Below are 62,935 nucleotides of genomic sequence, written 5' to 3' on the forward strand. Positions count from 1 at the left end.
ATATTAGTTATTCACATGGCTTGTATTTAAGTTTTAAATTGATTCAATTAATATTACAGGGCCTGATGGTTTTGGATTTGAACAACCTTATATCTCTTAGTTTATTAGATCAGGTTTCATAATATTATACTAATTCTGCCATGTTTATTTGATAATATCATATCCTATTTAGTCCGCATTGTGAAGGGGACCTGATGGTTTTAGCTATTGACACATTATAGTTGTTCATTTGGGACCCTATGTAACTCATATTCCTAGTTTCTAATGCCGTCTTGTGTGGCTGGCCATATCAGTCTTGGCCTTTGGCTGATTAATAATATTTATTTGGGATTTCTAACATATAATGATTAATGTATCAATACTTTGGTAGATGGTATACCAAGTCCTAGTTGATATATTATGTTTATTTGTTTATAATGCCCACCAACGGTTCGTGCTAATTTGATGTTTGTATCTTCAATGCTATCTTCAAGTTCGTTTCTATATGCATTGCTGGAGTTGACAAGTGTAATATTGTCATGTTTACTGATAAGTAGTTATGCTACCTGTTATAGTTGACATTGCTAAATTGAGCGCTTACAGTCGCAGTATGACGGAAGGGTCGAGTTCATCTGTCTGAGTCATTATATGGTCCGCCGTATGCACACCGGCATAACACCACACCCTAATATAATAAGGATATCAGTTCGTGTTCAGTTTATATTTGTTCAATCTATCCTAGTTAAATTATGGTCCGTAATATTTGATGTTTAATTTTTTTTCAATTTTATAGTTACATGCTATCTCCTATGCATTTCTGGAGTTAGTAAGTGTAATAATGTCTTGTTTACTGATAATAATTAGTTTGCTACCTGTTACCATTGACATTGCTAGATTGGGTGCTTACAGCCGCAGTATGACGCGGGGGTGGGGGAGAGAGGGGGCAGATCCACCGGCATAACACCCCACCCAAAGCGGTTGACCTCCAGCTTTTCCTATAATTCTTGATTCATTTGTCCTGCCCCGCTACAAGGTCCGTGCGCTGCATTCTCAGTTTAATCCTAATATAATAAGGACGTGAGTTCGTGCTAATTTGATGGTTGTAATTATATTCTAGTTAGATTATTATCCTTAATATTTGATGTTTAATATTATTATTTATAGTTACATGCTATCTCCTAGTTTGTTCCTATCTGCATTGCTAGAGTTTGTAAGTATAATATTATACACGTTATTCTACTACTTGTTACCACTGACATTGCTAAATTGAGTGCTTTCATTCGCAGTGACGCGGGTGGTGGTGGTGGAGGGGCGCATGTCCATCTGTTTCAATCATTATAGGGTCTGCCGTATACGCGCCAGCATAACACCACACCCTAAGTGGTTGATCTCCAGTGTTTCATATGTCTTGATTTATTTGTCCTCCCCCTACCCCACCCTCAAGGCCAGTGCGCTGCATTATCAATTTAAACCTAATATGCTAATTTCTTCCATTTGGCATTATATTATTGGAAGTGGGCCGAGTGGTCTAAAGCGGTCACCGTTCCGGATCACTGCCATCTCACATCTGTCTGCGTGGGTTCGAGTCTAAGGCTCGGCTAGCGTGGGTATGTGGGAAAGCCTGCCAGTAGCTTCTCATGGGTCGGTGGATCTTCGCTGAGTTTTTCAGGGTTCTTCCTCCACCAGTTATACTGGCCGCCATGTATAGCCTATATTGTGCTGAAAAATGGCGTTAAACCCTAGAACAACAACAATATTATTGGAAACCTCATCAATAGTCTCATAAGTGTCTATGGGTCAATACTTACGTTTAATGGGTGAACATATACAGACAAAATATTGGATGGTGAGAGGTCAATGTGTAACGTTTGCCTTTCTTTCCTATATCCAAGAGGAAACTTATGATATTAATATGGGACAGCATTGGGTTATTGTTTTGTGTAACACAAATTTCGGGTATGAACTCGAGGTATCTATTTTGATTTGTTTTTCCCGGAGTTTGTTTCCTTCATGTTGCGTAGTGCAAATATTCAGTAAAGATATGGTTTAAGTCTTCAAGTTTGGGGACGGTTAGTTCATCATAAGGCGTTTATTTCTAGGAATCTGCTGAAACTTTTTGCCTTGAATGTTTTTCCTGTTTTTAATCGATTGATAAATTTCATTTCTTGGCTGATAAGGAGTTCTGGTTTTAATATAGTACGATTCACGTGATTTTGGATCGCATATACGGTTCTCTCTTTACTAATAGTGCTCCAGATTGACTACCATTTTGCACCAATCTTTCTTCTAATTTGGCTGTATACTTTCCTTTACACTGTATGTTATGTCAACCGCAGTTAGTTGATGTAGTTTCAGGTTTGCCTCCTTTCCTGCTCTTTCCTTGCCTAGAATGTCGATGTGGGATGCTATCAACATGAATTCTACTGCTTGCTGGCTAATGCCGAGCTTTTTTATGCATTCCGTTAAAAAGTTTGTTCTGCTATGTGATCCATTTGATTCCAGTAATTGTAGGACGATTAGCGAGTCGGTGAGTATGACTGTTTTCGTTTGTTTGCTTTTGTCTATCATTTAAGTGCGTCTATAATCGCCCATAATTCGGCAGTATAGATTAAGCAGTCATTTGGTAATCTGTTTCCTAGTATTGTGTTCCTCTCTTTAATAAATAATGTTCCCGATGTTCTATTTAGTTTTTTTTTTAAATCCGTCTGTAAAAATCTTTGTGAATCCACAGTATTTTATTTCTATATATTTCTTAATTTCCAGTTTTAATATTTGTGGTTGTTTTGATTTTTCCAACTATTACCACATTTGGTTGCTCTAAAATTTATTGTTGAAGTTTTTATTTCCAAGGTGTTGGATCAAGGTAGGTTATTTTTTCTCATTGGATTCTTATCCAATCCTAATTCTTCATCATGTCATGGATCTTTCCTCCTCCGGGTTTGCGATGAAGAAGTTCATCTTTAACGCACACGACATGATTCCAAGAAGTTGTGAACAAACTATTTTTCAAAAGGTAATAAAGGTCCCAGGTATAAAGTTTTTATTTTTTCCACAGGTACTGATTTGTCGTCAATTTAATCCTGACATTTTGTTTGAAAATCTCAGTGAAGTAAACGGTTCTTGGTTTCGTCTCATTACCATGTGCGAAGAGAGCTTCGATGCGACGGATCTCTTGAGCAGTCAACGGAGGGACGGAATGATCATGCAAGTCTTTATACCACCCTTGCAACACTGCTTCTTCCGCGATGGGACCTCAATCTTCATTGAGATAGTCGTCCAGTTTGTCTTCTTGGTACATCACCAGGCATTTATAGCGATGATTTTGACTGAGAATATCGTTTTGACATCCCCAACAATGTTTCTGGCTCAATCCTGTAATTGTTTCAGCCAGGTGTTTGGCAAAACAGGACACTAAATGTTGTTCTTATTCTGTCCATCTCGAAATCACCATCACCTCTTCGTCTTTGGTTTTTGGTTCTGCGTCCAGGATATCCTTCCCTTCCATTTCCAAAGAATCCCACCATTCAAAAAACGGATGATAGTCTTCCATAGCTTTTTATAGTCTACAATTACTTCTTTCAAACCGTTGACTTTTAGAGTGTTGTCAAGTTCGGCATACAAACTGATGTTCACCGTCTCGGTTAGAGCTTCTGCAAACTGAAGTTCCACACGCAGTTGTCCGGATTTTAGAGGATGGAAATGTCCCTAATCTTTGCCTTGGTCTGGAGTGAAATCTAAAGCCCACAAAGTGTAGCCTTGTTCGTAATCGTTTTACGAAATGCCGTTTCTGATGTTGGTCCATAACTCTTCGTGGCTTCGTACAGGGACAAGTACGATCTCAAATATTTCTTCTCGGCAAACTTAGGTTCGAAGGGTCTGGTACACTAGGACTTGCCATCGCGACTGACTTCGATCTTGGACACACTGTAGTGCTTGAACTCAAAATGATTAGCAGTGACGACTCCGTTGAGGGTTTCGTTGGTGACGATACCAATGATTAAACGTTCGTGTAACTGTCCTTGAAACAGATGATCTTCGATCTTGGATCGGAGTGCATCGACAGTTCTGAAGTTTTCACTTCCACACGTCGTATCTGGTACTTTGTTGTCCTTCTGCTAGTGTGGCTGATGCCGTTTCCCACTTTAGGTAACACTTCCACGCGTTACATGTATAATCTGGCTTCTTGGATGATAGTTGTGTACCCGTTCGCATTGGCCATCAAATGGAAAACGTTACTGCTGAGATAAAGTGTCAGACGGTTATACACCACGTTTACCAAATACTTTTCTTGCGACCACATGTCCAAATGCAAACAATCCACTAGTTTTAAACAAGGTCTTTGCAGGATTTACTTTCGACGGTCGATAAAGCCCACATTGCGAGGGTCGGCAGCTGCTGTCAGGAGTGGGTAGTTAAACTTGTCCACGCCTGCTGTATCAGGTGTCCATACTACACAAGCATCCAGATGAGTATTCTTGGCAACGTTCCATCATGCTGGCTTTGGTTTCGGGATTCTCGGCGGTGAAAAAGTGAATGTCTCGTTTCTTCAACTCTTTTTGGAAAGCTTGGTTCCGAAATTTGGTGGCTTTGTCGGTTTGCCATCGAAGCGGGTGACGATCGCAATGTTTTAACACCAGTCTCAGTGCTCAATTTGGAAATCAAAGGCAACACCCAAGCAAATTTTGGAAAAGACATCGATGACACAAATCAAATATATTTAGCCACGATTGTTGGTGGCCAAACGAGAGACATCGGCTAAATCGGCTTGCCATTGTTGATAGATGTTCTCCACTTGAGTGCGATTTTTGGAATATTTTCGTCAAAATAGGTTTCTGTAAAGAGTACGTGGCTTTTTCTTGTAACCATCGTTGCACTTGAGGTAAACGGACACTTTTGGGCTGGCTTTTGGCAACACAATACAATTTCTGAACTAAGTATCCCGCGGGATGGGCAGGAACTCGGGAAATAGTGGCGAACAAATTATCCATCAGGATGATTCTCTCTTCAATACGTCAACCACTCTTCATTGAAACTAGTCTGGCTGGGGTGAGGTGAAGGTTTGGAAACGACTTTACTCGACCGACGTAGCACTGGAGTAGAAGTCGAATGTAGGTAGTGGTGGTGGTGGTAATAGGGTGGTTTTTGTCTTTTTTCATTTTTCACTTCTGGTTTCCCTACTTTCGTGTTCACAGCTGTCGAAGTAGGACTGGACATCATCTTTTTAACCCAAGCTTTACGTTCTTCTCGCTGGGGTGTGGGTGACGTGGTCAACAATGAGGCTGCAATCTTACTATGGATGGGAGAACTGACGGTGTTTGTAAGACTTTTAATGATTCTTCTTCCTCGGGTATTTGTGGGGCTGCGTCTGCCTTGGTCACTGGGTGGTGGGGGTGATGGACTATTCAACGGAGTCTTAAAATCTTTCAGAGTCGGTCGAGCTGTTTCGTCTAAAGCTTTCTGGTGAAAGATTTGAAGACGTTGTAACACTTGGCGTACCTTTGCGATTTTTCCTTTCCGTCAATGATTGCAATTCGTGTTTAACGTGGACATCTCGGTCCAATGAGGTGGGAGGTAAATGAGGGGTGCGTTGTTCTTGCAAACGATGAAATTCCATCCATTTTTTTAAGGCACTAAAGTCATGTTTTGTCCTTCTATCAGATTTTAAAAAAGACACCCAAGATCTTTTCATCCAGAGGTCCTTTTTATCTTCTTTATCCTTTCTTTATCTTGAAAACATTAGTGAAGGAGCTGCTGTCGTGAGTCCTGTAATCATTGTTCCCAATGTTCCTTTCAGCTAGGGTGCTAACAACCGGTGAACCAACCCTCCACGTTGCACCAACATCTTTTTCTTTTGACAGATGGGTATTTTCTTTTTGACAATTTGGCTAAGAACGTGTCGATGCTTGACTAAGTGTTCTTTCTGATGCTTGGACAAAGGTATCGTTCCTTTCAAGACATTCAGGAAACATTCCCAGGCGATATCGACTTCTTGTATGGCTGATTGGGTGGGTTGTTTTTGCATAATTTGATTGGCTTTGGACAGGCTGGACAACACTTCTCAATCTTTGGCCTCACGAGGAGGCAGTCTTTTCTTTTTCTTTCCTTTTGGGACAGAAGAGGGTTGATTGAGCGTACTTCTTTTAGCTGACATCTTTAGCGTTCAGGAGCACAAAACACTCATATTCATCGTCTTCGGCAGACCTTTTTCATAGTGGAATGCGTCGCCGCTGAATGCTGGTAGGACATATCAACTTTATGACAGGTAACACTCGACTTTGACGGCTTCGCAACGGACTAAATCGAAACAGTTATTCCCTGGATAGATCCAGTAAACTCTGTAATATGCCCGATCTCTCTTGGAATTGATTTTAGGGGTACTTTGTGAGGAGCTGCCGCTTTGGCTATAAAGGAGGTGGGTGTAACCGTTGGAAGAGAAGTTCATGGAGATATGGGTTTCCATTCTTTCATCAAATGGGGGAAAACGAGTGTCAAATTAATATTGGTGGTTACAAGTAGCAATGGCGAAGTGGAAGCACCTGAGGATGACAGAGAGGCGGTCATTGTCGATACAGATCGTGGCTTGGGCGTGTAAGGTTGCACCTGCACTGTAGTGTCTTTCTTGAATGAAGAAGCTGTTTTCTGTGGACGTCTCTAATGAATTTCGTTTTTCTTGTGACTTTTCTTTTTTGGGCCTGTCTTGACATCACTCCTCTTTTTCTTCCAGGCACGTTTTAGTCGTGGAGAGGTCTTTTTTTGTTTTTTTGGGGGGTCGACTTTTGGGGCATTAGGATACTATATTAAGAGGAACCGAACTATAACACCTCCTAGAGAGCCGCTACCTCCAGGATTCAAAATGATTTGCTTTTTGGTTTGAGCGTTGATGCGGAGATCTGCCAGTTGCGTCAAGGATACTTTGTATCAAAAACTCGTTTGATTTGATGAGTGATGTGAATGATGCCTTGGCCTGATTGACGTGCTGTCACCGTAAACCATCGTAAGACTTCTTTGAGACTGTTTTCTAAGACATGAGCACGTATTTGTGGATTTTTTCGCGACTAATGCCGTACAAGGCACGAATCAAGATCATGGGATGATGCGACTGAAGGGACATCATGTTGACGATGTGTGAGAAAGACTAGAAGTGTCCGAGATTTTTATAGAATTTTTTATGTCTAAGTCACGATAAGCCCTCCATTTTGACACCAGTGGTGAAAAAAATGAATACAAAATCGCAAATAATCGGGGGTCCTGGGTTTTAATTCTACGAGTAAAAGGTGTGAGGGGTTTGAGTGGCATCCTTGTAAGCATGAGTCAGCTAAGGAGTTCCTAATTGTTTGGCTAAAACTTGTCCTTGCGATTTATCTCTAGGAAGTTTAAACGATGCTTTCCTTTGCGCATAAACCACAATTTTAATTTCTTCTTCGTCTTCTCCTAACATTCGTAGAAAATAAACAGATGAGGTTTTACTAGGGTCAGACACAATCATGTCTTCGCCAGGAATACCTTCCACAAACACAATGAAAGATCCTTGACTTTTTTTGCAGGAGACTGTGCGCCGATTGGCGATTTTTGTAACACCACGCAATACGCTGAGGTGGACGATCGATCAAATGGATTTTTTCTTCGATCAAACGTATCACAAATTTGGATTTGCCTGAACCGCTTGGTCCAGCAATTACCATTTTATAGGCATGGTGAAAACACAAGGCCTCGCAGTTTTTACGATCTTACTTGTTGCCGATGACTTTGAAAGTGGAGGAAGAAGTAGCAGAGATTGCCATAGTGAAGTTGATGTCACTTTTGAAAAGAACACAGACAAGCCAAGAGTTGTTATGCTTTTCTTGGCCACGTTTGTTCCAAAAGTTTTAAAATTGAACATGAAATACACAAATACATAAAAGCCAAATGGTTAGGTACATCGATAAAATACACATCAAAATAATCAAAGTGGAATATAAACAAGTGACTGTATACCATTTTTGGTGACGAAGGTGTTGTGTCACTGGGTAATATTCCTAGTCTCTACACCACTTGGCATAGTCTCACAAGTGTCCTCTCGGAGTGGTTTTCCTTGGTGTCGGGTTCTTTAGGCACTGCGGTTAACACAGGTATAAAAGTTACTTTTCACTGAACGTTTGACGTCATTAACAAAAATCTTTGGCATTCTAAGCCACTTCGTTTTTCCAAACCTCAAAACCAAACAATTTCAGCCGCATACACTTTGCCAGTGAGGTTTCAAGTCTTCGTAAGCATCCTCAGTGAATAAAAGTTTTAATCGTTTTTTGCCCGTAGAGGTAGACCAGTATCGAGATGAAAGCGCAGGGCTTTTAACAGAAGGAGTCTCTTTTGTATATTTAATGGCACCACCCATACGGGTTTTTTGTGGTACTATGCGGTACAGATCGTAAAGGACCCACAAGTAATTGACTGGAAAACGAAATCCCAGAAAGGACGTCATTAAGACCCACACCACACGACGACCCAAATTAAATGGACGCTGTCTCGTAAAAAGTGTTGGTAATCCTCCACGGACTGAATGGTATCACTGACTTCCTTCCATGGAATTTGTTGTATAATTTGTTGTATCACAAATGATAAAGGTCTTGACATGGAAGAAAGTTTTTATATTCTCTTTTGTTGAAGGTAATACATGTACTTTTTTTAACAGAAGCGGTTTTATTTCAGGACCGTACCAAAATTGTATAGACACTAATTCACACACCACACGTAGCACAGATGTTTCCTCTTGAACCAAGATTTGTTCGTGTAAATGATTGTGGTAACCCTCTATCTCTTCCTTTGGAATTAGGTGTAATATGGTCACCTTGTAAGTAGAAAGAGTAGCATTCAAATATTTCTGAATCTCGTGTGATTCTTTAATATCTGACCATTGGAATACTTTTCAATGACTTAATCCTCCTACACCTGTGTTTCCACCATCGGTGACGTAAAGGATGAAATTGTTCATTGCGTTTCACTAGTATTTTTTTTACAAACTCTTGGTAAATGCGTTCTCTCAGTTCCAAACGAAAATTAAGATTGTACTCATCTAAACTAGACATTCACAACTATGTCTTTCTTTTGTTGGAGGCAATAAGTGTAGTTTCTGCACAGAGCTGATGATGCTCCAGTGGTGAATCTAAATTGATTAGTCACTAACTTGCACACCACACACCGTAGGGAAGTATGCTCTTCAATCAAGATTAGACTGTGTAAAAGATTTTGGTAACCCTCTAACTCTACCTCTGGAATTCGTTGCAGTAAGTCTATCTTGTATTAAATAGAATGAGTAGTAAACCAATCCTACTGGTCCTTGTATAGTTTATCAAAGTCTGACCACTCGAACGCTTTCATCAGAATTAGTCCTCTTATAGCATTCAGGTACCAGTAGTTCAAACATCGGTAACGTAACGGATGCAATTGTTCTTTGCGTTCTACTCGTGTTTTGACAAAATCTCGGTACATGCGTTCGCTCAACTCCACAGGCAAACCATGAATGTTGTCTTGTAATGTAACCATAAAGATATTATTGAGGTCGTCCCACATAAGGTTGGTGGTGATAGTGCGGATACCATCGAAGAGGTAAGCTGAATCTTTCTGCTCCCACTCGTTAAGTGGCACACCGCAAATGAAGTACTTGACTTTATCACCTTCGCCAAAAGTAGATAAATCCGGCTCTGATTAATTCATCGGGGGTAGTTCCTCCCAGATATTTAGGCCACATTCCTTGGTAGGATTGGAAGCGACTTTCAAAATCGCTGTATTCAAGCAAATGCACAGGGAAGGAGTATTATTCTTTCACTGTTTCATTTCGCTGACGATACGGTGAGACTCGAAGTAGTTTACTTAGGCATAGATGACATCCATAAGGTGGTAGCCACATGGTTTCGCGTTGAGGATGAAAACTAGTAAATATTCCACGCTAATGAGTGGCATCGCTTTCACATCCGTCAGGTTTGACACGCATGTCATCACTTTCCATGTCAGGTGTAGTTACAGTAGTAGTCATAGCGACGTTCCCATCATGTGGTGCTGAATCGGAGAGTTCACAGCGTACGGCATTCCTGCAACCACAAGTCACAGCATCGTACTCCATTTGAGAATCAACGAACTTGAACTATGCCTGTTTGAAAGGATTCATCTTTGTCGCTTGCAATTGTAATCACAATGAACTATCGGCCTTGGACGTTTTCCTGTTTTTATATGCTGACCAATATCGACGTGTCTTTGACGTAAAGTGAAGTGGTTCGAAAGCCGAAATCGCTTCTGGTACACGATTTGATACAGTTTTTTTCAAAGGTCGACTGACGATTTGATGTGTGGTTAAACGTACAGTCTTGTGAGGTTCGTGGGTGGTCACTTTAACATGTTGATTCTCTCCAATCTGCAAAGCTTCTTTCAATACCCCAAAGTTCCCGATTTGACTGGTGCGATAATTTAGAGTCAATCCTATCACTTTACACACGGTGTGCACTTCTCCTTGTTGGTCACGGTATTCGTAGCCGTAAAGTTTTTAGACCGCAACTAGCAAAACTTAGAATCTTGTCGTCGGGGTACTCGTCCTTCCAGGCTCCGAAACGGTCTCCTTCGATTTCAGGGTGACGGTGACCAAGGCGATTGATGTAGATGTAACTGTCCATGTCAAAATACAGGAGAAAATCTCCTAATTGGTGTAACGCGTCGCAAAATTGTAAGGAAGCATGGGCTGTCAAGTAAGCCACAATGATGACATTTTCAAATTCGCTGCCTGTACAAAGTCCAGTTCATCATTGTAATTGACCAGGATCAAGACTTCACGAAGGATTTCCACGTGTTCCATGTATTATGGTTTTGTCGTGAATCATCTGGAAGTAGCGGAAAGGTTCTGTCAAATACTTCGTCTTGGGTAAACACTGTTGTTGTGCCATTTTGCCCCACAAGCAATTCAACATCACTTTGTCAAACGATATTCGTCCTTCGTTTTCCTCGATGTTTTCTAAAGTGATGCCTTCATGCTCAAAGTAATTTTCTTTGAATTTATCTTGGTCTTCGGAAGTTTAGCACCAGGAAAGTTACCCAGTGGCATCTTATTTCAGTTTCAAAATGGCATTCACGTAGTCTGAGAAAATTCCTTTTTGTGTCTCTTCGCCCTTGTTGTACTGTTCTGTCTTGGGAAAAGTGGTACATTTCGTACACTTCTAACAATTGGTATTCCAGGTACAGAGCTTTAAATAATTCCACGATGACCCACGTTCATGTCAAGGCGCGTTCTTCCTGGGTGTGATGACAAGGTTGGTCGAGGTTGCCTGTTTCGGCACAAGTACGGCACAAGGAAAACATCATTTTTACTTGGCAATGGTACGGTAAAACGGGATGGTACAAGTCATTGGGAGGCAAAATATTGCATTTAATCAACCCTTCTTATTGCTGAATGTTTTCCCTGTCGATGTGTTCCGTCAGCAATTGTGGTTAACCTGCGAAAAAGTGACAATATGTGCAAACGTAAGGATACAGCATACACACGTATAAGTATTTGATTTATTATCCTTTCTCCTCGTCAGCGTGTTACAGCAAACAGGTGGTATTCGTCCGGCCTCAATACAAGCTGTACCACGGGTTTATGGTCCACCAAATTGTAACTTTCCACAATGCGCTTAAATTATGGATCGTATTTCAAACGATGATCTTATTATCGTTCCCACCTTTCCATGACATGATATCCTTGCTGTTCTAACTTTAAAGGAGACCAGAAACCAATGGAAATATAGAATAATAATAAAAGTACTATAGCAGAAAACCTTATTCTGAAGTATCATCTGCGACCGTAATGCCAATATTTAAATATTGGCCTATCTTCTAGGAGCTGAATTTCCGTGACCTCGTATGCAAAATTTCCGCGCCTATTCGGTTACTTTCGGGACGTGACGTCATAGTAGCGACTCCAGAAGCCCAAGTGGGAGTTGCCAGAGTAAAAGACAATACCGTTTTGCGTTGCTTACGGGTGTAATAGAACATTAAGAAAAGCCTGTTGACATAAAAAAAAAAATCTTTTCCGAAAGATAAAGGCATAATGAAAGAATGGGTACATTATTACAAACGAGTCGAATTCAAAGCAACACCATACAGCACTATGTGCTCATTACATTTCTAAAGGTATGTTACGAGAGGGATCATGAAAAAATAGCAGCTCAAAGATACGCAAATGCTAGGCCTAGACTAAAAGTTGGCGCTGTTCCAGACATACCTTTGGACATTTTAAATCCTGGGAAAAGTGTTAAATGTGTGAGTTACGAAAACAGGCAGAAAGACGAGTAAGTGACCACAAAATGCAACAATCAATCCACACATCTTTTATCTAATAACAGCAGTGCTAAAAACAAATCTCATAGCCCGACACCCTGGGTCCCTTCTGGTTTTAGTTCCGGCCCATCCTGTATTCAAGGCTTGTCGAAACAAAAATGGTTTGCCCGAGGAAACTTCGATTGCGCTGGTGAAATGAGTAAATGTATTTTCAAGATGTTGACATACATGCCTTAACACGGCACAATCTAAATCAAATCACCACTGTCCTAGGTGAAATTTAGATTTGATTTTAATCAAATGGAAACTTTTCTAAAAATAAGATTCTAAACCTGTCGTGTTTCGAGAAAACACGATTTTCAGTAATCTTATAAAAATAAAAAAATTTAAAAAAATGCATTGTATACATGTAGTATGCATAAACGGTAATCAGTAATAATTGGAACTGATATAAAACTATTCCTTGGGCAGTTTAAAAAGCAGCGATTAAAAAAAAAAGAGGTCAAAGTTTCACATTAACTGTCTAATAGAACGGGGGGGGGTATTGACCCCCCCCCCCCCTTTGCCCCAATGTGCGACCGCCCATTTGATGTGCCTTTTCTCCCTGTGATACGCCTTATTATTCCCCCATGACAAGCCCCTTTTGCATATTTTGGTCAGTTCTGGCTAAATTGCAAAATAGCTAAAGTTTTGATTTAAGTACGCAAACGATAAAGCCGGTGTGACTAATGAACATAATCTTTATCCTTGGATTGATCTTGTGAAATAGACTGCCCTTCATACTTACTTCAAAGAAACCATGTTCGACAGTGTGAGTATGCGTAAGCACCAGCAACTGATTACCAAATAAACGATGCCTATTTTGTTGTTACTTACGATGCCATGGACTTAATTTTAACAGTTCAAATCTGCAGTCACAAGTTACCGTACTTGTGGCAACTGTTTTTCACACGTTTTATGCCCCACCTTATTTCCTTAGGTTTAAGTCTTAATGCATGTAACACTGTTTGCAGAATAAAATATTTTTTCAGAATTAGTTCTTTAGGGCCACATATACTGCATGGTATATTTTGTTTTATTCCTTGTAATTTAATCATGATAATTAAACTTTTCATATACGGTAGAGGAATGTCAGGTGTTAACTGGCCGAGTTTCTTTGGCAAAAATGGAGATGCGATTTTGTTTGCAGAGAAAATTTCAAAGTGATCATTCATTTAAGCTAATTGGTGACAATTTTATTCTTTTAATTTTTTTTAATACTATAGTACTGTTGTAGTTGTTTAAAAAATCTGAAATTTACTTGAATAATGTTTAATCTTCACGTTCTATTTACTAAAGAAGAAAAAAAGAAAGAAAAAAAACCTGTTGTATGATATTAATTATATTGTCCAGTGCCGGTTTAGACGTGTGTGCATGTGGTTTGAATTTTTAACGTAGCTTTAACAATTTTTCAGTCATATTGCTACGATGTCTGCAGTGTGGCAGTTTAGACTGTGGATTGCATACGTTATATTTAAAAATGGTTTGGGGTTGGGTTTTTTTCTTCTGACAAATGAAAATTGACAGACCTAATGTAATAATCGGGACTTCGCTGCAAAAAATTGAGAGATATTTCGAGATCGGGAGGTAGAAGAGGAAATACCCCCAAAATCGGGAGGTTTTTCTCCCGGTTTGAGAGTTGACAGGTATGAACTGTCCGGGCTTGTGGAATTTCATTCAGGACTTTAATTTATTTAAGTCACCAGCCCGGGGCCTGTGCCTAACAAATTTCTTTTAGCACTTACCAGTACAGTACATAAACTATTATATCAGATTGCAGATTCAACTTTGAATGTGCAACCCAAATGTGGTCTCCTGTCTGCCTCGCTCGCCAATGTTTATGTTTGTATTCGAGGACTGGCTAGTATAGCGTCACGGTACCACGTGATCTGTCGTCTCATCAAAACTCGGAAAAACTCGGCAATTTACGGAATCGTGGTATCTTCCACGCAATATAATCACTACCCGCTTACGATATTTAATTTATAAACATTGCAGTCGAATTAAAATCTGTAGAGAATTACATACGTAAAAGGAAAATTTTGATTTCTAGTCTCCTTTAAGCATCGCTTACAAGTGGTCTCGTATAAGTCAACTATGGTACATTGTAAAAACTGATTTGAGTTGTACCGTTGAGGGTAGCAGATCGGACATCCATGAAATAAGCAACCATTAAACTCGTACAAATCTTACGGTTTTCTAAGTCCCAAATATTCACCAAATACGTTGCAATGGTCTTTTCATCTTCTCCATTTCGGGCGTGTTGATCCATTTGTCTTCCATGTCGTACAAGTAATGTAGCCAGCGTAACGCTTGAACCGAGTATTGACGTTTGAAAAACATTGGTCGTTTGAGGGCGTATGACAGCCAGAGTCTTCTTGGGCCTGAATCGGTTGCGGTACATTATGGAAAACGTTTTGGCAATGGTACAGGCTTTATCAAAGGATAGATCACTCCATGCTCCACGAACAATTCTTGAAATTTTCCACAGCATCGCCGTGACATGTACACGTCGGAACGATAATACTTTAACATTTCTTCCTGAAAGTCAAAGAGGTACGAGGCGTGAGTTAGGTACCAAGCGTGGAAAGCTTCTCGTTTTTCTGGGTCGTAGTAGTGAGCATCAAACAAATGTGGTAGAACGGCGTGTTGATTGGCTTCCATATTGAAAATGTGCAGCAATAACCTTTGGCACGTTCTGTAATTCCAAATGTTTTAGGCATTCGACACAAAGGTGTGGCCAAGTAACTCATCGAATCATTCAACCGCACTTGTCCCACTTGCTTGGAAATGAGCTTGGCTCCGTTCAATGTGACTTGAGGACGTTCGGTGCTTTGTTTCGTATCGTACTTCAGAAGAAACGGTCAATAGTATCCTGAGAAATTTTGAACCATCTTCGTGGCATAACGATTGCAATCTCCATAACATTCTGTTTTCTTGATTCCATGTTTAATCGATAGGGTCTATTATCCATTGGGCAAAATCAGTCAGCGTGCTAGGTCCCCGAGAGATTTTTCACGTCCTTCAGGAATCTTACTACAGTGAGGGCAATGACAAACAATCGGTTATTGGGTGCACTTCTCGGACATTCAATGAGTCACGCAGAAAATAGGAATATGAATGCCGGTCTCTTGCATGCATTCAAAATCGAAAAATATGAAATTGCCTTTCTTCTTGAAGTCATCTTCTTGCTCCTTGTGTTGGGGTGGGGATTTTTTAATGAAGAATTCGTGTTCCAAGTCCACGATTTGGTGACAAACGTGAACTCGTTACTTTGCTGGACATACGCGCGCCTTGGTACTATTGGCACGTATGACTTGTCCACAAGTAGAACACAATCTCAGAAGTTGGCAAGTACTTTACTGTTGTGAACCTTACCTCTTAAGTTGTTGTTGGTGTCAGGTTGGACTGACAAATGTTCGCTGACTAGCTGGGCAATACGCTCGTTAATGCTCTTCGTCAGACATGTTGAGAGGCCAAACATCCTGAGCATTTCCATCCACAATGTTTGTGTTGTTCTCGATTTTTATAGCCATAGTCACATTTCTCACAGTAATAACTGCATCCCAGGAATGCAGTGATACTGGTAATGGTATCAAAATGGTCATCGTAATGATAGACGTGAATGTATTTACTGTCTTTGAAATTGTCACCTCGAAACAACAGAGGTCCGCCCACTTCTTGAGTGTGCACTTTCAGTGTGCAGCGTGGAGCCAAGACTTGCAATGTTTGCATTTCAGAAATGCCACAGGGTGTCTTTAGATAGGCATGCTTGCTGTAACATGAGCTCTGTTTTTCTTTGTTGCTTGGCTCGGTTCGATTTTCGAATGTTGTCCCAGGCTCTTTTCCATTATTTTATGTCGTTATTGTTGTCATACGTTCGTCCAACCCAGGATAGCCCGGAATAAACATATCTTGTCCTGAGTGTTGTTCATTTGGGCGATGCTCATTTTGGTGCCTCGAAGGTGGTCCACCAGTAATACCTTTTTGCGTCCCGTCCCTTTGGGAAGAGACACGTGGGCCATTTTTCGTTGGACTGCTGAACGTCTTAATCATTTCGATGACTTTGGAAGTTGTCAGTTATGATGGACTGCTAAACCTGATCCAAACAGGTGACTAAAGACTGTCATGATAAATGGAATGTGTCAAGCGATCGTCTTCGTTGGCTCCACTTTACTCTTTCATTGTTGTTAATAAAGAATCTCGCAAATCAGTGTGAAACACCTCTGTTTTCTCCAGCTGTACGTATAGACGAGAGATTATCCGTCTCTCGAAAATGGGTGTTGTGCTCGGTTGTTACTGGTGGTGGACGTTTTGACGAAGACTCTCTGGGTCTGCATTCTGGCTCACTCATGTCATCTACAAAATAGCTGGCATAACTTCATTTACTGTGCATGGCTATCAGTCACGTTTCTGTCTCTTTCTTTACTCTCCTTTCTCCACGAAATGGTGCGATCGTTTCGCCTTGATTACCAAATGTCAAATGACTTCATTTGTAACGCCATGGTCTCCAGTATATCAATGTAAGGTCAGTGTCCTTTCTATATAAAGGGTCAGTGTCTTCCCTCAAACGTATTCATTTCACTCTCAAACCTACCAGAAAAATGGAAGAGCCAACACAGATGGAACTTCTGATCAAAGCTTTGCGAGGTGTCATAAGAAAGTTTTCTTAAGAGAAGCCGACGGACTACTCCTCCATCTTTCAAGATAGAAATCAAGATACTTGCTATATCTGTCAAAAGAAAGGACATTGGTCTTCAGAATTTCCACAACGTCAAAGCAAGACAGACGTTAAAAGAGAAAAATGTTCAAGATACCTGTTATCATTGTCAAGAGAACGAACCTTGGTATTTAGACTGCCCTAAGAAAAAAAAGAACCGACCCATGAAACAACAAGAGCAAGAGGAGAGGGCTTACGCATGAAGAAGAATCCTGCGACAAGGAAGAATAACCGATTCCTTTTAAACCTGTGATAGTGAAGAAATTTTTTAAAAGGCGAGAGTGAAAGGAAAATAATTAACTTTTTAACGTGATGTGTTGTGAAATTGGATTATAGTTTGTCCCAGAGAATATAACATAAAGAAAAAAGGTGTCTCGTGGTTTTGATTTTTATAATAATAAGGACCTACACTCACATACTCAAACACGTACACTATAGGAAAAAGGGATTTCAGTTTTATTTTATTTTGGCAAACATTTAGTAGTCTCTTTTCGAGAGAAATGGGTGGCGCTGAAAAGGATCGTTGTGTGTTTCTTTCTTTAAAAAACCCATGAACGGGAGGTAGTGAGCTCTAACTGCCTTATCCCTTTACCATGGCCAAGGCGTACTTCTTGGCCTGCTACTGTCGATGATTTCGTATAGATCACTACTATTGGTATCTCAGGCGAAGTGGGATTGTGGACGGGATTGGAATGTTTGTCTCGGGAAGGTCTTTGTCTTTTGGGTTTTATTAAAAAAAGTCTGATATATTTGTTTAAGATTCCTTAACTCTGCCAAAACGTATAAAACACCGTGAACGTCTGACTTTCACTGTTCTCCTACTCTCCTATACCTTGTTACTCTTCTTCTTTTTCTCCTTACTGTCGATTTCTTCTTGTCTCTTCTTCTTCTCATTGTTGCTTTAAATGAGAAATGCTTGTTCTTCTTCTTTCTGCTGTTGCAAAAATTTATCCAATTATTCTTTCTGCCTCTGTTTAAAATCGTCGACGTAAGGCAAGTAAGGAGAAATCACCGGGTTGCTAGTACTGGAACAAATTCTTATAAAGAGAGAAAATCCGCTAAATCCTAATTAAAATCGCTATCTTCTGGAAGTAGAAAGTTGTTTGCTCTGGTAGCCGCTGCTAGGCCATCACTCCCCGTCTCCACAACCGGTGAGCCCCAATTCATCGTCTTCGTTGTTTCTGTCATGTTCAAACTCAGTCACATTTAACCACTCCAGTCGCCTGGTTAGAGCGTCCGCCTCGGATGCGGAAGGTCGTGGGTTCGTTCCTCGGAAGAGTTATTCCAAAGACTTATAAAAATGGTACTAAAAGATGCCTCGCGTGGCGCTCAGCATTAATAGGTTAGTTTTAGGACTAGTCGGTCTGGTTCAGGATAATATGACTGTTTGGGACATCATGCTACATGTCTGCGACATGATGCCCCAGTGATAGTCATCACTTTAAACTGCCACACTGGATAAATCGTAGCGATATGACTGAAACGTTGTTAAAGCTACGTTAACAATCAAAATGACACACACACACACACACTACCGCATTGATTCACTGCACATTACTCCAGTGCACCTATATAGAAAATGTGACGTCACAATCAGCTCTCTTCGGATTGGAAGAAAAACTCTGCACTGTGACTGAATTTTGTAACGCGTGTTAGGATTGGTGAAAGAACTCAAACCGTTTCGATCCGCTCTACCTCTATAATTAGCCGCGGTTCACCTCATTTCGTTGCCCTGTTCTAGTCGCAAGATGTGGACTAGCGTAGAATCGTCTACTATTCTATCGTCGATGCTGTTCACACTGGACTATCCCGTGTATGTTAGATCATCATGGTTTATCACCAATATCACTGAGACAACCCTTTGGAAACGAAGTATCACCAATATCACTGAGACAACCCTTTGGAAACGAAGTATCTCTGTGGAGATGCAAGGCTGTCTGAAGCGAGTCTTAATATGCGGTCCAAATGTCAGACGAAGTTTGTGAAAGAGAAGAAGATCCGTGCGATGCACAGTATGTTAACTGAATGGTGTTAACAAAGAAAAACTAAAGGCACTATTCAGGCCCCCTGATATGTATCGAAAATATGCCTATTCTCTCTTGCCTGCAATTTTTTTTAGTCGTTTGTATAGTTGTTTGTTTGATAGATTTATGTAGATAAAGTTATGTGTCGATGTCTATCTATGTCTCTATAAATATCTCTAACCATGTCTTTATGTCTATGTTTCTACTGTATGTGTCCCTTGTCCCTAGAGTAGCACGTATTCAGGTCAGCCCCTTGCAACACCTTTTTGCCCAATAGAAGAAAGTCCCTTGCCACATTGTTACCATTGTTTCTCCAGTATCTAGTACCGTGGCGTCACCCTTCTCCATTTCCCCTTGTCCCTAGACAGACCCACCCATGTTAAATTCCTCTTTGTCCCCAGAACGCTGGGACACCTTTTTAACACTTGAAGTACATTGTCCCTAGGGTTCCCCCATTCAATACTGATGCCGTCTTTAAATAGTCATCCGTCGGTTAGCGCAAAATTGTTATCGATTCATTTCCTAAACTTCTTGCAGGATTAATATCAAACTTTACATGCACTTTCATTCCATCATGTAGTTTGGGCTAAATAAAAAGATAAACCAGTCTAACTTCCAATATGGTCGCAAAAGTGTTCTTTAGAATCTCATTTTCTCTACCCCTCCTGAATGGATGATCATACTGAGATGGTGTTTTCACTAAAAGACTTCTTATGACATTTACATGGTTCTAAATGAAAATAGGTCCGATCTAATATCCAATATGGTTGACACATTGACCATTCGTAACTTTAGATTATTTCTTAAGGATGAGTATTTAGAACAGGCGTGCACATATTAATAGCATAAATAGTAAAAGTCATACAGGTGATACCAATTTATAGTGTATTGCAAATACAACTTTCTTCATCTTCAAGCATTCTTTTTCATTCTTTTTTCGCAAATCTATTAAAATTCATGCAGACCATATAGTTATTGAACACGGACTGGTTTAAAATTTTATAATTTGTTTCTGCATAAGTGGCAATTATTCGCTTCATTTTTATTTTTTGGGGTCGGTGGTTCTTCCGGGAATTTCCTGTTTTCCTCCTCCACCATTTACACTGGCCGCCATGTATAGCCTAGCTTGTCCTGTAAATTGGCTATAAACCCCATAACAACATCAATTAGCTCAATTATACTGTAGACGTAACATTTATTTGTCTCTTACATGTCATTTTTTATTGAAAAGTTATGCGGAGATAACAAATACTAATAAAACTACAATTAGTTGTTTGAGAAGAAGAAAAAAAAACGACTGAGGGCATATGGTCGGTTTAAGATAAAAAGTTTGAATTAAAACACTACACTATTGAAAGCATAACAATATAACATTTATCGAAATTGAACCCCACAAAGAGAATTCCGGGTAAGTCCTCAAGAAATACAATTACAGCTAATGATATTCATGATATAATTTGATTTCATTTCATCTACAGCTTAATTTTTCTTCAATTATTTTGATGGTTAATACTCTTATTAAAACATGAATGGAACAAAACCCTTCAAGTAATTTCTTGGCTTTAACAAATATCACTTTACTCACATACATCGGGGCCCCGAGTGGCCGAGTGTTCTAAAGCGCTCTCCGTTACGGATCACTGCCATCTCACCTCTGTCTGCGTGGGTTCGAGTCTAAGATTCAGCCAATGTGGATATGTGAGAAAGTTTGCCAGTAGCTTCTCGTGGGTCGGTGGTTCTTCCCGGGGTTTTCCCGGGTTCTTCCTCCACCATTAATACTGGCCGCCATGCATAGCCTATCATGTGCTGAAAAATGTCGTTAAGCCCCACAACAACAACAACAACTCACATACATCACTGTAATAACTATACTTAAAACCATATAGAGCTGAAAATTAGGAAAAGAAAACATTCAAATGTTGGATTATATGAGACATATATTATCTCAGGTTAATTCCAAACTAGCCACAAACTTTTGACAAGACTTGTATAGAGACTAAGAAATAAAATAATCTATACCCGGAAAAATAAAATGAAGTAATAAACTACCACTACACCGGTTGTTGCTGCCCATGTTATGATATGATAAGGACCATGATGATGGTCACGTTCTGCTTCAATGCAAGACACAAAAAGATACCTGGATTATAGAATTTATTATTATTTGTGTAAGGTCGTCAGAAAACCTTCAATTTCATTATGGCAGATCAATAAATGATTGAGGGTTATTTTCTCTGAAATGTCAAGTACGATGTTCTTAAATATGATGCCAGGTCGTACAAAAATAATAAACTCTCAATAATTTTGGTTTCTCAATAATTTGGCAATGATAATATTTTATTTTAATCAGAAGCATGGTCATCATTGTCATCGTCATCATCAACAGCAACGAAAATAATAATAATAACAATAATAATACGAGTGTATTAAGTACGGCCATTGGTTCCCATCGCAGATGTTAGGCCTGCTAGCTTCTGAGAACAGTTCTTTTGGTTCCTAGATCAGGTGTGTACCCCAGAACCCATATTCAATCACTTGATGGAACTTGCTGGAGAAAAACCGTTTAACTGTGAAGTATGTAATAAAAGGTTCAGTGAGAGTGGATCTCTAAATAGGCACATGAGGATGCATACTGGAGAAAAACCATTTAAGTGTGAAGTATGTGATAAAATGTTTACACAGAGTGGACACCTAACAATCCACACGAGAACACATACAGGAGATAAACCATTTAAGTGTGAAGTGTGTCATAAACGGTTTAGTCGCATTGGAACTTTGAATGATCACATGAGGACACATACGGGTGAAAAACCATTTAAGTGTGAAGTATGTAATAGAATGTTTAGGTTGAGAGGAGATCTGAATAAGCACATCAGGATACATACTGGAGAAAAACCATTTAAGTGTGAATTATGTCATAAAAGGTTTAGTCTCAAGAGAATTTTGTATCAGCACATAAGGACACATACTGGTGAAAAACCATATAAGTGTGAAGCATGTATTAAAAGCTTTATTAGCAGTGGAAGTCTATATCAGCACATGAAGGTACACACTGGAGATAAACCATTCAAGTGTGAAGTATGTAATAAAATGTTTAATGATAGTAGAGTTTTGCATATGCACATGATGATACATACTGGAGAAAAACCATTCAAGTGTGAAGTTTGTGATAAATTGTTCATCCAGAATGGAACTCTGAATATGCACATGAGGATTCATACTGGAGAAAAACCGTTTAAGTGTGAAGTGTGTGACAAAAGTTATAGTCAGAGTGGAGTTTTGAATGTGCATATGAGGACGCATACAGGTGAAAAACCATTTAAGTGTAAAATATGTGAGAAAAGGTTTAGTCAGAGTGCAACTCTGAATCTGCACATGAGGATACATACTGGAGACAAACCATTTAAGTGTGAAGAATGTCATAAAAGGTTTAGTCACAGTGGAGGTTTGAATGTGCACATGAGGATACATACTGGAGAAAAACCATATAAATGTGAATTATGTCATAAAGGGTTTAGTCGCATGGGAAGTTTAAATGATCACATGAGGACACATACTGGTGAAAAACCATTTAAGTGCAATGTTTGTGATAAAATGTTTAGGTTGAAAAGAGATCTGAAAAAGCACATGAGGATACATACTGGAGAAAAACCATTTAAGTGTAAAGTATGTGGTACAAGGTTTACTGAGAGTGGAGCTCTGAATGTACACATGAGGATACATACTGGAGAACAACCATTTAAGTGTGAAATGTGTGACAAAAGGTTTAGACACAGTGGAAATATGAATACACACATGAGGACACACTGGAGAAAAAACAATTAAGTGTGAAGTATGTGATGAAATGTTTAGGTTCATCAGACATTTGAATCTGCACATGAGGATACATACTTGAGAAAAACCATTTAATGTTGAAGTATGTTGTAAAATGTTTAGCTTGAGCATAACATGGAATAAGCAAATGAGCACACATACTTGAGGAATGTCATTTAACTGAATTGTGAAAAGTTTTATCAGGTTGGAATCTGAGCTAAAAATGTTCTTCGTATGGGACAAATAGCTCAAATTTGAAATGTGTCATTTTCTTTCAAATTACATATGGATCAGTGATCTAGGATCCTATCTTCATTAAATAACAGCTGGAAGTTTTCCTGTCAAAATATGTCAGCATTTATTGTAACTCATGTAAAAGGACAGACAAATTAACTGATGAATTCTTTATTATTTGGATAATAATTAACATAAAATCTGTTTGAACCCCACAATGAATACAATCAGCAGCAGCAGCAGAATCTGTATGTAGATGAAATGTGTTCATTTATCATGTATACATAATCCATCATGTAACAACTTCAATCATTACATTAGAATTTACAAATATTGTATATTTTAAAAATGTTCATGACATTTGCACTTAGCACAAAACAACAAATGATACATCAATGTGTTATGTTCCATTAAATTGGAAAATGTAACTCATTTAACAAGGACAAACAAACAAAATTTTCTTTTTTTATTTAAAATTCATATAATATTTGGGAGCCAGTAATGTCAGGTTTAGTGCTGGAAGTAGCTATACCACATCTGTTGATAGTATATGGTATTCCGCTTCTTCATTGACCCTTAATTTGCCAACTTTCATGAAAACTTTGGCTGCCAATTTTAATTCTGATGTAATCTGAAAACAAATGTTTGTGTATAGTGCAGGGGTCATGCTACCAGGCAAAGAAGGCGATTGAGTCATCCAAAAAATGAAACCTTTGCCTTTTCTGTTAGGGAAGCAAAAATGACTTTGTCCTGTGATTTTTTTAGATGTACATTGAGTGACCATTGGTTTTGAGATGCTCCCTCACCTTAGCCAGTTATTTCTGGTGTTATTTTGTACCTCAAGGCCAACTGTAGGCATCAAACCATAAAACGGTGTTGATTTCACTTGTGCCAACAAACTCTTGCACATTCACCTGCATGTGTTTTGATAGCTTATTGACCATTATCCCTTCCCAAGTAAGTTATTGCATAGATGTTTGATATATGTTCTGGTTATAGTAACTATCACTGACTGATTTCTGCAATTTATTATTTGATGAGAAAAACATAAATTGGTGTTTTGAAACTTGCAGTTTGTTTTCTAAGAAAAGAATCGGTGACCAGAAGATTTTAACTGCCTCGTGTGCATTATTTTCTTCAGAATTTAGTGTCTTTTGTATTATTTATGATAAATCACTTCATGGTTTAAAATAAAGAATATGAAATAGTATGATATGCACCAGTAATAAAATGAGTTGAACAAACATGACATGTTCCGGATGATAGTGACAAGCTTTTTTTGGGACATTGCAGTCAGAGGTTAGCTTTACTCGTCTGATTGCATTCGACCACCATGCTTTCATAGCATTTTCATTTGGTATCACACAAAACTTTGGAACCTTAGTTTTCCATTAGTACAACCTGGTACACATCAACTTTTGCCCCCTGCCCAGTTGACCCCACTTTATGCCAACTCACTCCAACTCGGGAGTCAGTTTGCCCCCACTTTCAGTCAACATGCCCCATACAAGATATACAGCTTATATATTGCTGCTTCCCCAGTTTTCATTCAATTTGAGGTTGATTTAATCAATAAACTGTAAAACTTACTTTGAAAATCGTACTGCCAGGATAACATGAGGCAAGCAGTACGAACCTGTGACAAGTATATACCACATCAACAGAATAATCCTCCCGATAAATACCAATAATTTTTTTAAAATTTGCACTCAGTCTTCCCTAGCCAAGGTTTCGATAAACCTATCGACACCGTGGCATATCGAGCAGATATTTCTGACCTTCGGGTCTGTGAATTTGAAGCCACCACATCCCGATCAAAATGAAGTTGTTCAAATTTGAACACTGTTCCTATATGATCGAGACAAGGTGAGCACACAACTTGAATGGACTGAGAAATAAGCAATTTTCCAGAGTCGGTCCGTGTTTGTACAAATACCTTTCACTCAGATACACCTATAATGGCTTCCACCTGATACAGCCTAGTGGTTAGAGGCGTCCGCCTCGGATGCGGGAGGTCGTGGGTTCGATCCCTGGCCGAGTCATACCAAAGACTTACAAAAATGGTACTAACAGTTGCCTCGCTTAGCGCTCAGCATTAAGAGGTTAGTGTTAGGACTGGTCGGCCTGGTGTCAGGATAATGTGACTGGGTGGGACATCATGTTACATGTCTGCGGCATGATGCCCCAGTGCTAGACATCACTATAAACTGCCCCAATGTAGACATCATAACGATATGACTGAAAAATTGTTAAAGCTACGTTAAAAAATCTAAGTCATAGTCCACCTGGTACGTAGTTATACTTTTGATGTTAAACTTACAAAGTATTCTTTTTACGTCAACTACTGTTTCGGCGAATGTTCAATGCAATACGCTATTGGTTAGTTGACATTATATACTAAGGGAGGAAACACATTAAATCCAATAGATGTCGCTAGGACAAAGAACCGTTATAGCTGTTTGATCCACCAAGGTGTAGATAGGGTTATCAGAACCTTGGCTAGCGAAGATAAGTTGCACTCAGACTGTAATAAAAATAACTATAACTGACAATTTCTAACAAAAAAGGAGCAAGGCAATAAAGTTCATAATATGTCATATTAATGAAATGTCAGAAAAGAGCTCTTTGATCCACAAATAGTTTAAAACAAGCAGATTTCCTACTATGATAAACGTTTAAGTCATTACATTTCCAAGCTATTACGGGTGATCAAGATCAGTGAGCAAACAGTGGAAAAGAGTTGCATAATTAACTGAACGATTAGTTTCTAAAAGTTTTGAGAACAGATTGCAGCAACATACAACAATGACATTTTTGCTAGCAACAATACTACTCAAATGGATAGAAATAGATAAAAGGCGTTTTGCTTTCGTACAATAGACTAAACTGGTAGATTTTCATAATTTGATTAAATAACGATTACAACCAGTAGTGAGAAAATGGTGAGGCTTGGTACATACATTTGTTTCTTCTTTATTAATGCTTTTAGTATCGTTCAGTCTACATCTCACAATACAAAATTAATTTATTTGTTGTTATTGTTTATGTACATTTCAGAACATCTTTTTTTTATTCTTCGTTTTTTAAGAACTTTTAAATCAATTTTACATCCGACGATTTTTTTTTCTCGGTAGCATATGTGTAAGAATTTCATAGATAATTTGTAATTGAACAATTTCAATATGTTGGTCAGAATTGTCTTGTACAAATTTCCATGTCCCACTAAAGGGCACTGAGTGAGGAATTGCAAATCGTGAATCCGTTACAAATTAATATATTATTCTAAAAGGTACACCACTCTCTCGATAACTCGCGCCCTGATAACTCGCAACTTATAACACGGGGTCAGGCGTGGATCCCACTTTTAAACCAGAAAATACTCAAAAAATTCATCCCGAATGTTTTTAAACCTGAAGAAAATCGCGATCAAAATTGGTAAATGAACGTTGAACTGTCGCTCGTTTTATGGCTGAAAACGCTAAATAGGACCTGGAAATTTTAATCAGTATTTTGAAATTACCAACTTTAAATTAAAAGTCATATAACTGTTTACATTTTCTATCCAGACGAAATTCTTAGTATACCATAATTAAAATTATTCAAGGAAATTTCGATCAAAGAAAATGACACTTAAGCTTAGTGTATGCTGTACATAAATATTTAAATGCAAATTAAATAATTTTAATTAAGTGAAATTTGTGTTTTAATTCTGTCTTTTTGTTCCCCTTAAGTGTAATAATCATAAATGCAACGTGTATTTAAACGTAAAATATGTCAATCTACTTTACCAACAATGTCCGCAAGCTTTTCTCAGAGAACCTAATTAAGTGCCGACCGTGTTTTGATAACTGACTTGTGGAAGTATTTGTCGTATTGTTGCACTTAATTAAAAGCTGGCCTCCTTTTTATTCTCAGGTTAATCGCTTCTTTTGAATCAAATAAAGGAGGTGAAATTTAAAAAAAAGTTTAAATTAAAAGGCCTTCAAATCATACATACTTAAAATCTAGTGGCCACGGTCGTACGTCGGGTGAACTCATGTCAGTTGATCAATCGAACACTGTTACAAATGTTATTGTGTGTGTAAGATAATAAAACTACATTAAACTAACCGACTCATTCATAACTATGATCGCAAGATAGCAAGGAAACCAAGCGAAACAAATATTTCGTAAAATAAAGAGCTTGGTTTCACAGATACGAACCATTGTGGGCAAGTTAGTTTCAGAGAATTCCTGAACTGGCAATTAGAGATATCCTCAAGGATGTTAAGAAGTTTCAGTATTACTAACAATGAAATCGCGACAGCAATATTGTACTAATTGAACAATACAAACATGAAGTTTTGATATAGACGATTGTCTCACAAAATAAATGTCGCTAATTTTTGAAAACAAAAGAATATTGTTTGGCTGTGTATCAACAGTTAGTCTAGTTCCATGCTGCCTTCACTCCCAACATGGCACTCTACGATTAAATACCACTCCAGGAACTAATCAACAAAACAAAAAGCAGTGACGTAATACACAGACGTTTTCGCGTACACGTGATGGTTGTTGAAACCAGTGGAAAGGATCTTTCACTTGTTGGATATTTGGAAAATAAATGTTATTGATACAGGATAGCGATCAACTTCATTAGCAAAAGAGCGTTATTAACAGTCGACGGGATTGTAAAACGAGGATTCAGTCATTAAACAGCCCAGCTGCTTACTCCACACACACACTCACACACGGTTTTCTTCAGGTGTGAGCATTTTGTTTTTCTTTCAATTTTTGGAGGTCCCTCAGTAACTCGCGCCCTCGCTTATAGTACGGCCTATGTCTGTGGACCCGTTGTGCGCGAGTTATCGAGGGAATAGATGTATTATTTATGTAGGGGTGAAGGGGTGAATTGGCTCTGAAGAGAGAGCAGGTTGGCATAAATTGGGGACGAGTTTTTGTCTGGTTTGATGATAATTCATAGTCTACAAAATGCAACAAAAACAACTCTGAAGTGGGGGTGAATTGATGTGAGCAAGTTGACATCAAGTGGGGGCAAGTTGGAGTAAAGTGGGGGTGATGGGTGGCAAGTTTGCAATAGGGCGAGTTGACTTGCACCTGATTGTCACATGGCAATCCTCCCAATATCTGACCTCATGGATTTTCACTCTCATGTTGATGATTATACTTTGTTTACATTTAGGCATTCATTGTATTGATTTAATTGCTTATTTATTACAAGCTGAGCATTATGGTATGGTTGTCTGTGTTTATTTCGGTGACAATTGACAATGAGTAATATTTGATACCGATCCGGAAGTGAAAGTTCTATGAGGGTAAAGTGTAGAATGTAAGGAATACTAAGTTGTATAACTCATTGTATTGCATCATTTCCACACGCACGACACACGTTTAACTCTTTTTTTTTGGTGGGGGGGGGGAACCAGACAGATGCCCCCCCATTTCCAAAATAATATTTAAAAAAGTATTTTATTTTTGTGTGTTTCCCCCTCATATATGTTGTATGTTCTATTTAAACAGAATTTTGTATCAAAAATTTAAATTTAAATTTTTGATGGGGTATTTATTTTTCCCTAGTGTTATAGTGTTATCTATAGGGTCGTTCGTCCGAGCCTGGCTTTATTCACCTTGCTCGAAGTCCCTTCCCTTGAAAATTTTGTGACCTTTGCTAGAGGTCGCCTAAGTCTCAGTGCTTGCTATGTGTATTAGTGCTATATTGTGTGTATGGTATATTTTCTGTGTGTTTGAGACAGCAAGTATAAATCAAGTTTTTTCCCAGTTGTCTTATTTCAATTCTTTGGATTTAGAATCCATTTTAATATATTTTATGTTATTTTCCGTTAATTTATTTTCAATTTAGAATTTTGGCGATCGGAACGGTGCAATATTATTAGGTTATGAAAAAAAATTCTATTGTTTTATTCGAGTGTTAATCTGTGTCGTTCCTCGTAAAAAGTACTAGAATTAGAAATAGATAGGCTGCGCTCGATTCAAGATCCACACTTCTTTATTGTCACTGTATTTCTCCTGAATCGAATTAGGCCTCTTTTTACTATTGTATTAAATTATTTCTTTAAAAAAATCCAAAATTGTTTGTATAACTACAAGATTGTAGATTTGTCAGCCATACAGTACGGGAGCTGCATGGTTTGAGATAAAGAAGGGGTCAGTGGGGTATTTACTATGTAGTATTCTCTGTTTGTATTTGTGTTTTTGTTTTGTCTGTTTATGTTTTATATGGGGTGTTTTTCAAAGACTCTTTCATAGGCCTGTCCACTTCGCGTAGCGCTATGTGACGTAGCCCCATGATGTCATCGCCTTTTACTTTCCCCATATAGATTCCATGTGGATTCCCTGTAATTTCTTATTTTTAGATTTAGTAGATTTTCGAATTATGTATACGAGTTTTAATACAAAACAAAAACAAAATTTTTAAATTTTTAAGACTTGAAATTGGGTCCTGTTGTTTGGTGGAGCTCATGTCTGGGTCGGGGAATGAGTTGGAGGCTTTGGCCTGCGCACTGACAGTATCACACCCTTATTGGGTAGCCAACTAAAGCTCTCCCTCCCATTCCCCTCCCCTTTATGTTCCTTCCTCTCCCAAAAATTTTTTAACAAGTTATTTCATAGTTATCTACCTATCACTGTTATTTGCCCACAGGCCCTCATTGTTCCAACAATGTAATCTGTAATTTTATAAAGTGTATTTTTGTCAAATTTCCCATCTAAAAATAAAATGTTTTCTCTTTTGTAATTGTCCTTTTTGCATATTTCCCCTATTAACTTTAGTCTTTCTTCTTTTATTTTTTCACATTGCGTCACGGTATGGTATTTACTGAAAGCGGCGTTTTTACACAGTGGACATTTTGGCGATACTCTGATCATGTGCCGTCTCACTGCCACCTCTCCTGTCAACCATGCATTGTGCATGTATTTGAAGCAGAGGCTTTGAATTTTATTTTATGTGATCTTAATTTGTTCCAGTGCCCCCAGGATCTTTCCCAATTTACCCCTAAATTTTCTTGTTCTACTTTACTCCAACTTTTTTTTTTTTGCATCTTCTCTTATCCATTGATATGTATATTTTTCATCCTTTTCCCATAAGTCTGTTTTATCACGATATTTAATTAGTAATTTTTTAGTATGCCTGAACTTTCTAGGTATTTCTAATTTTTTTATTAATTTATTATTTTGATATATTTCCCTCCTATTCCTCATCGTAAAACCGTACCAGTGTGTGTATATATATATATATATATATATATATATATATATATATATATATATATATATATATATATATATATATATCCCTTCCCACGGTAGGTTGGGTTCAGATTTTAATCTTTTAAATCTATTTAAAATGTTGGCATATTTAATTAAAATGGGATTAGGTAATGCTAATCCCCCCCCCCCCCACCTTTCTCTCGCTCTATATAACGTTTCTTTATTTATGTAGTTGGTTTTATAGTCCCATATATAATTAATAATATAATTATCTAATTTTTTTTCAAGTGGCATTTTCTATTTCTGTAGATTTTAAAATATAGTTTATGTTAGAGCACATGTATGTTTTGGCCACCTGGGCCCGTTCCATTATACAAAGTGGCGTTAGTGCCCAGATATTCACATTTTCTTCTATTTTCTTTTTCATGTTTTTACAGTTTTCCTGTTCATCTCTTCTCCCAAAGTAGACTCCCAATGCCTTAACTCGGTCCTTGATTAGATGGGGTGGCAGTCCGGAGTGATTGCCCCACCAGTTCCCTATCTGTAATATTTCTGTTTTTTCATGGTTAATTTTAGACCCTGAAGCCTTACCAAATTTTTCAAATTCCTTTTCAAGGTCTTTGAAGGAATTTGGGTCTTTTATAAAGTTAGTAGAATCATCTGCATGTTGTAGCATCTTAATTTCATCCTTTATATTTGGAACTTTAATACCTTAAATTTTACTGTTCAGTCTTATTCTTATACTTAGGATTTCAATTGCTATTACATATAATAGATAGTGGGCATCCTTGCCTCACTGATCTTTGTATGTCGAATTTTCCCGTGTTCGCTCTATTGACCTGTACTCTTGAGGTTATTTTGTTGTACAGGATTTTAGTCCACTTTTGAAAGTTATTTCCAAATCCAAATTTTTCTAAGATTTTTTGCATATAGTTGTGTTCTAATCTGTCAAATGCTTTTTCCTGGTCAAAAAGTACCATATTCCTGTATATAATCTATTCCTGTATATAATCTATAATTGTTTTAATACTTAAAATGTTATTCTGAATGTCCCTTCCCTTGGCTCCACATGTTTGATTTATGTTTATGATTTTATTCATTCCCTTTTTAATTCTTTCTGCTAAAATTTTACTTAATAACTTGTAGTCCGTATTTAGGAGGGAGATGGGCCTCCAATTTTTTAGATCTTCCCTATCCCCCTTCCCTTTGTATATTAATGTTATAATCCCTTCCTCAAGCTTTCTGTCATAGTATCATTTCTCAAATGAATATTGTTGTATAACCATTCTAAAATGGGCGACAACTCGCCACGGAATTTCATATAAAAATCCGCGGTGAGTCCATCTCTACCTGGGGATTTTCCTTTAGTCAAGTTATTTATACTATTTAAAATTTCTTCTCTTGAGATGAAATCATCACACAAGTTCTTGTGTTCTGATGATATCATTTCGCAATCTATTCCTTGTAGGTACTCATCTACTGTGTTATTATTAATATGTTGTGAGGTATACAACTTACTATAAAATTCTTCAATATGTTTTAAAAATTTTTCCATTTTTTGTTTTTCCTTCCTTATTTTTGAATAAGTGATGGCTTTTTTTTAAATAAAGTTTTTAATTTATCCCATTAATTTAAAATATCTACGTTTCCCTTATCTATAAATTTTTTTATTTCTACTTTAATTTCTTCGATAAAATCTTTCTCATCCAAAATCTTATTATTCATTTTCCAGTTCCCTTTACCCCATTTAAGTTTATTTTTCAATTATATTTCTAAATATACTAACTTGTGATACGAGACTTTAAAATTCGTAATGCCTGTTTCGTTATATATGTTTTTTTCATAGTGGGTACAATATAATTTATCTAATCTACTCCCTTTGTATATTTTGTACTCGTATGTGTATTTCCTCCGAAGTAAATTTAATTTCCTATATACGTCTACCATTTTGTGTTTGTTTAGGAAAAAATCCATCTCTAGTTTAAACCTTACGTCATTTGTAGTTAATTCCCCTACTCTATCTATATTTTCTCCCACCCAGTTAAAATCTCCCCCTAAAACTAAATTTTCCATGGTATGTTTTTCCATGTATTTTGATAAGTTTTCTAAAAGTTGTTGTTTGTGATATTTATTGGCCGGCATGTATACATTTAAAAGGTGGACATCTTCTTTTATAATGTGGATCATTCTCCCTTTAAAAAAAATCCCCTTCATTTTCCCTTTTCCAGTTTACTCCCCTTTTATTTTTAATAAATGTTGCTACCCCTCCCCTTACGTCTTTCCCCTTAAAATCATTTAAAATCAGTATACCATTATTTTTGTCCTCACATAACGCCAGTAACTCTGTAGTGAATCCATTATGTGTTTCTTGTATAAATAGAATGTCGCTATTGGTTTCATTACATAATTTAATTAATTTATCCCTATTAATCCCATTTACATTTATAGATGAAACACGGAAGTTTTTTCCTTCAACTTTTCATTTTCCTTCCAGGTTGCCGCATTTCGGATATGCAGTGATTATTATGTAAAATATAGTTATGAATGTATAGTATGTGTGTTAATTAATTTGATAATTTATTTATTTTTATTTGAGGGGGTACTGGATCCCCCCCCTTCCGTATTACTATATGCTGGAGTAATTTCCTCCGTTGTATTCTCTTCTGTCCTGTCTATACTCATTTGATCTGTGGTATTTTCTGTGTACATTTCCGTTTCATTTTCGTGTTCCGTCAGTTTTGAGTCCGTTTCATTTTCTGTTCCTGTCTCAATGTCGTTTTCACTGTATTCTTTATCTCTGTCACTGTCTATTTCGCTCTGGTCTTCACTGTCACTTTCTTGTTCCTGTCTCAATCAGTTCTGCATCAAGTTTAGTACCAACATCGAAGTCATACAAATCAAGCCAACTTGAACTCCGGTATCAACAACCCAGCAGGCCTTGCATACATTTGACGGATTATCCTTTCCACAACTCAGTACTAATCAGGCTGTTCTAATTATTACCGGAATTATCCTACCAAAATGCAGTAACATAAATCAGGCGAGCATCAGTTTCAGGACCAAAACACTAATGGTCAGTACATACATTTCATGGAATGTTCTTTCCACCTCTCACTACCACTCAGTTAGTACAGTGAATGTTGGAGTATAATACAGTCATGGAGTTATACAAATCAGGCCAGCATCAACTTTGTATGTATCTAAACTCAGGAAACAATTGTTTATATAACAACTGCCTTGATGACAGACCGTAAACTGGTCACTTCAGAATTAAATGATCCAGACCAAGATAACATCCCATCCTTTTCGCTATATAATTCTAAAGGCGGAGAAGTGTACCTTGGACAATGTGGCGATGATAAATTAAAAGTGAAAGAATGGGCTTCTGTTGTATATATATGTGTTAGTGGTTATGTCATTCTAAAGAAGAATCCATCATTCTTTCCTTGGCGCTAAAATTTGAAGATGCATAATGGTGACTCACAAATTATTGACCAGCTTCAAAGGAAAGCTTCCGTGAACCAAGACGTCGGTTCAACAGTAGTTCATTACATGGAAGATTATTCATATGTTCCAATTCGACATGGCTGTGATAAAAATGAACACCCAACTGAGTAGAAAAAGAAACACTGCAAAGGTTCTGACCGGTTTCAATGGTGAACTTTAATGAACAAAGACTGTTTAACATTTGTTTATTACTTCAACGACCAGTTATACTATGTTCGAATAATATATGGCAACTACAAAAATGAAAACCCGACATAATACAGTTGCCTTCACTTCCGAGAGCGAAGAAAAGTCTTCTACGTAACATTGGAGCGATGTTTAAAAGCAGATGGCAAACAGCGGTGTACCAGCTGTGTACCAAGGCGCGATCAACCAGGAACTGTCAAAGAAGTTGGAAAAAAGAACATGTACCTTTCCAACAAAAACCAATGGATTTCGCATGACTGAATTTAATGTACCTTACAGCTGACATGTCACATCAGAGGCGTAATTCATGACATCACTATTTACCCTGATACGAATTGTATAATAGCCCATACAGACATTCTGTAAGACTCAAACAATGTTTTAATCATGAAAACCGATGAGCATGTACTGCTGTCTTATGATGCAACGTTTATCATAAGTGACTATTATGTTTGTGTATTCGCTTTAAATGCGTACTTTTCCAATATGGTGTACCGATCTCTGCAGGTTTCCAGGTTTGTGACTGAACGAGCGAAATAATCACATGTTTTGGACAACATAAGTATGATTTGTTCCCAACGTAAAGAAAACCAATCCTGTTGCTGTCACAGACAACAAACAAGCTGTCAAAAACCCCACTATACATCAAGCCAAATTTGTGCACCACTGGAACCATATAAAAAAGAAATTAAACACTTTCTTAAAGACCATTATGCTACAATGAAAGACAACACCGTATATTTGGTTAAGATCCAAGAAGTACTACATACATCTACAATCAGTGATTTCACAGATCTGTACAACAGACTTTATGTTGATGGGAGTGCGCCGTTAATCGATTAGTTTGAAAACAATCAGTACAATACATCATTCAAACATGCATGCTGTTGGGTACTATAAAAAGCTGAAGTTCTGGGCTTAAAATAACATTTGTGAAGATATGAACACAGTAAAAAAGAACCTTAGTAAGTGGGAAGCATATACCCGTAGATAGCTTTATTCTAGCCTGACTATACACCCCCGTTTGTTTGTACCCCCGCCCCCCAACACCGATTTCAATAATGGAAAAATTTAATGTAATAAAACGTGCAAGGAACTTTGTCAATTCATTCACTGTTTTACAGTTTCTAACCTTACTGTGAGTGGAGTGTCCCTAATGCCGTGACCATCTGCACGTTTCACGCTTAACGGAAGTTTTCAATATAATAGACGGACATGCCCGAGAGCCATTTCCAGTTTCTGGACAAGTTCACTTCCAGCAAAGGGGTGTGTACAGATGTACATTCGTATGTCATCTACTTCCGATTTGGACAATGTCGAATCAAGCAAAGGAAAAGAATGACAACAACAAATTTGCCTTGCACGTGGATTTAACAAGCGGTTTAATTTCTATGTTCATGTGTGCAAAGGGATATAATTCCAAACTCTCAACGTAATGGTAATTTACGGAATTATCCGACAGTTACCGAATATGATGAACTACATCATTATGTTGTTTGATGGAAATAAACTAGCCCATAGTGTACGCAATATGGCGCCGTGTTGGTATGGAAAGTCCGTTAAGTATGAAAGGTGCAGAGGATGCCAGTGTTAGTGCCATTCTGGTCACAATCAGGTTAGAAATTATAAATCAATGATTCAATTGACTTAGTTATGTTCACTTTTTATCACATAAACGTTTTTGTTATTGAAATCGGTAGAGGGGTACAAACAACGGGGATGTATAGTCAGACTATCTGCAGAACTATTCCGGTTACAAACTGCAACATGGATTTTGTGGTGTCAGAAATTACAAGCTAAAATTACTTCACTTGTATGCAGCCACTGGCAGAGAGGAAGTATAAATATCACAGATCGTATATGTACCCAAAGACATTTTGGATCAAACTAAAATATTGATGTTTAATAGGGACAACTACGACGACAAAGAAAACAATCCTGACACTGAGACTCCAATAAATGCATCCATGATACAGACATAATCGACACACTATTTGGTATTCTATACAACAGCTCCCGCAGTTGCAACGCTATGCGAGAGAACAAAATTACATTGTTCCTGAAGCTGGGTCGTTCATAGTGGAAGATTCTAGGAGTGACAATTATGCCATTTACTATCTCCAGAAGAAACCTGCTTGTGCCCGCCTCTTAGCACATTTTACCATACCAATATTTCAGTGCTTTAGGTCTATGACTTTTATTGGATGCGGTAGTAAGCCACCACATCAAATAAAACTCAATCTTACATTTGTCGATTACACTGTTAATAACAGGGTGACACTGCATCTCTGTAGGAGATAGAGATTGAAACTTGTGTATATGATTGAGGGTGCATGGTATATGTACAAATCAGGATGTCATGTAATGCTGTAGTATCAGAACGTTTCTTATCGGACGAATTTCCAATGCTTCAATCCAAGCATTTAGAGAGAGAGAGAGAGAGAGAGAGTGTGTGTGTGTGTGTGTGATTTGGGGTTTTAACGTAGCTTTTAACAATTTTTCAGTCATATCGCTACGATGTCTGCAGTGTGATAGTTTAAAGTGATGTCTAGCACTGGGGCATCATGCCGCAGACATGTAGCATGATGTCCCACCCAGTCACATTATCCTGACACCAGGCCGACCAGTCCTAACACTAATGTCTTAATGCTGAGCGCCAAGCAAGGCAGCTGTTAGTACCATTTTTGTAAGTCTTTGGTATGACTCGGCCGGGGATCGAACCCACGACCTCCCGCATCCGAGGCGGACGCTGTAACCACTAGGCCACCGGAGCGGTAAGAGAGAGAGATAGAGATTTGGATTGTTTAACGTTGCATCTTATCCTACTCTGTCACATTATCCTGACACCACGCCGACCAGTCCTAACACTAACCTCTTAATGCTGAACACCAAGCGAGGCAGTTGCTAATACCATTTTTATAAGTCTTTGGTATCACTCGTCCGGGGTTGGAACCCATGACTTCCCGCATCCGAGGGGGACACTCTAACCACTTAGACCACCCGGGCGATAGCATTATTTTGACACAATGAAATATTAGCCACATTTGAAGCTGACCCACCCTACTCCACTCACGTTTTCTTACAGTGTTTCGTTCATAGATATTAACAAAGATACTGGTATCAACTTCATAATTGAAATCTGTTGATAAAATATGTGCTTGTACATATGTTCATTTATTTTAACCCTTTCCATTTTGTCCATGCATTTCGAATCGAAAATAATAGAAAGCATTCAAACTATTAAAACTATTACTAGAAGCCATATTATTAATGAGACACTATTTATATGCACACTAATTACATCAGATTATTGTAAAGCTCACACTTTATAGATTGTAGGACAAAGCCACAGTATGAATATCGTGGCAATCAAATCCCAAGGTACACACAAACGCTTACCAGGTAAATAATCCAGAAATAGCAGAATTAACCAATCTGATTAAAATAAGATCTCCGCTGGCCTAAGTGAAGATCTGACGACGACCGCTTAAGGGTCGTGTCCTAATGACCTTTGAATTAGCAATGGAAATGCAGCTTTCAAAACTCTGAAATTGAATCAAATCGTTGGATACACATTCTTGCTCTTCAGCCACACTACTGAGTCTTCAAATACGAAGCTATAATACTTCATCTGATTGGTTGATACAATCAGCGATTATGGTAATAGCATGACCCCCAAGCGGTCGCTCTCAGATCTTCATGTGTAACAGTGGAGATGTGATTTAAATCATATTGCATAATTAAGTTAGTACAACGTTCTCAAATTCACTAAAAATAGGTTCCATACTTCACTTAGTGTCGCGTGAGCTACTATTATCCATTCAGCATGTAATGACCTAATTAATGAGGTTGTCAGAGTTTACTTGTACACCAGTAACATCTTCCTTTTTCGCGATGGCCTATATGTCCTATTTAGCATATCAGTTGTGGGTGTGTAATTTTAATTATCTGTCCTCTTTATTTACAGTTAAGAATAGTGGTTCAAGTTGGTCTGCACATGTAGTTGGCGCCAAAAAAAAAAAAAATGATTCCACTGTTTTTCCATTTAGCTTACTGCATTGCAATATGGTGGCTTCTGCTTTCTTTGATATTCAACACTCAAACGAATCCAGGATGCAAGTGCTGGATCTTGACAGGAGCTTTTTGTGATCATAGAAGTGATAACTTTGTTTGTGTTGCAGGTTGGGGGTGGCTACGACTATAATAGTTTGCAATATGCTCATACATGTGGTAGTTTCCTTTGAAACAAAGTAATTGCCGTCTTTGAAACAAAGTAATTGCCATTTCTATCCTCACAAGTTTTATTCTTTTGTATTTTTTATTTTGGGATTTTTATAGCTGTTAAATCAAGCAATGAAATACCGACTAATATGCAAACATGGACAGACAAAATCTCAAATAGAAACGCCAACGATCGTTTATTGATTTCAACATAACCGCCAACATTGAGCCAAACGAAAAACAAATGGTACTAAATTGTCTAGTAACAATCACCGCTGATACACACTTTTCTATTGGTTAGTTGAAATTATACACTAAGGAAGCGACATGTTAACTCCAATAGATGTTGTTAGTGCTAAGCATTGAAACGTCGGGTCGACCAAGGTGTAAATCGGTTAACATATTGGAAACTTGGCTAGCCCAATTGAAATGAGCTTTGGCATCAATGATGTAACAGAGGTACGAGATTTAAATTTAGGTTAACTTAGCAAGAACACCAGGAAACGTCCCAACAAGACAAGCGGCAAGAAACATCTACGACCGTGTTACACAAATGACACTTTCGTAATACCAGTACCAGATTCTTCATGAAAACATGTCTCTTGCATATGACCATTGCCACAAATGAATTCAAACAATGACACTGTAAATACACCTCGATCCAATATGACAAGGCAACGCAAAAATCCGATTCCGTGTTCAAGGAATTCAATTATAGCATTAGAGTCCTCTTCAGATCAAATTCTTCCGATAACTTCACCTGAAACACTCTTGTCACCAAGTAAGCAGTTGCATTGCAATTCTACACTTCAGTTCAGTGTTCCAAAAGTTTTGGAAAGTTCTTACCATGGCCGCTTCCAGACGTCGCCAGTTTCTGTACAGAAATATACAGTTGCATAATATCGCTCAAAACACTTTAATAAATAAATCTTCCAAATCGTCCCCTTTACCATGTTTTCGGAACAAGCCTTGACTCAGTTATGAAGCCAAAAAAAACGAATCTGGACTAGTTTCCAAACTTGTACACAAATATGACATTTTACTTGATCAAAACCTTTCCTGCCAAGCAATAAATTTTGCTGAACGCATGTTCCAGTTTCCTGTCAGACGGTTATCAGTACGCACCAACTAATGAGAATATTCGTTACAACTTAAACCTGTACAGTCACCTGGTGTATAGATCGATCATACAGGTAATGACCGCTGGATCACTTCAGTGAGAAAAAAAGACTAAAGCATCATTTATACCTCGGACACTAAAAATACAAGTAAAATGTATTTGTCATATAAATACACTGGGTCTACATTCGTGGCTATTGGACCGAAAGTAGCAATTGTGACCCGATTCCTGCAAGAAAAAAAAAAACAGAACCGGAAATCTACATCGGGAACCACTTCAAGAATACTTTCACGTTATTAACACTTGTAGAAAGAATAAATAGACAAATCCGAACTAATAAATATGTGGGAACCCATCCAAGGGTAATTTTCATATGTTAACAAATGAACAACAAGAACAACACGCTGAATGGAATAATAACCTTCTCATTCGCCAACTGAAAATGAGTTATAAATAAATAAATACAGGAAGTCATTTTATTTTAACCAATGAGAGGACAGTATTCCATTCAGCGGGTTCTCACTTGCATATTAAGAGGACGCGATCAGGGCCATGTCGAACAGTAGCGTGGGAAAATGATTTGGCATTCCTTAAAGGAATAATATTAAGTCAAACTTTCCATAGGGATACACAGTTGAATGCCTGAGCTAAATATCGGTACAAAATTTATTAAGCTCCGCAAAGCGTAGCTTGAAATATCAGCGTTTATTCTTAAATAGGTCGCGGGAGCAAGGAGACAAGTTTCCACCCTTGTACTTATCTTATAGTACATGTGTGACAGGCCAATTGTAACCAACGATACGAGCCCCTGTTCATATAACTATGTATCCCTGCACAAGTTGATTCCAAAATGAATATATGTATGTTATGATCTGGACAGTAAACATCAGGAAATTAAAATAAATTATATCAGACAAAATGGTTATAACGACAGTGTATACGTGAAACTATCGACCTAAGTTTATTAAATGCTGCAAGATTTCCCAAACCATCTTCTCCTGGAACGAAATATTCTTCTTGAAAGAGAATTAGAAATAGAAGAGGTTCATCTCCCATACAGCTATCTGAACAAATGACATCGTAAACAAAATCTGTATTGCTTCATCAAATTCACGTCCTTTTTCAAATCATACGCGTGTGAGATGTCACATTTACAATATCGATATTCATATCTGCGGCAGGATCCAAAACAAGTTCATATAATACTGATAAGATGTGAGATAGGATTGTTACGATTGAAGTTTCTAGAAATGTGTATAAAATGCATTTTTTCGTATAATTTACTTTTTAGTATTATCACTAAATATAAATTATAGTACTTGTATCACATGGTAGAAAAATATTATTGATTCCTCCTGTAAGTCCCACTTCTTCTTAGGTTGTCCGTCGTGTCCGATGATGACGCTAGCTGTGCAGCCCACGGTGACTACATATGTGGCTCCTGAGCCCAAAGCTGGATAAACACGGGGTGTCGCAAGTTGGGCATAAGAAGTCTGCAGAAGTGATGGTCTGGAATGCTGAAATATGCCTTTTTTTCTCTCGGTGCTGTGAGGCATTGGCGGCGGTCATCCTTCACTAGTTCGACAACCTTTGCGATGAGTGTGCACCAGGTAGACCGGTCCATTGACGAGGCTTCCAACTCGCTAGGTTGGATTACAGACCGTTTCATGCGACACTTCAGGTTGTCTTTGTACCTTTACCTGGGATGCCCTCGTTTTCGATTTCCCTGTAAGAGGTCACCACAGAAGCGCTGTCTCGGCATTTTGGTTTCCTGCATCCGAATGACGTTACCATACCATTCGAACTGGGCTTTCAGCAACTATGCCCGGTTTCCTGGAACACTAGCCCAGCTGATGACTCCTAAGATGGACACCCTGTCTTGCCATCGGGTTTGTATGATTGACAATAGTGAGCGCAACTGGAACTGCAGATAAGAAGCATTGTGGTTTGAGCCAGAAAGTTCACCACTTTTAAACAGTAGTTCCATGGCGACTTGATTGGAGATGTCATAGCCAATGTGGAGTACTCAGAACACTTTGGCGTCTCAAGCGGATTGAAGCTTGACAGTATGCACGCACCTGTGCTGTTCAACGTTTTCTTCACCAAAGTCCTACTCAATCATGTCAAGGACATAGACAGTGGAGTCTACATCAAGAAATGCCTCGATGGATCCCTGTTTCTCTTGTTCTTTGAGGAATTCGGGCTGTTTGGTCTGACAATAACCCTGGATAAAATAGAAGTACTCCTTCAGCCAGATCCTTACCCAAACTCGCCACGACCCACCGTCAAGACTGAGAGGAGACAGTAGAAGTACGTGGAGAGCTTTACATACCTGTGAAGCACAATGTCTTTAGATGTGCTTCTGGAAAACGAAATCACACACAGGGTCCGGGAATTAAGCCAAGTCCTCGGAAGACTTCGTGTCAGAGTCCTACAGCAAAAAGAAATTCGCATGCCCACCAATACCAATGTCTACAGAGCTGTCGTTCTCACCTCCCTCTTCTACGGTTATGAAACCTGGAACCTATATGTCAAAGTAGGTAAGCAACATTTGAGTTCAGGAAAATTGCACATATCAGCTGCTGTGATGCTGTGATTCACAACATACTTGGCTGAAAACACTTATAACGTTAGGAAGAGTGTGGGTTCAGAAGTCAGGTGGCGTTATATTCATCACTACTTCTCATCTCCTTTCTTTAAAGTTGTGAAACCGGGACCATATATGCCACCCTAGGTAAGAAAGATTGGAGTTCAGGAGAATGGAATATAACATCAGCTGATATTCATATAATAGGTGGCTGAAAACATATAATAACGTTGGGAAGAACGTGGGTTCTGAAGTCGAGTGGCGTGATATTTATGACTATTCCTCTAATTCACTAAGACAATCGTCAGTAAAAAAAACTGCTTATAGTGCTTGGTTTGTCGGAAAGAAAACAATAAGACTGATCTGATGACTAATTAGGCTACCACATTGGCATCGCTACTCCTCCTGAATGGATGGTCATATTGACAATGACATTCATCCTAAAGAGTGTTTTAATTTATAGTTCGTTCTATATTAAAATGAGGTCGATTTTATATCCAAAATTACTACCTCAACAGCCGCCTTGAAATTAACATTTGCAAGATGGATCACAGAAGATCAAGAGATCCGCAAGCGATAGACAGAATGCTGCTCAGAATTGTACAATCATAAGACCCAAGGAAAATCAGAAGTACTAAATTGCCCTCATGCAGAAGAAATTGATGGCAGCCCTATTCCTCAAGAGGAAGTACAAATTGCAGTTGGGTCATTAAAGAAAAGAAAGTTAGCTGGCGTTGACAACATACCAGCCCAGTCCTAACAACGATCTGACAACAATCTGCAACGAGATATGGCAGGCAGGATAATAGCTCACAGCATGGACTCAATCTTAGGTTATCGTGTTTCCCAAGAAAGGAAACATACAGGTTGCCATAACTACAAAACCATTAGTTAATCTGTCACCCAACCAAAGTCAGGCCGCCGTTAATTCTCGATAGAATAAAGCTTCAAGCAGAGACAATTATTGCTGAAAAGCAGGCTGGCTTCTCAACAGGAAGGAGCATCACAGAATAAATCTTCAGTCTCAGACTCCTTTGCGAGAAATACCTTCAGCATCAGCAAAATCTATACCACGTCTTTATATATTTCTTCAAGGTCTTTGATAGGGTATGTTATGCGGCATTATGGACAGCTATAAAAACTAGAACATCAGCTCAGACCTGGTGGGTTGTTCAGCACCTCTATGACAAGGCCACCAGTCTGTTCTCATCAATTATAGCAGAGGAGATTGGTTCCGAACAACAGATGGGTTCAGACATGGATGAATACTGTCACCTACACTCTTCAACATTTTCCTGGAAAGGATAATGGAAGATGCCTTGGAAAACCAGAAACGTACTGTCAGTATCGGAGGAAGAGCAATCACTAACTTTCGTTTCGCAGATGATATTGATGATTTAGCAGAAGATGAAGAAGAACTGGCATACTTGAATGAGCGCCTCCACACCATACGGTATGGAAATTAGCGCCGGAAACAAAACTGATGACAAGCAACACTAATGTCATCAGTGCAGAAATAAACGTATGTGAACAGAAGCTGGAAACAGTATCAAGCTTCAAGTACTTTGGATCAATTATCACAGCCGAAGGTTCCAAACCAGAACTACGTTGTTTTGCATGATTGCACAGACAACAGCAGCAATAACAAGTTTGTGACCAATATGGAAAGACACCAACATTGCTCTTAGATCCAAAAAAAGCTGAGGCTCTCATTTGTCATATCCATTTTTCTGTATGGTTGTTGGACATGGAACCTCACATCACATCTATAAAACAAGGATTCAAACCTTCGAAATCCGATGCTACCGCAAGATATTGGGCATCGCATACACTGATCATGTAACCAACAAAGAGGTCCACATCAGCATCCATCGAGTCTTCGGACACTATGAAGACCTCTTGACCACTCTAACAAGACGCAAACTGAAGTGGTTTGGTCATGTCTCAAGATGATCTGGACTGCAAAACAATCTTGCAATGCGCAGTGCGGGGGTGAAGAAGAAGAGGCAGACAGAGAAAGAGGTGAGAAGACAACATTACAGAATGGACAGGCATTGGGTTTGGAGATTCTCAAAGGGCAGTACAGAACAGGGAAAGATGGAGAAAATTTGTTGTAAAGTCAATCATGGTGCTCCAATGAGCTCTTGCTTTATTGATGATGATGATGATGATGATGAATGATGATGATGATGATGATGAACTTTAAAGTGGCAATTATTCACTTCATTTGATTTGTGTGAGTGGGTGGTTCTTCCGGGGCTTTTGCTGGTTCTTCCTTCGCCATTTATACTGACCGCCATGTATAGCGTAACTTTTGCTGAAAACTGGCATTAAATGCCATAAAACATCAACTTTCTGGTTATGAAATGTAGAAGTAACATTTATTTTTCTCTTACATGTGTATTGTTTTGATTGAAAATTTATACCAAAGTAATAAATATTAATAAAACTACAATTAGTGGGTTCAGAAAGAGCAGTAAAGAGAATACGGTCAGCTTAAGACACAAATTTGGAATTAAAACTCGTAAGTATTGAAAGCATAACAATCGACGATTTATCGAAACCGAAACCCACATAGAGAATTCCGGGTCAGTTTCTAAGAACTACAATTACTCCTAATGATATTGATGACGTTGTTTGCTATTTGTTTTCTTTCCATCTACAACTTTAATTTTTCTTCAATTATTTTGACAGTTAATACTCTTCTAATGACATTAATGAAATAAAACCATTTCAAGTAATTTCTTGATTTTGACAAATATCACTTTACTCATATATATCACTGTAATCACTGTACTTACAACTTTTTGTTTAAAATGCAAAAGCAAATAGGGGTCAAAATAAGGAAAAGAAAACATACAAATGGTCGATTATATGAGACATAAATTATCTCGTATATGCCAAACTAGCCACAAACCTTGACAATGATTTATATAGGGGTAAAGAAATAATATATACCCGGAAAAAATGACAGGAAGTAATAAACCACCACTACACCTGTCGTTGTTACCGAGATTGATTATGATAAGGACCATGATGGTAGCACACGAGTCTGGCTTTTTATCAATAAGTACGATGAAAGCTCTGACAACACCAATTTACTTGATCGGTACTATAAATTAACACAAGGAGTGCAAGCGTGATCACAGCCTCCAGTTGATTCGACTTTTGTCACGCGTCTTTTATCGTTTCTGAATAGCCAAAAGACTGAAAAACTACACAGATCCATTTAAAACACAGTAAGGTACGAACGCATAACACTAGGACGGCCATCGCGTAAATCTAATCCGGCGAATTAACCTTTCTTTTCACCATTACGGTTACAAGGTCATCGTACTTTATTGATAGAACGTCAGACTCCTGTGGTGGTAGTCACACTCTGCTATAATGCAAGACCCAAAAAGATACCTAGATTTAGGAACTTGTTACTATTTGTGCTACGTAGGGTCATCAGGAAAACTCTAATTTTATTAACAGCGGATCAATAAATAAATTATAATTAATGTTTATTTTCTCTGAAATGTCAAATACGATATTCTTAAAGTATGATGAACGGGCCAACATTAATAAAAACCTCTCAATAATGTTTCTCAATAATTTAGCAATGATAATATTTTGTCTTAATGAGAAGCACGAACATCATCATCATCATCATCGTCGTCATCATCATCAATAATAATAATAATAATAATAATAAGTACAATCCGGAAGGATACCTACCGAACACAGTATTGCTTCTACGAGCGTTTTAGGTACGGCCATTGGTTCCCAGTGTTGATGTTAGGCCTACTAGATTCTAAGCACAGACATTTTGGTTCCTAGATTGGATGTGTTATTTAGAATCCTACTCAATCACATGATGGAACGTGCTGAAGAAAAACCGTTCAAGTGTGAAGTATGTGATAAAAGGTTTAGTGAGAGTGGAAATCTGAATAGTCACAAGAGGACACATACTGGAGAAAAACCATTTAAGTGTGAAGTGTGTGATAAAAGGTTTAGCGAGAGTGGAACTCTGAATAGGCACATGAGGATACATACAGGGCAAAAACCATTTAAGTGTGAAGTATGTGATAAAATGTTTAGACAGAGTGGACATCTAACAATGCACATGAGGATACATACTGGAGAAAAACCATTTAAGTGTGAAGTGTGTTATCGAAGGTTTAGTCACAGTGCTTGTTTGAATGTGCACATGAGGATCCATACTGGAGAAACACCATTTAAGTGTGAATTATGTAAGAAAATGTTTACTCGGAGTGGTAATCTAAATACACACATGAGGACACATACTGGAGAAAAACCATTTAAGTGTGAAGAATGTCATAAAATGTTTAGTCACAGAGGAGGTTTGAATGAACACATGAGGACACATACAGGTGAAAAACCATTTAAGTGTGAAGTATGCGAGAAAAACTTTAGTCAGAGTGGAACTCTGAATATGCACATGAGGATCCATACTGGAGAAAAACTCTTTAAGTGTGAAGAATGTGATAAAAGGTTTAATCGCAATGGAGATTTGAATATTCACATGAGGATCCATACTGGAAAAAAACCCATTTAAATGTGAATATTTTAAACAGTTTAGTCGCATGGGAATTTTAATGATCACATGAGGACACATACTGGTGAAAAACCATTTAATTGCAATGTTTGTGATAAAATGTTTAGGTTGAATGAAGAGCTGAAGAAGCACATGAGGATAAATATGGGAGAAAAACCATTTAAGTGTGTGGTAAAAGGCTTAGACTTGAAATTGGGATGCACACATGAGGACACACACTGGAGAAAAACCATATAAATGTGAAGTGTGTGATGAAATATTTAGGTTCAGTGGACATCTGAATCGGCACCTGAGGATACATACTTGAGAAAAACCATGAAGTATGTGACGTTTTATTCATGGAATAGGGTCACAGTTAGTACTTCCAGTTCAGTAGTGTATGTAATGTAGTTCTAGCCTATTTTTAGAACATTTTTTCCTTTCTCATTTTGGTGGTGATAGAAGAGGTATATTTATGTAATTTTGGTAGGGATTTAAATGTAATTGTTTATTCTTGAGAATATAAGCTAAGGGTGTTGTTGTCTATGTGTATTTTGGTGACGTTGCACAGTGAGTAATAAGGCCTTGGTCATGATCCAGAAGTGAAGTCTGTGTTCTGTTTACATGCTACTCTGTTGACAGTCCAGCCTCTCAAAAAAATGCAGGTCAACATTTGAAAAGAACTTCACGGTGAAGTCATCTTTGAAGGTATTTTAAATTAAGATATGATTTGTATTGATTGTCACACAGTGGAAAGGTTAGTATTGAGAAACAATGTAAAGAACATATAGTAAAATTAATTGTGTTCCATGTCCAATGGAAGTCTGAATTAGCACATGGGAACACATACTTGATAGAAACCATATAAATGTGCAGTATGTGATAAATTGCTTAATTGTAACATGGAATAAGTAGATGATGACACGTATTGGAAGAAACGTATTTAACTGTGAAGTATGTGATAAAATGTTTTGTCAGATTGGAATCTGACATAAAATACATTTTTCATGCAATCCTATGGGGCAAATACTTCAGAATTTAAATGTTTCATTTTCACATCAAAGTAGTTATGGATCTATGATCTAGTATCCTATCTTCATTAAATAGCAGTTGGAAGAAAACTGTCGGTTTTCCTTTCAAAAAATGTCATATCATTTTAATTATTGTCACTCGTGTAAAAGGACAGACAAATTAACTGATGATTTCTTTATTATTTTGGATAATAATATAATATAATTAATATAAAAACTATTAGAACTACACAATGAATAAAATCATCATTAGCAGCTTAATCTTTATGATTATGATGTTTGTAAAATGTGTTCATTTATCGTGTACTCATAATCCATCAAGTAACAACTTCAGTCATTTATTTAGGAATTTACAGATATTCTCATGGGAAACATTTTCTTAGTATATTTTTAAAATGTTCATGACCGTTGCATTTAGCACAAAACAACAAATGATGCACCATTGTTTCATATTCCATTAAATTGTTATTAAAGGGTAGAAAATGTAACTCATTTAACAAGAACAGACAAAACAAAATTTTATTTCTCTTTTTAAAATTCATAAAATATTTGGGAGCCAGCAGTTGACAGGTTTGGTGCTGGAAGTAGCTACACCACATCTGTTGATAATGTTTTGCCCCTTAATTTGCTAACTTTCTTGAAAACTTTGGTTGCCATAGGTAATATTTATGTATAGTGCACAGTCAGGCTACCAGGCAAAGTGTGTAATTAAGCCTCTTAAAAGATGAAACCTTCGCCCACCTTTTCCTGTTAGGGAAGTGAAAATGGCTTTGCCCCTGTGATTTTTTAGAAGTACATTTAGAGGACATATGTTTTGAGATGCTCCCTTGCCATAGCCACTTATTTCAGGTGTTATGTTGTACCTCAAGGCAAAATGTAGACATCAAGCCATCAAATAGCTGGTGTTGATTTCAGTTGCACCAAGAAGCAAACTCGTGCATATTTACATGCATGCCGTTTGATAGCTAATTGACTATTAACCCTTTGCCAAGTAAGTTATTGCAGAGATGTTTGAAAACTTTGATATATGTTCTGGTTATGGCAACTATCACAGACTGATTTCCGCAATTTATTATTTGATGAAAAAAAAATAGAAATGCTTTGAACCTTGCAGTTTGTATTTTAAGAACAGTAAGATTTTAACTGCCGTATGTGCATTATTTTTGTTATAGAATTAGTTTGACAACGTAAGTGAACCTGTTGGAGGAAATAGTATTGGACATTGCTGTGTTTGAGAAGTACCACTCTGTTAGATTGTCTGGATTTGTAAACATTTGGGCAAATGTATTAAGGAAAATATTCAACTCATAGAAAGCAAAGTCTAAATACTTTTGTTCTTAAAGATTTAGCATAAAATGCAATGATGTAGGTCTGACTGTATGGGACTGTGTTTTGTTGTGGAATTCGAGTAGCTCTGTATGGTCAGAAATTGTTGTTTTCACTCATTTTTTATGAAAGTGTGGAAAAAAATGCCTGTCATTACTACACATACAAAGACAAATAATAAAAGAATAAATCTGCAGTCCTATCAGTGGACTGGTTTAATGAAGCTAGAATATTAGTGATTACACTAAGGAAGCTCCTCTTTCACAAAATAGATGTGTTCACATGCTGATGGCTGTAAAAAAGGTTTTAGTTGATTCATATACCGACTTGAATGTTTCATTGTGTTATTTGTGAATAGTTATGGTAATGTTTTATTGGCAACTAAGAAATTGAGATCAACAAACTGCCATTTTATGGTGGACTTTCACAAAGTAAAAAAAATTCCTGTTGAAGGGTAGTGAAATAAAGGCACAATAGTGCAGAACGTCTGTAATTTTATGGATTTTAAAGATCATGAAATTAATGAAATGTGTCAACTTTGAAGCCGAAATAATTCACAAAAAACTAAGAGTTTGTGAAGATTTAATTAGATGATTGGCCCGCTTTAATTGAAACTTGTAGGTCACGGACTGTTATGGGAACCTCACATGACCACAAAAATGGACATGTCATCTTCGTCTAGTGGGCGGGTTATGAGTCAAATGGTTGTAATTTATTTACTGTAAACAACAATGGCAGATGCACAAGGAATCGGGTCACAATTAATAGTTCGGTTCAGTACCCACAAATGTAATCCCAGTCTACTTTAAGAGCATTTTTTCCTGTCTGCTTTTGGTGGTGATACAAGAGTTAGATTTAGGCATTCTTGGTATGGATTTAAAGGTAATTGTTTATTCTTTAGAATATGGGTTTATGGTATGGTTGTCTGTGTGTGTTTCGGCGACTGTGTACAGTGAGTAATAAGGTCTTGGTGATGATCCAGAAGCGAAATCTGTGTTCCATTGCATCAGAGGTCTCACTAGGATTTTAAAACTAGGAGTAAAGGACTCCTAACTTTGTAAAAATTGGAGTCCCACCAGCAAAAGTTGCAGTCTCCTCCCAGAAACATGTTGAAGTGGCTAAATGTTCATTAAAATGCCAGGAATAAACAGACACAAAACTTTGTCAGTTTTACTTATTTGTAATCATTTATTATTCTATAATTAAAATAAACATGAATTAAAATTGATATTGTGTAGAAATATATTCTTTAACTACAATATAGTTCACTTTTGTCTATGTTGATTTCACAGAATTTTCTGATGCCTTCCTTTGGATCGTATTCCTCCACACTAGGTCCCTCTTCTTTGACTTGCATCATTTGTGTTAAGGTCTCATGTTTTATTCTGGACCTTCCCTTAGTCTTGATTTTGTTCTGCACACTGAAGCCTCTCTTGCATACTGTGGATGTCACTGGTGATACAAACGCAATCACAGATAGGACTGCAGAGTCTGGAAATCTCTGTACTCGTAGAGTAGGGTTGTACATGCTTCTGTTGGTGTGCAGTTCAGTGATTTTATAACTAACTAGAAAATGTGGAATGTTGCAGATTAGAAGAACCAGTAGTTGTCATTGGGTTTAATTTTCCACATTCTTTACACCACTGGCATATAGCTCTTGTTTATCAATCAGAAATGAATTTTGTAAATCCAAGGAAAGTTTTTATTCCAAACACTAAGCCAGGCATCACGCACTTTCTTACACCTGGCTACTGTCCCATCCAAACTTTCAGTTCTAGCAACTTTAGCAGAGTTCTGAATCTCATTAAAATCTTTATTTTTCCGTTTAACCCCAAAATACTTATCCAAATTTCCAAGTCTCGATGTGTCATGATTTCGAGGTCGCGTGCAATATTTGACCAGAAACAAACACAATAACAGGGATTGCTCTGGGCTCCGCCAATGTCACAAATTGTGATTTTTTTTCCTAATTCGTGACAAAATATGCCATCTGGAGATATTTTTGGTGGCAACATTTTTGCTTGATAAAAACTGTATATACAGTCTTGGCTTTGGAATTAAGAAATTCAAAGGTACCATGACTGGCCCCCGCAAACTTGGATATAAAAATGCACTGAAATCTAATGTTACATAAACAAATCCTTGTTTCATATTGACAAACCACTCCAACAGTGCATTGTTATATCATAATCTGATTACGCTGGTGTCTGGCTTGGTACTGTATGCTGTAATATAACCAAAATAGCCTTGCAACTGACTAGCAACAATCGACCACCTCTGAACGCGAGAACGGGAAATGACTACAGTTGACCAAAGGACAGCAATTTTTTTTAAAAAATGTGATAGAAAAAAATAGTTTTCATGCAGCTTCAAAGAAAAGTGATTACCTTTGAAGCTCCGATATATACCAAGCAAATAAAAAAAATCTGTTTCAGTGTTCTACAATTATTTCATGTTGCCGCAGCAATAACAAATGGATATATGTTTGGTCCTTCAAAGAGAGCCTTTAGCGGCGCCTTCAATAACACATGCACCTTCATCAAAGCAAGCCGGCAACCTTTGATCAAAGGAAGTCATCAACAAACTTAAATAAAAATTTTGTTTCATTTTTCATAGAGATTAGAACATATTTATTGTGCTGCGAAACTTTCCTGTTTGCAACAAAAAAGTGCATATGGAGGACTCCAGTGTGGGTGATTTTTTGCCTGACGCATACAAAATTGGCATCCAAATACGCGTAATTAAGCATTTCTGAGATCTCTGATTGCATGCTGGTTTGTTTACAGTCCAGCCTTTAAAAAAAAAATGCCCGTGTACCTTTGACAAGAATTTCACCATGAAGTCATTGTCAAAGATATTTTAGATTAACATATGATTTGTATTGATTGTCACACAGTGGAAAGCTCAGTAATAAGATACGGCTCATGGTCGTTCCATACCCAAGTCGATTCGTACCCAAATGAGTCGTTTCGTACCCATGGTGCTCGTCATTTTGTACCCAAATGAGAACTATACAAAAATAATGGACTTATTCAGTTATTTCAACCTGGCCAACGTTTTTTTTTTTCTTCTTACTGGCAGTGTGAATATTTTTTTAATTCCGTTTTGTACATGGATGCTATTATACAGTGAAAACAATACAATTACTGTAATTATCTGTGTTTGGTAAATTTTTTGCCCGGATATGCTTTGTTTAAGTTAGGAATGAAAATACTTGTACACTTGTAAATTAATTGGTGCAAAACGACAAGCACTTTGGTACGAAACGACCAGCACCTTGGGTACGAAACGACCAGTTTCCTCTGGGTACGAAACGACTTGGTTATGGAACGACCCGGTACCAAAAGAAACAAATGTTGAGAATATATAGTAGAATTAATTGTGTTCTATGTCCTGTCAGGGCAGTATTGGAGTAAAGTTTAAATTGGTATAAAATCTTTATTATTAATGATAGACACATGCAATTGTAAATATTTATATTGACTTTGGAAATATAAGAATGAAATTAAAAATAAAAAGAAATTAATTTTTATTTTAAAAATTTAAATGAAATTTTTAAAAAATAATAAAATAAAATGTTCCCCCTAAAATGCATGTATATAATTTTTATTGGGAATGATATTAAATGATATCAGCATGTATACATTCCTACACCATATACAAGCTCCAATGATGGATATTTGTCAAATTTTGTGAGAGGAAAATATTTTTGTAAGTCAAATTGCAACCTTCGTTTAAAATACATGAAGACAAAATTCTATTTTGTAATGTGCCTTTATGTCATTCAAACTATTTATTAAGGGATCAGACAGTTATTTATGTGTTTATGATGGGGTGACTTCCTAAGTAACACATATCTGCTTGTATAGCTTTCAGTAATTGTTTATAAATATAGTTATAGGGTATTTAGTGAGAGGACAGAGATGAAAACTTTAGGCTAGAACCTGCTCAAGTTCTCTACTAAATCATTTTAAGATGTCTGAGAATGAAATAAAGGTCAAAAGGATAAAATATACTTTCCGCCGGTATATTTACCCTTGCATGTAAGAAAACAGCAAAATGACGTAAGTTAAACACAAAATGCATTCCATTTTATTTTTCAGTTTTATTAAGATATTGATTGGTGTAGTGCAGCATTGTGGCCTATATGATATGGGAATGCTAATGATCCATTTTGCTTTGTGCATTAATTTATTAAATACTAATAATATTTGTTAACTGACACTCAAAAGATTACATAAGAAATATTCAAACAGATTATTTGAATTTAACTTTGTACAACTGATCTTAACATGGTTACATATCCCACATGAACAAATATCCATACATTTTAGAATGTTTGGGATCAAAAAGTTGACCCTCAGTACATCATACAGGCTGACATTGTACCTATAGTGAATCTGTAAGGCACAGTTCTGGCTGTGTGCACTTCAGATATCCCAGAATATTATTTTCATCATGAATTTGTCTATGTATGGTAGCATATTTCAATTTAGTACTTTGACAGTGTGGTATTGTAGCATCTGCTGATATCTGATTCCACTGAATCATTGAGCCTAATAACTGGTAACCAACACTCTTAACATTACACTAAAAATATTCAAACAGATCGTTTGAATTATGTTTGCACATATGATTTTAACAAGTACATTGTATATGTCCCACATATATAAATTTCCATTCTTGTTTACAAGTTTTGGGGATCAGAATTTCACATTTAGTTGATGATATAGGATTTATTGGTACCTATAGTTGATCTGTGTGACCATATTTGGCTGTATTCACTTGCCATATCCAAAATTGTTATTTTCTTCATGAATAAGATTGCTTAAAGTAATATATTTTAATATAGCATGGACTAATGTTTGCACCAATGATCAAACCTCACAGTTCCAACATTGCCTGAAACTTTTATGATACATAGTCTACCTGATTAGTTATTTAACTTGTAAATGGCTAAATGTGCTTTTAGAAACCTCATATGTATTTTAGGATGAATTTATCATTTTAATACATGCCCATTGCTTCACATTTCTGAGTGTCACTCTGTCAAGTTTGCTATTTTTTCCCATGTTTGCAACCTGAATGTTATTTTGAAATCACCATATCTAACACATTTTAACTTCATTTACCTACATCTTGCTGTTTTTTTTAGAATTAAGTGAAACGTGTCATATCTTTTCAGGTCTATCCTGGTATCTGGAACAAAGTGTTTGAGTTGGATCAGTTTGGAAACTCTCCAGTTGTCTGGTGGTGATAGCAAGGTTTCATAAGGACATGTGCAGTGTACTGCCATAAGTGACCAAGATTAGTTCATATCAGCACACTGATTTTTGATAATTGCAGAAGCACTGCTGACCTCCATAGTGGTAGAGGTGTAATGAGAAACAAAGAAGGGGAAATTGTGTAAGTTTGTTTCATTACAGGAAATTATAAAAAAATTATATATTGATTGTACATTATGGTCCCTGCAATGGACATCAAGGCAGTGGAATATTATTCATATGTACGAGTCATGAAAACTTTGTATTAGTCATTTTGCAACAATTGGCTCATATTTTTTATATTTATGGTAAGGAATCTTATTATTTTCATGCATACAGATCTTGTAGTTATTATTGTTATCATTCTAGTGGATATTTCTTTTGATATGAACAATGCAAGTCTAATAATCAGGTCCAGTGATATGTATAGCACTTTTCCAGGGGACTTGCATGCTTTATTAAGGATATATGGGGTTCATGGAATTTCCAGAGGAGGTTTGGGAAGATGCTGTCATGATGATTACTAGCTAATACCTGTTCATGAAGGTATGTTGCATTCTGAAGGAATGGACAAAAATGCATCCTGTCTCAAATAGTGCTTTGGAGATAGAACAAATAAGAACAAAAATGACCCCTCAACAACTTCTCCTTGGGAACTGGACATGAGGCTCTAATAATGGGTGAAAAGTCAATATGGGTTAGCATGGGGATGCTTGTCACACAAGTTAAGAAAATACATTTTCTTTAAAACAGGTATCATCAATGTTGCAACAAAAAAAGTGGCAGATGGTCCGTCTACTCTGGCAAGGAAAAGAAAACATAACCCCACATCAGGGAGCTTATACAGAAAGCCCCCATCTGTCAACATGAGGGCAAGCAGAGTATTAGTAGGAGAAGAGAACTAAAGGAAGATGATCCCAGGAGAATTTGTGGAAATCTGGAACCTAAAGAACAACCATCAACTCTAGTTGTGGTAAAGGAGAAGATCTCTCGATTTTAGTTATGTAAATTATGAAACAGTGACTAATATATGGAGGTGTTGCTAAGGCAGGTTACACTTTATATAATATCCTTTAAAAATCAGTAGTATGTATAATGCTGTATCTGTAATTGCTGACAAGCCAGTGTATTGTCCAAATGTATCAGGATATTTGTCACATATCTGCCAGACACAGCAAGAGGGAATGACAAGTCACTGTCCAGACACCATCCTTCCATGCTGCCATAGTATGAACTGCCTATAGGTAGCATGTCTGTTGGCGCTCATCAAGTCAGCTTCTTCGTTGAGGACATGAACATCCCGTCTGTACATCCTGGTCAAGGCAAGTACAGTCTCATCAAGGTTTAGAACTTGAAAAGCCTGAAAAATTATTCCAATTTCTAATATTCTATTTCTAAAATGTAAAAACGTATATTTTAAAAATAATAGGAACTTGCACTTATTCAAATTTTATTCATCTTCCATCAGCAAATTCATCTGTAAAATAAACATGGATCAAAACTGCACATGGCTTTTATTTTGACATGAGCACTGAGAGTTCCATAAAAACTAGAACTGATATTAAGTGTAGTTTGTGTTCAGAGGGACAGCTCAAAGTTTTTGGGGAGCATTTATAGAAGTCTGAGACCCCTGCATTGGGATCATATTGAAGTTGAAGATAATATTTATACAAGAATTTATCTTTGTATCATCATCAGCTTAGATTTGTTTAGCAGAGTGTGATACCCACATTGAAACCAGGTAATGAAAAGAATCTACATGATGATGATCAATTGTAAATAATAAAAGTCCTTATCATTTGCATATGTATGTATCTGTTTTTGGACGGCTTAAAATTTTAAAATTCATTCACAGTGGTTGCAAAGAAATAATCTAAGCATATGTCTAATTTGGTAAGCATTCTCGCTAAAAGTCTTGAAACTTCTTATGTTAAATAAACTCTTAAGCATATTAAGAATAATGCATTAAGCAACAGTATACATTATAAACAAACGTTGATATACACCTCTTCCTCGATAACTGGGGCACATTGGGGTCCAAAAACATAGACCACACTATAAGTGAGGCGCGACTTATCGATGGACCTATAAAAAAAGCCAAAATCAATAAAGGGATCGATGTAACGGCAAAAGAGGCGTGCGCTGGCAGATTATAGTGTTGAATACTCAATTTATAATCGTGCTGAGATTAACTGTGAATAAATATCTCTTCATAATGGTGTACTTTGTTTATTTTTTCCTCATAGAGCAACATTAATTTCAGGATAAATTACAGTATATTTTAGAGATCATAAAAAAAATTCCACATGGTTTCCGTTCGCTTAACGCGTGTACCACTTCACACATTGTGTACTACATTACTTATTTATGTGTTGAATTGAATACATTCTAGTTTTATCGTTAGATTCAACAAAGATTTTTTATTTTAGTACAAAAGATCAACACTTTTTTGGAGAAACATTGTCGAATGATAGATAGATAGATAGAAGAAAGAAAGATAGATAGATAGAATTGATTGTGGTAGAAGTAAAATGAAAAAAAAATCACACGGGTTAATCATTACCAACATAAATTTAATGGGTCTACAGATGTGAAATGATGCAAATTTGAACACAATAATAATTGCCAATTGTGACATGCTTGACAAATATAACTTCATGGTACAAAAAACTTGAAAGCTAAAGTCATGATACCATGGAAATTTAATCATTTACAGCAATCATGTATATACATCAGGTATCAATCTTTGCAAGTCCACCTTGGAAATAGATGTGATTGCAAATATTGTATTGTAAGAGTAACTACCAAAGTTTTAATTCTGTGTGTAAATGGATGCAGTATTTTGATTTTATCGGTAAAAAGTACAAGTTACACATTCATAGGCAGCTGCTACACATATCATGTATACAGAAAGAAGTTTTCTTTTATGTAGCCGACATACCTGTCAAGTTATTCATACATTTCTTTTATATATAATGTGTACATAAAAATTGTATGCTTTGGCAATAACATGCTCAAGGAATACATGAAGTTATTGAAAGAATTAAAGAAGTTTCAAAATTGCCATTGCATCAAGTAAAATTTGTATTACAGAAATCATTTGCAGTAATCACCAGTTCAGAGGTGGAAAAATTGAATGCCACTCAGGCAGGGCAGTTAAAACTCTTACCCAAAATGCTATATCAAATAATAAAAAAATCTGTTTCTTTTAATAATAATAATAATAATAATGAGGACTTTGTACAGTGCCTAATCTTTAGAAGCTCTAAGCGCTTTACAACATTAGACAACGCCTATAACATATAAAACATATAATGATATGATTACAAAAAACAAACACCATGACATTAGAAAACATAAAACCACACTGAAAATATGTAAGGTAGGAAACATTATTAGGTCTTTAAACATTTTTCAACACATGCTTTTCCAATGTGGTGTAACAGTCCCTGTATGTTTCCTGTAGGGGTGATACAATACGCCTGTGCCACGTATCGATACGATTCATGATACGCAGCCTGCGCTATGATACTTATCGGTATGAACTTGTTGGTCTTTCCATTTTTGGAAGGTAGCTGGTGCCCTTTCATGTATGTTGACATTCGTGGTTGTATTTTCAGTATGCAGACTACAGTTAGACATGTAGATATAACATATTTATATGCAATTCTCATTGATGAGAAAATAACAATATTTTCAAACAGATTACCTGTTGGTTCCAGTGAATTTTATCCATTGCTTCCTGCCATTTAATGGTGGCTCCATTTAACTCCCTTTGTTTTGTACACGTGAATGATTTGAAAACATATTACCAATTTCGTATCTCAGTTACACTTGGAAGACATTACAGTGTTATCTTCAAAACAGAAGAAATAATGCAATTTCCTCATGCAACAAATTCTTGTCTCGAACAAATCTGGGCTTGGGAATAAGGTTGAATACCAACAAACTCTATCACATTTTATTTCCTGCAGACGCAAACCGCTGCTGCAGCCACAGGTACTTGTATTTGTTAGTGATGAAGGAAAACTATTGACTACAGCCTGTCCTATTCTACAATTTTCTTTTAACTGACACAGGGTGATAAACATGAGCAGTTTGAAATCTGCCCCATCGCTCATTCTATGTTAGTTTAATGTATTCCATCAGTACCTTCATTCACTGGTTAAATATCACTGCATAAAAAGAGAAATTCCAAATTTGTTTTCCATGCACAATTTGAGGAGAGATGATGACAGGATTGTATCCTAAGGGAGACCTCCCCCTTTATCAAGGGAAAAAGAAGGGGAGGAAAAGAAATTGCTGTACTGAAATCAACATGTTTGACAGATGTCACCTCTAGTTGTATAAGCATTAATCTGTTAATTAATTCTGAGCATACTATGCCCTTTTTTGTTGCATCAATATTGCTCTGTGTTTCTTTCTGAAGGGGCATATACATAGCTAGCCTTGTCAGCTTGAGTATGTTGGGAAACTGATCTTTGTGACTGTTATGTACAATTTTCCAGAGATCATTATCTTTTGGATACAGCTGCTCCAAAATAGGATTTTTCACTAACATAAACTTTCCTTGTTAAATCAGTAGTTTACTGGCTACCATACAAAATTTCTTATCTGTTCCATAATGCTATATGAGGTTATTTAGTCCATCAATGCTTGTGCAGACAGAAGCATTAAAATAAATAGTTTTACTTGTTAATTACATTTTTAACCCTTATTTTATTCAATTTATCTTAACCCTGATCTGGGATACATGTATATGGTTTTGTAACACATGATCTACAGGGCAAATATGATTAATTAAAAAATTTGAAAATTGCATTATAGTTTTAAATTGTCTATATTTTAATTAGATTCAGTATTCTACCCTTTTTATATTTAATTTCGAAATACCACTGAAACTGTCGTGCCGTCTATTTTTTTGTCCATCAAGCATGTACATCTGACACGTATTTAACACCGTTTCGGGCTCAAAGTAACTCAGTGGTATCTCCATTAACATTTTCCAAGCTCCAGTAATCTGATATACTTCATAAATTTAAAAATCAGTGTCATCATCTCTATCATAAGCAAGTATTTTCCGGACAAAATCGTAATGAACCATGCCTGGATTCAGACATAACGGGATTTTCTAGCACTGGCCCAGGGTCACTTCAGATGGAAACTTGACAGAGTACTAAACAAGATGGCTGATATCCTTGAAAAAAGAAAGGCAGAACGATATAATCACAAAGAAAAGAGGTCAACAGTTTATTATATTTGTCAAAGCGGGACAACAGCAAACAATCGCAACTGCAGAGAATGCTGGACTGTTGCAGGAAGCAAAGTTATGGAAGATATCGGTCGACGTCGATAGGAAACTGGTATTTCCTGACATGGTTTAGACATCCCTCCACCCTGTCATTGTCATTTGGACATCAGCTGCAAAGAAAATTATCCTGGTGGAACTTATTGTGCTGTGAAAAGAGATGACAGTAGAGGTTAATGAGAGCACGAGGAAGAGTACCAAGCGTTGCAGGGGCAGAGGATGGAAACATGGTCATTCCCTGTAGAACTAGTTGAGGTTTTCCAGCCCAGTCAGTCGAGAGAATGCTCAGTGCACTGGGAATTAAAGGAAGACAAATGTGCAAGCACTGGGTAGAACCACATAGAAAGCGTCTAGTTGGCTCTGGCTCAGATGTGAAGGCAAAGTATTGCAGCCATCACAGACGGGAAGTAATTGATCACTACTACCGCCCCACCATCTGGAGGGTCTTCAGAGATAAGGGGCGAAACACCCGTAGAAATATGGCCACTCGGTTGATGACATCTGTGGAATGCAGTTTTACCAACTGTATATCTACACTATTTTGGGCTTTCGTAGAGGTTAAATCAAGTCATTAATTACCAGATAATATGCAAACTTTGACAGGAAAAACATCCAATGTCTGTACCAACGATAGTGTATCTATTTCAACAAAATTACGAGAATTTAGCCCAACGGAAAATAAATGATACTACATTATCTTGGTCAACGCACCGTGGTTATACGCTATTGTATCGGCTAGTTTGAATTACACAGTAAGGGAGGTAACTCGTTAAAATCATGAGATATTACTAGTGTTAAGAACTGAAATATCAGATCGATCCACCGAGGTGTAAATAGGTTAAAATATCTGAACTTTGACTAGAGAAGAACATCGGCATCGACAATGTAACGGAGGCACTGGATTTAAATTTCACTCACTTCGCAAGAACACCATGAAACATCCCAACAAGAAAGGCAGCAAGAAAGAACTACGACTGTGTGACAGAAATTTCACTTCCTTAATACCAGCACCCGATTCTGCGTTGCAACAAGCGTCTCTTATGTGGTCAAAGCCACAACGGAATTAAAAAATAACGTTGTGAAAACACATCGCTCCATTAAAGAGAGGCAAGCAAGGAATTAAATAAAAGCCCTAGAGCCCTCTTTTCAAAATTTTTTTTTTTGATAATGCACCAAGAAAAAAGCCGTACCACCAAAATAAGCTGTCTAGGTGCATTTATATACTTCAGTGTAATATTCCAAATTGCTGAAAAGATCTCATCATAGCTGCTTCCAGACGTCGCCAGATTCTGTACAGAAATCTACCGTTGCATCAACACCGCTCAAAATTCCTTCAGTAACAAATCTTCTAAGTGTACTCCTATCCCAAGTTCTCGGAACTAACATTCACCCATTCGAAAGCCAAAATAAAAGAATATGGACTAGTTTCTAAAATTGTTTTTCAAACACAAGAGTGCCATTTTACTTGAACAAAAATTTTGTTGCCAAACAATAAATTTTTGTTCAACGCAAATTCCATTTTTCTAACGTTGACGGTTTTTCAGCATACTAGATTCGCAGCAATTTTAGTGAATAACAAATGGGAATATTCCCTATCACGGATACCTAGTGTATAGATCCTTCGTACAGGCAATGATCGCCGGGTCACTTAAGTAAAATACAAAAGCAATTACATTTATACTTTGGAGAGTAAAGACACTTATTTGCTTTAATGGAAATAACATTTCTAGTTTAATTTTCGGCAAATCTAATAACAGCCCAATGACGTTGATTGTTGACTTTATCCCACTACCGACCATGTTATTCTGGATATGTTCGCGATGGAAATTTACAGTTTGATAAAATTACCATGAGAAATCACATTCTCAAGTGTACTGAAGAAAATTAAAACAACATCAGATGACTCAGTCCCGAAAGCTTTAGAGTACATCAAAACGCCAAAAGCTGAGACTGAATACGAAATCATAAAATTTATTATTTAAACAGATTGCCAAGGAATGTATCGACTGCAAAATTTGTGTGAAATGACTTATGGCAAGAAATGAAATACCTGGATGCAATTCAGTTGTGAAGCCACCTCAGGAAATGTTACAAAAAGCGGATGTTTCAAGGATTTATCGTTTCCTTAAAAATGCGATAAATTTGTGTGTTAAAATTATTTAAATGAAATAAAAAATATACATTCTGAGTGAATTTTCGTAAGTTTCATATGCATTAAATTAGTATATACTCAAAGAGTCCAAAAATATCATAAAAACATAAGACAGAATTTCAGCACAGTATGTATTCTATGATTTAAAACAATGACAATGAAACTAACCTCGAACCGTTTGTATTGAAATGTTTAAATAAATAAAGCGAACTTGTATAGTATGATGATCGGGGACATTAGTGCTTAATTTATCATATTTGTGTACAGAGTTTACTCTTAAAAAATATTAATTATTTTAAGAGAATATGTCTTGGGTACGCAGATTTACAATACTAGTAATGGTACGGTACGAGTTCCACTGTTTTGGGCACACCAGAAGCAATGGATAATCTTTGCGTTGAAATGACTTTTCAAAATCGGTAAGTTAGTTAAATGGTAAATGGGGTAAATGTGTGAAATGTATTCTGTATTTTTGCTGTAAGTTATGAGTGACAATATGCGCAGATAGAATTAAAAAATCAGAACGAAGTTAATCGAGGGACAGATTGTGAACTGCGAGAGTTACTTAACTTGTTTTAATTGGGGATGGTGTCATCATTAGTTTCCCCTTGAATTATCTTTCTCTTGAATTATTAGATAAAAGTGTATTGTAGCAATCAGGTCACAATTAACTTTGCTATATATTTTGTACATTTGCATCTCAGTACTTATCCTTTCATTGTGTCCAAATAAATCATATTTTATTTTAAAGTACATTAAAAGTGAATTCACTGTCAAGTTATTTTCATAGGTTATCTGGCTCAAATTCGAAAGAATGAACAATTTCCTTTAAATCAACACTAAGAATGACTAAAGGTAACTATTGTATCACATTCAAAATGAGAGAGAAAACAAATGCCCTAAAATGTGGTGTACTTTAGTGCCTACTTGATCGGAAATAGTAATTGTGACCCGATTACTGCAGTGTACATCGTAACAAAAGCGGAAATCGTTACCAAGTACCACTGCTAACATCAACACGAGGAACCACTTCAAGAATACTTTCCATTTAATTACACCTGTAGAAAGAACTATGAGAACTATCTGAGCTAATAAATGCTTGAGAACCAATTAAAGAGTAATTTTCGTATATTAAGAATTGTGAAAAGGATAACAGCACATAAAACATAACTGATAAATGGTTTACCCTTGTCTCAAAGTGTAAAGTATAATATTTATTTTTCTTTATGCACGGACAATGGAATATAATGGTATTTGTATTCTCATGCATAAAGCGAATGCATTTTATAAAAGAGCACGCGACCACCTCTCGTTCTCTCTCTCTCTCTCCATTAAGAAAACACTAATGACGTTAGAAAATGTTTGGGTTCAAAAGTCA

At 37.1% G+C, this 62,935-nt stretch overlaps 1 protein-coding gene across 1 annotated transcript; it reads left to right on the forward strand.

Moving 5' to 3' along the window:
- The first annotated feature begins 21,133 nt into the window (after positions 1-21,133).
- Positions 21,134-58,916, forward strand: LOC149783756 (uncharacterized). Its single transcript, XM_089932902.1, has 4 exons — positions 21,134-22,848; positions 45,730-47,184; positions 54,019-54,239; positions 54,851-58,916. Exons 1-2 carry the CDS (start codon positions 21,580-21,582, stop codon positions 46,495-46,497), a joined length of 2,037 nt encoding a protein of 678 aa, XP_089789028.1. The 5' UTR covers positions 21,134-21,579; the 3' UTR covers positions 46,498-47,184; positions 54,019-54,239; positions 54,851-58,916.
- Positions 58,917-62,935: the final 4,019 nt, after the last annotated feature.

This window comes from Sinohyriopsis cumingii, chromosome 14 (assembly GCF_028554795.1).
Source record: "Sinohyriopsis cumingii isolate HCF-2022 chromosome 14, ASM2855479v2, whole genome shotgun sequence".
In the NCBI taxonomy this organism is placed as follows: domain Eukaryota; kingdom Metazoa; phylum Mollusca; class Bivalvia; order Unionida; family Unionidae; genus Sinohyriopsis; species Sinohyriopsis cumingii.

Bases quoted from the DNA above. Each gene is read 5' to 3' on its own strand.
- LOC149783756 (XM_089932902.1), top strand. From the start codon at position 21,580: ATGGAACTTGCTGGAGAAAAACCGTTTAACTGTGAAGTATGTAATAAA. The intron at 22,849-45,729 runs TGGAGAAAAAAC...TAGGCCTACTAG, and splicing joins ATACACACATGAGGACACAC to ATTCTAAGCACAGACATTTT.